Genomic DNA, 72,089 nt, shown 5'->3' on the forward strand with positions numbered 1-72,089 from the left:
GAGGAAAACAGGAATTGGAAATTAAAACGTGCTCGCAATGGATCAAACACGCGAAGCCTCGATTAGAAGTGCGCCAACAGTAGTTTGAACATGTCAACCCAGAAAACCCTAAACATTGTAGCGCGCGGTGGCTGGCAGGGCGGAAACCACCGTCTTCTTCATGAAGACGGTGGTGAACAGTGAATTCAAATATATTTTTTTCCAGAATTTCGAAATGCATACACCAATGGAAAGCTTACAACATGAGGAATCCAAATCTATCATTATTTTGGCCTAAAACATCATGGATTATGTGAATCGATCAAGAACATCTTTGCATACAAAACTTTAAAGTCATATATCTCCATGGATATTGCACCAAATTTCAAGATCTTTATATCAGGAGAATAAGCAAGCAACGAGCTACAAGTCTATGGCAATAAAAACAAGAATTAGGAGATGCGAAATTCTGACCTCTTGAAGCTCCAACAATGGCAGTAATGGATTCAGGTGGTTAGCAACATCCAAATCTCTTCTATCAACCTTGTTACCACTTCTGAAGCACAAATCAACCCTTGGAATGGCTTGGATCTAGCTAAATCTTCAAAACTCCATGTTCATGTTCTTGCTTGGAGTATGCACAAATTCTGCTCGAATTCAATGATCCAATGCTTGATCTACACTAAATCAATATCAGAGAACAAGAATATGGAATAAAACCACTAGCTTATGTGAAGAAAATTTGAATTTGGATTGGGAGAAAATTTTGGAGGAAAAAAAGTTTGAGATTTAGAAATGATGAATAATGAGAATTCTGTTAGGATTTACTATTTATATGCTGGCCTAATCCATTTCCTAATTACAATTAAGCATGGTTAATGAGATTTTAGTGAGAAAAGAGGTGTTATGCAAAAGTTGGTTTTTTCACCCCATGCATGCAATCCCACATGAACAGTAGCAAATGGCCATGCAATTTCACTTAAAACCATTTTATGAACATGTTGGAATGATCAAAAGGCTCATGTGATGCACCAAATTCAAATTCATGATTTTCCCTTCAAAATGAGCATGATTGAACAAATGGTCATGTGATGAAATTTCATGCAATATGATGAATGATTTGGAAAATATAGGTCATGAGGAGAAATATGCAAAAAGAAGCACTCAATTTGGGGTTTTAGATCAAAAGTTATGGCCTTTTGAAGTTCCATGCACACTTGGCAATGATTTGAGTATATCTCCTCAACCATTCATCAGATGCTCATGATCTTGGACTTTTTGGAAATGGGAGAGAAAGATCTTCAACTTTCATGTTGGACAAAATTTAATTTGAAGCTTATTTAATGTTGGAAAGTCAAGTTGAAAGTAGTCCAAAAACTTGCCATTTTTGGAAACTTGAAATTACAGGTCACTTTCCATTTTTGGAAACTTTTGATCTGGCTTCAAAATCTTCAAGGTATGAGTTTGACATGTTGAATAAACCTCTTTGGGAAATGAATGAAGTGTCTAAAACCATTTCTCCACCTCCTAGCCCTCAGTTGACTCGCAGTTGACTTTTATGGGCCTCAGATGACTTGGCAATGCATTTTAGGGCTCTGGGCCTCCAACACTTGGTACAATAGTTTCAAAATGAACCTTGGTTCATGTAAGCTCTTCTAGCATACTCATGTGGCTTCTTTTCAAGGAAATGCTTGGTCTCTTGCACAGATGAATCCTCTTGATGCCAGCCAGTTGAATGTGATGCAATGCACTATGCAATGTTAATGTAATGTTAGTGTAATGTCAATGTAATGTGAATGACCTAAAAATGAAATGAATGCATGAATGGGGGGTGTAAATTTGAGGTGCTACAGCTGCCCCTATTCAATCAATTGAGAACCTGAATGGATGAGAGCAACGACTGTCAGACTTTTAAGGTAATCAGGGATTGAATACCAAAAGAACCTGGAATTTGCACTATGCGGGGGATGAAGTAAAGAAACAATGACCCGACGTCAACGGACGAATGGGAAAGATCTGAACAAGATGTCCCTGCCGGGAACATGCATGTATTGGGGAAAACGCCAATACAACAACAAATGTCTATAAAAGACTCTCTTGGGGAAACAAGAAAGGGTGAGGTGTTACCGGTTAGTAGGTAACAAGCTCGGGAAGAAGGAATATCTAAGACCGGTGCACGGGTGAGAGATATCAATCAACCAAAAACATCTGAGGAAAACCTGAAGAGGCATATTTCGACTCAGGAAGATCTGACTCCACAGGGGACCAAGGTCGCAATAGGGAGCAGACAGGAAGGAACACCAAGGATACTGGGTTATAGGCATGTAACAGGTGACCGACCAAGGCGTGAATTGGTGTGTGTTCCAAAACACTCATCATCCTGAAGAGAGCGAAAGCAAACTTGTTAAAGGATGGACATTCGATTCCACAAGGAATACGAATCTTACTTAGTTGGGGAAACAAACAAAGGGTTCAACCAAAGAGTGCATGAGATATATTATCTATAGCCGTCAAAACGTAGATAATATACTCGCAAGGAAGATTATCCATAACCGGGTTGTAGGTTGTCAAAGGATAAATCGACCGAAATCGTGAATTGGTTTGTGTATTCCAAAACACTCATCATCCCGAAGAGAGCGAAGGCAAACGTGTTAAAGGATGGACATTCGATTCCACAAGGAATACGAATCTTACTCAACTGGGAAGGACAGAACTTCAACCAAAGAGCGCATGAGATATATTATCTATAGCCGTCAAAACGTAGATAATATACTCGCATAGAAGATTATCCATAACCGGGTTGTAGGTTGTCAAAGGATAAATCGACCGAAATCGTGAATTGGTTTGTGTATTCCAAAACACTCATCATCCCGAAGAGAGCGAAGGCAAACGTGTTAAAGGATGGACATTCGATTCCACAAGGAATACGAATCTTACTCAACTGGGAAAACACGAAGGGCTTCGACCGAAGAGTGCATGAGATGTATTATCTATAGCTGTCAGAACGTAGATAATACTCTCACATGGAAGATTATCCATAACCGGGTTATAGGTTGTCAAAGGATAAATCAACCGAAACGAAAGGCATCGGGATACCAGACTAAGTATGTAAAGATGACCAATCAAAAGGGGAAACCACAAACATTACCGGCAAACGGTGAATGAAAGAGGACCCACTGAGGATAAAATGGCTTACTCAGAGCAATTATCCAAAAGGAAGGGGAAGACCCGCTGGGGATAAGATTGCTTAATCAAAGAAAATATCCAAAAGGGAAAAGGACTATCAATACCGAAAACTGGATAATGATAACCGCAAAGAGGGGATTACATCTACCGGTTCGTAGGTAGAAAACCATGGAAAAGTAACCATTATCGACTAGGATGAGCACAAGGGTTGACTCCACAAAGGGGAGAAAAGAGGGTTCACATCTACCGGTTAGTAGGTAGAAGACCACAACAATCTGCTGAGGAACAAAATGGGAGAAAATAGGATTTACAACTACCAGGTAGTAGGTAGAAGACCGCAAAAATCCGCCAACAACCAGAATGAACCCCAAAGGTTACCTCTGCTAGGGGATGAAAGTAGGATTTATAACCACCGGTTAGTAGGTATAAAACCGTAAAGATAGGACTTACAACTACCGGTTAGTAGGTAGAAGCCAACTAATTCCGCTGAGGATAAGATGAATGAGTGCCGGTTGGTGAGCAACTATTCATTTATACCACCGGGAAGCACAAGAGACAGCCAATAGGAAGCCAATTTAGGATCGATCCAAAAAGGTGAACTGAATCAAGACTCATCCTAATGAGGAAAGAACTCAATAGGGAAAACCCATCCCGTTATGTGTGTAGGGAGGGAACGGAAACAACCGTCATCCACGAGGATATAACTCAGTGGGGAATGCAGAAGGAAATGGTAGACACTTTCTGCCTAAGGGGCTGACTCTATATGGAGAGATCAGACACACCAACATCTGCTTGGGGAGATCTACTAGGGAGATCTGTATCACCAATTAGCAGGAGACAACAATCAACAGATATATGGCAAAAGATGCAACATGAATATCTGAATGTTATGATTATGCGTATATGCATTATGCATGATGAATGCTGACAAACATACATGTCTAACACACATAGGTCCAGGGATCAACCACCCGGTACTACCCTTCTAGAGGGAAAGCCAAAAGATCACCCGAGAGCAAAAGAGATCTGCCGGAGACTGGGATATCAGGCTAGAACACCATCCTGCAGTGGAGGAAGGCCACAAGAGGCTGCCGGAGGGATCGTCAGTCACAACCGGAGAAAAGAGTTCATAGCCCAGGCAGACACTGCCACAACAACAACTCATGCTAGGGGTCAAAGATACCAAGAAGTAACCAGATCTATGGTGGGGATAGATAGGCATTGATAAAGTTCATCATGCCAACAACTCCGCTGGGGATCTATCCGAGGAAATGATGGAGCACTGGGATGTCAATCCACCAAATACTGAATCTTCACAGAAAGGCACCCATGCTGGGGAGAGGAGAAGACTGCTCTGCTGGAGAGAAGAAAGTTGAAGTCTTCGACAAACACTCTGCTTGGGAACTGGCCCACAAAAGTGTTCAAACAACAACCTACTGGGGATGACCCACCATAGGGCTCAAACAACACTCTACTGGGGATGACCCACAATAGGGCTAATATGGCTTGGAGGAAGAATGCTGCACTGCCGGGGAAATGAAGATGGACAACTTCAAACAACACTGCACTGAGCACCCTCGCTGAGGAGAAACCATGAAAGGTTCTACAGGAAAAAGATACAGTTATGCCAGAGATATGAACACAAGTCTTACCCTGTTGGGAATCATACCACCCTTGGGAGAGCACTGCAGATCTCCTAAGTATCCTTCCATCATCGTGAATGTTCACTTTGTTTAAGAACAATTTTGTGAAAGATTTGTTTATTTTGAAAACAATGATATTTTATCGATTAAGACATGCAAAACATTTGTTGAGTTGAAACGAATAAGAGTGCAAATAATTGGATAAAAGCTCAAATTGATTTGATGGAATGGTAGTTTGCGAATGGCAAGACTCCATAGATCTGTACAAGTTTGAAATTGGTGATATATATTGGAAAGGGCTACATTGAACATAATGACCATTTCTCTACCAATTCCGAATTTCGATGTATTCAAAGCTTCAGTCGACGACGAATCAAGAATTTTCTGGCGGATGACAGATGTAGAACACAGTCTTGTCAGGATGCAGTTACTTGCCAAATCCCTAATTTTTGCCTAGATTGCCCCAGTGTGAGGTACTCAATCTAGCGGGATGCAAATTCTTTTTTCAATGTCTCTAACTTTTGCCTGGATCGCCCTTTCGGGTTTTCAATCCACCGAGACGCCCCTTTTTGCCTAAGCCGCCCTTTCGGGTGTTCAACTTAGCGAGCTATTCTGCTTTTTAGGCGAAGTATTTCTTGACTGCATCTGAATTCACAGGACGAGTGAAATCCTCCCCGTCCATTGTTGTAAGTGTCAAAGCACCGCCTGAAAAGGCTCTCTTGACAACATATGGGCCTTAATAGTTTGGAGTCCACTTGCCCCTGGAATCGGGCGCGAAAGACAAGACTTTCTTAAGCATGAGGTCACCTTCTCGGAACACACGAGGCTTGACCTTCTTATCGAATGCTTTCTTCATTCTCTGCTGATATAACTGACCATCACACATGGCAGTTAATCTCTTCTTTTCGATCAGATTCACTTGGCCGTAACGACTCTGAATCCATTCAGCATCAGTCAACTTGGGATTTAAGGGTGCTATTATTCTTTTGTTTCTTTCTTTCTTTTTTCTTTCTTTTGATTTTGATTTTGATTTTGATTTTGATTTTGATTTTGATTTTGATTTTGATTTTGATTTTTCACCCTCCTCTTTCTTTTCTTTTTTTTTATTACATTTGTAGTGCCCCAGTTGGACTGTTTTGCTGATTCTCGAGATGCAGCTGAGTGACCTTCTTTTCTTGCTCAAGAAGTCGGGAAATCTCGTCAGGAATCCTTTCAACATCATCTTCCTCTGCTTCGAATACAGGGAATTCAAAATTGGGAGATGGCGTTGGATCATTATGTTCAATGGGTTTAAGAATCAACCTGCATAATGATTTAGATATGAAAAGCTTTTTGGAAATCAAACAAGGCAATCATTATGCAGATGAAAAAAATTTGCTTTTATTCTTGTTTTTAGGGTTTTTTGTGATCACCAATTTCATGCAAAAAGAGAAAAGGGAAAACAAATGGAAAAACAAATGTTTTAACACGAATTTATTTGAATGAAAATATCATTGCACAAATGTTGCCAACAATGTCATCACTTCTCCTTTTGGCATGGGAGAAGGGTTTTTAAACAAAGTGATTATTACTCTGACTTATGAATGACTGTAGGAACATCCACAGCGACCCAATTGTGACAGATCCCTCCAGGGATGACAATATGTCAGTATCTTCTGCATCTTCTTCCAGAATAGCAGCAACTTCTTCACTCTGATCGGCGTGGATAAAACCTCCACTCTTGAACAACCCTTTTCATTGAAGACCCCAGAAGAAAAGCCAATGCCAGCCCGGGACTTGCTGTCTTCAAGCTTGATTAACATTGGGACCTACGTCCTCAAAGTTCAGAATACCTGATCTCATAAGGTCTTGAACCTTATTCTTCAACTGAAAGCAGTTGTCCACATCATGGCCAGGAGCACCCGAATGATACACACAATGCTGATCAGGCTTATACCACCACCGAGGGTTGACGGGTATAGCCGGTGGGTCTCTAGGAGTAATAAAGTTCTGCTCTATCAAAGAGGGATACAGTTCTGCGTATGACATAGGAATCGGATCAAAAGTGATCTTTTTCCTCTCATTACTCGTACTAGCTTGATTATCATTGCGAGGCTGGTTAGCCTACTGTTGAGGACGATGTTGTTGATGTTGATATTGCTGAGTTGGTCTTCTTTGCTGTTGTTGAGGTTGCGTTGTTGGAATAGTCACAGCAGCGACTTGACGATATTGTCTTTTGTTCACATTCCTCTGACGGTGTACAACATTTGTTCCACCCTCTCCCCTTCCGGGTGCCCTAGAAAATGGCTTCTTAGAACTGGAAGAGCTTGAAGAGCAAGGATCTCGGATCTTTCCCGCTTTGATAAGACTCTCCGTTCTTTCTCCACAAATTACAACATCTGAAAAGCTACCTGTAATACCCCAAAATTTACCCTTCATTTTTCCTGAAAAAAAAAAAACGAAAAAAAAAAAAACGAAAAAAAATGAAAAAATAAATAAATAAATAAAATTAATTAATTAAATAAATAAAATATAACAAATTTTTTTGGACTTGGGTCTCTCTCATTTGAGCCCACAAAGCCATGGAATTCAGTCTATAAATACCAAGGCTTCACTTGAGAAAAAGGGAGGGAAGCAAAATACTCTGAGGTTTCCTTGGAACAAAACCCTGAGGAAAAAGATAGTGAGAGAAGAACTAACAGAGTTCAGAGCAGCCTCCAAACCCTGAAGGGAACTCAACTGCACAGAATCACCTCTGCCTCACATAAACCCTAAAGATTGTTTTGTAAACCTCACGGGTGCAACTCAATTTCAATCAAGCTCTCCAATCAGGTTTGCCCTATATCCATCATCTTTATGCCTTCAATTTGAATTTTTTGAATATATGAGGTATTATGGGTGAATTGGATATCCTTTTGATATATATGTTTGACAAGAGGTTTAGGCCTCCTACCCTTGGTTGCTTTTTGTGAATTTTGATGGAATTATTCATGTGGTTACATTTTGATTTAGGGGCAACTCTTGATTACCCTATTTTTTTGTCTCTAACCTGTTTGTTGAGTTTTTGTGAGGGCTCACATGACTTTTGCAGGGATAACTTGCGTGGTTTTCCACTTTATTTGTGGGATACCTCCTGGAGGTTTCATTCCGATTACCTGTACTGACTCACTTTCTTTTATGGTGTTTAGCTTGGAAGGATCCCTGGGTTTCCCATTCCTCTAACTGTTGTTACTTCGGATCTTTATCCGTGTGGTACTTTTACATTTTCCCCGCATTTTATTGCTTTCCTAGCTGGAAGACCTCGATAGGAGGCAATGTTTTTGTGTTTACTTTATGCAGGTTCCTTTGTCCAGGGTTAAGAGCTATGAGGTCTTATCCTCATTACCCTTTTGCATGCGCGTTCCTACAATGCAAACAAACCCTTCATTGATTTTTCTTCTCCATAACACACATTTACTCCTTCTACTACAGGTGAGTAAGTCTCCAAAGGTCGAGCATCCGGTAGATTGCGTAGTAACGTCGTTCATCCAAAACCCACTCCATAACCCCGTAGTTAGCCGAACTACGACTTGCTCTGATTCTCATTCCAGATGAGATACGTAGGCATAAGACGCGATGTCTTAGCGAGCACACATCCCCCCAACCCATATGTCAACCGAGCTACGAAGACTCTGATTCTCATATTCAGATGAGATACGTATGCAGTGGATGCGACATCCGCGCGAGTCATTTCTCTTAACCTTTTTAGTAAATAAACACATTAGGTAAACTCACACCCTTTAGACGAAAACCACAAAAGTTGATCCCGTAGAGTACTATGGATGCGTAGGGGGGCTAATACCTTCCCTTCGCATAACCGACTCCCGAACCCAAGATTTGGTTGCGAGACCCCGTCTTGTCCTTTCCTTTTCCAGGTTTACTTCGAGCGTTTCCTTTCCCTCCTTTGGGATGAATAACGCACGGTGGCGACTCTTCTGCCCTTTTCTTTCGCCGGTTGTTTTTTTTCGCGCACTGTATTTTTCAGGTTGCACCAGCTGGCGACTCTGCTGGGGACCAAGAAGTTGACCTCTTGCTGGTCCATCTTCCCTAAGCGAGTCCCTCCTAGCTCGTGTGATTTCTTGTTTATTGGGTGTTCATGCTTTTGTACATTTATTTACTTACTTGCTTGCATTCATCTGCTGTATCTGTTGGAGTTGTTGTTTGTCTGTTGGGATGGGATGTTCTACGAGAGATAAGCCCATTACCCAGGCTTGAGTGTACACACAGGTTTTAGAGTGGATGATCATGAGGCTTGCGTGGCATGTTGCTACGTTAAGTCGTTCGTGAAGAACCACACCCAGACGAGGTTTCTCTTGGATATATTATGTCCTACGGATGTTCCGTAACGACATGATGTTCCTTTAGAAATCGTCGACTCTGGTGACCATTTCCCGAGAACTCAGTCGAGGCCTCTCCTCCGAGACGTGATTATGTTAGCTCTGGTGGGCGCATTCTCGCTGATCAATCCGAGGAACCCGAGACTGGGAACTTGCTTTAGGATGTCCTGTTGAGGGGAGTCAGTGGAGGTCTTTTATCCCGTAATAATGCCAACCTTCAGTGGTAAACGTATTATTCGCGACTGAAGGGCTGAAGTTGACGAACTTCTGTTCTTAGAACCTACCAGTGAGGGGCGGGCTAAATTCAGGAAACCTTAACCTCCAACCTGTGAGAAAATTCTTTACTTTGAATTAATTTTGAATGATAGCAAATTGTGTGATCATCATCCAAATGTTAGCTGTGCATTACATTACATGAGACATTTGTGTTTTTATTGTGGTTTTATCCCATTCTATTGTTGCATAACTGTACATAAAGACCTACATTGACACATCTCTTAAAATAACACATAAAATCCATTTTGTGTCAGTATGCATCAACACATAAGCCTATGCATCGATACATACAACATGTGGTATATCACAAAACTCTTTTTGTTCAGTATGCATCGATGCATACGAGTCATGCATCAACACATGAAAGGCAAAAGGCTCTTTGGATCGATCCATACGATCCCTGCATCGATACATGATCAATTGAAACAGCCTGTGTATCAATGCATACACATTAGGCATCGATACATGTTAGTAGAAAGGTCATATGCATCAATACATACGAATTATGCATCGATACATGATTAATTCATTTCACCAAAAACTCACTTATCTTACAGTATGCATCGATGCATACTCTCATGTATCAATGCATCAAGCTGTTTTGTGCTCTAACAGTTTCTGTTTTGCTGCATATATAAGACATGTTATGACAGCAGTGAAAAACACGAATTCTTAGAGGAAAAAACAATTGAACACAAGATCAAAAGCAGTGTAGCAGCAATTGTTGGAGAGCACATAGAAACCTGAAAGAGACTTCATCTTCTTCATCTTCTCAATCACTTTTCTTCAAGAACATCAACACATAACCATTCTTGTTCTCTGAATTAAAGGATTATCGAGATAACGTTCAGTGGTACGATCAAGGATCTAGCTGTGGTTTTCAGTGGAACGATCAAGGATCTAGCTGAGTGGAAGATTGAATGGGGTTTCGAAGAAAAACCTACTGGTTCATCCTTCAAGAACTGGAGTGTTCTTGAGGGTTTGTGAGTCACGTTTGCAGAACAGATTCAGTCGCAGCGTTGCGTTTGGAGATCGGGGGATTTCGCAAGCAGGTCGTGGAACCGGTGAATTGTTTGCATTTTCGTGCAGGAAATTCTTGATCGTGCTCAGATCAAGTGAAGGTTCATACAAGAAGAAGTTCTTGGAAGTTAGAATTCTGTATTTGTATCATAACCTTGTATCAACGAATTCGGCAATAAATTGATAATCAAAGTTCTCAATTTCATTTGAAATTGAAAGGGAGACGTACCCACACGCGAGGACGACGTGGGGAACTTCCTTACCAAATCTCTGCGTATCGTATTCTTACCTTACTCCTCTTTACGTTTAAAACAGTTTTTGCAATTTTAGTTAGTGTGTTGTGATTGTTCCTTTTGCAAGACAGCAGGGGCAAGAAAACCTTTTTTAATTAAACTCTAGTGCTGTTCATCATTGATCACAAACACACCAACTGTTTGACAAAATTGCTAGCTAGGTTTTATTCATTGGAAATAGACTTTAATGATAAGTGCATTCAATTAGCTAAAATTATGGTGTTGATTGCTTCTGTCATTCTTATTCAAATCCAGCATTAAACTCGTGTGTCCGGTTTTCTAGTAGCGGTTCAGAATAGACGGAAGTCGATTCGGGACTGATATTTTCCGCCAACTTTAAAAACTCTGATAAAACTTTAAATCCGTTAAATTTCAAAGAGGTGATCTAGTCACCCCCCCTCTCGATCACTAGCCACACCGTCTAACACAACCAACCCGGTTTTCTGGAGCAGAGCTTTGATCTTGTATTATATTCCTCAGTGGTTTTCTCTTCAGACAGTGTAACCCGACAGATGTTCAAGCAGATACAACAATCCTGATTGACATGCCACTGCACTGCATTCACATCATCACATCATTTGCATTCATATCATTTAACACATGTTTATCCATTTCAAGGGGGTTTACATCTTCTTCTTGATTCCAGTCGGAGTTTTTCTGGTTCTCTTAAGATGGATATTGGCAGAAAGAGACTTGTCGCCTACAAGTTTCCGGTGGTCTGTCTGGAGCCCATCCAACGGTTGATGCAGGTAATGGATCCTGGTTCTCTAGAAGGATTCCGAGAGGATTACGGTCTGATTCTAAGTTTCGTCACGGTTCTTTCCAAAGATCAACATGACGCCCTATTCACACTGCTACAGTTCTATGACCCTCCACTGAGATGTTTCACTTTCCCAGATTATATTTTGGTCTCTACTTTGGAGGAGATTGCCAGTTTTCTCAGAGTTCCTATCAGGTCACAGTTATTGTTCTACAGTTCTGAGTTTCTGCCCGATCTCAGCATGGTTGCTTCAGCCACATATTTGGAGGAATCAGTCTGGAAGGCTAATATGTGTCAGAAGGGAGAAGTTAGTGGTTTTCATCTGAGTTTCTTACTGGGAGAAGCAAAGAAGAAGCTGGAAGACGGTAACCAGAGGGGTTTCAATGTTGTGTTGGCTCTTTGTGTGTATGGGATTGTCTTGTTCCCTAATGTCGCCAAATTTGTGGGCATGGACGCAATACGCCTCTTCGTGTTGAGAAATCCAGTACCGACCTTGCTAGGAGATTTCTTTCATTCAGTGCACCACATAAATAAGAATAGAAAAGGGGGATTGTTGAATTGTTGTGTGCCTTTGTTTTATAGGTGGTTCAGTTCTCACCTACCAAAATCAGGAGTGTTCGTTAATGTCAAGGACTCGTTGAGTTGGTCGAAGAGATTGATGGGGTTGAGAGTTGAAGATATTCCTTGGTGGTCCGACCGGAGCTTGCTTCGGGCAGATATTATTCATAGTTGTGGGAACTTCCCAAATGTTCCGTTGGTAGGAAGAAGAGGAGGAATCAACTATAATCCTTCTCTAGCAGTTAGACAGTTTGGATATGCTTTAAGAACTCCGCCTTTGGAAAAGGATGTGGAAGAATCTCTGTTTTTCCATTCTTCGCCTGATTTGATGGTATCCCGTAAGGCAGCTGAGGCCTGGCTCAAGGTGATCAAGAGAGGAAGAACCGTCCTTGGAAAAGGAGGTTGTAGAACTTACCCTCGGTATGAAGAGTGGCTTCAAGGAAGAGTCGAAGAGTTTGGTCTGTCGTTCCCTATTGAAGAACCTTTGTATCCACCTACTCCTGAGCAGTCAACAATGGTGAGCCGAGAGGAGTACGACAAGTTGAAGAGTGCCATGGAGGGACTTCAAACCAAGAACTCAGAGTTAAGTGAGAAGTTGCAAGACTGTATGCATCAATTCCAGGAGGCAGAATATCAGAAGGGGGAAGCCGTCAGAGTACAAAAGGAAGCAGAGAGGAAATTTGTTGTGGAGGCGGACTTCTTCAGGAAGACAGACGAAGCCTTGAGATCATCCAGTTCTGAGTTGAGGTGAGTCAAGCAACAGTTAGTAAATGCTCATGGTAAATTAGCTGGGTGGCAGGAGCAATGGGATGCATTTTCAACTTCTCGAAAGGCAAAGGAGGAGGAGACAGTAGCCGAACTGACTGGTCAGATAGAGAAATTGACGACTTTGCTGAAGGGGAAAAACAATGAGCTTCTGTGCGCTCGTTCTACTAATGGCTACATCACAGATCAACTCCATGAGGCTCGAGGACAGATTGAAGAACTCAAGGTGTTGGCAGGTTTGAAGAAATCCAGACTTGAAGAGGTATTCGGAGAAGATGATGGGAATTACTACAGAGAGCACATCAACGAACTGGATGGGATCATTCACAAGAGGAATCTGCTTATCCGGCATTTGACAGAATCTCCAGATCATCCCGACACGGTGGCATTACTGGATGAAGTGAGGAGCAGTCCTTATGGGTTGTATACAGGAGGCTGATTCCTGGTTTATGTTCCTCCCTTTACTTTTTGTTTTGTTGATGTGTAGTGATAATCCACAGGCTTGTTGTGGGGATCCTCTTTTGATGTACTTTTGGCTAAGGCCCCTTTCCTGGAACTCATTTGTATGTTGGTTTCCCTTTGTTGCATCTTGATCTCAAAAGTTTATCCATGACTCAGTCTTCTTGCACTATTCGCCTGATGTGAGACTGGAATCAAGGGGGTAGAATACCTTTTGGATTTGATAAACATGGCATTGCATTTACATATTCATTGTCATATCTTGCATAACAGGTACCGCTACAGTGTTCTCATATTGTTTGGTGTCCCACTAGTAGGATAACTGACTCAGGCATTCACCGATACGGTACCCGAAGGAATCAACAGAGAGCGATGGAGAGCCTACAAGCAGAGCTCGCCGAGATGAAGATTCGCATGAATCAATTCATGGATTTGGTTCAAGGGGTGGCTCAAGGACAGCAGGAGCTTAGATTGTTGGTACAGAGGGATCCCCCTATTACTCAACCGGAGACGTTGGCTCATCCTCCAGCTGGAGAGGCTAATGGTCCCAATGGACTGGGGCCTATCCCGATCCCGCATGTCAACCTAGATCAACAACCCATTCAGGATGGTCAAGATGATCAGTTCCCCTTGCTTCAGGAAGACTTTGGCATGGACCCCATGTTTAGAAGATTGGAAGAGAGGTTGAAAGCAGTGGAAGGACAGAATCCTCTGGGAGTAGATGTTGCTGACTTGGGGCTGGTCCTAGGTGTGAGAGTGCCACCGAAATTCAAGGTCCCGATATTTGACAAATACCATGGCAGCTCTTGCCCCAAAACTCACGTGCAAGCCTATTTCCGTAAAATGGTTGCATACTCTGATGACGAGAAGCTACTTATGTACTTCTTCCAGGATAGCCTAGCTGGGGCATCCTTGGAATGGTATATGAGGCTGGACAGAGCCCACATCCGTTGCTGGAGGGATTTGGCAGAGGCTTTCGTGAAGCAGTATCAGTATAATGCAGACATGGCTCCGGACAGAACTCAACTTCAGAATCTGTCTCTTAAAAGCAATGAGTGCTTCAGGGAATACGCTCAACGCTGGAGGGATACAGCTTCCCGTGTTCAGCCTCCTATGTTGGAAAAGGAAATGGCCAACATGTTCAGGAATACGCTGCCTGGACCTTATCTGGAGCGTCTGGTGGGGTGCAATGCTTCCAACTTTGCTGATGTGGTCTCTACTGGAGAAAGGATGGAGAATTACCTAAAGACCTATAAGAGCCAGAGTGGAGGTGGATCCTCATCAGGGGTGAAGAAGTCGTTCATTCAAGGACAGAAGAGGAGAGAAGGGGATGCAAATGCCATATCTTCTTATCAGAACAGGGATAACCGGAGGAATAATTTTCAGAATTATCATCAGCAACCGTATGTTGCGGCTGTGACCATTCCAACTGCAGCGCCACTACAACAACAACAATCACAACGTCAACCAGCTCAGTATCAACAGCAGCAGCAACCGGGTAACAGACCCGCCTATCAACCGAGGCCAAGGATGATGGACCGGCGTTTCGACACCCTTCCAATGTCGTACGCTCAGTTGCTTTCTAGTCTTCAACAACTACAACTTGTGCAACTACGCACTCTGGCTGCTCCTATTGGTAGACTTCTGGTGGGTTACGACGCCAACGCTAGGTGTAGCTTCCACTCTGGGGCACCTGGCCACAATATTGAGAACTGCAAAGCTTTTAAGCACGTAGTTCAAGACCTCATAGATTCAAAGGCCATCGACCTTGCACCGGCTCCGAATGTCGTTAACAATCCCATGCCCCAGCATGGTGGTGCGAATGTTAACATGATAGAGGGAAAAGCCAAGTCCATTAAGGATGTGTTGAAGTTGAAGACTCCATTGTTGGATATCAAAGGATGCTTGCTGAAGGCCGATGTTTTCCCCGGTTGTGGGAAGGGTTGTTTGGATTGTGCCACTCAGAGTGGAGGTTGTTTGAAGCTACAGCAGGGTATCCAGGCCTTGCTCGACAAAGGTATCCTCCAGGTTGAAGATTTGTCTGTCCAAGAGTTTGTGGAAGGGGTTGAGGAAGAAGGGTTTGAAGATGCTACTGATGAATTCGCAGATGTTGTTCCTACTGATTCTGTAATCCATGATGATGTATTTATTTTTTCCAATGTGGATGATCCTGATGTAATTGAACTTGATCCCGATGTTTCGGATGCTTGCATTTCAATGAATGAGATTTCCGAGTACGACTGTGATATTGCTACTATCACTATTTTCTACCCAACTAATCAGATCCGTGTGCCAGAAGCGCAACCCGTGCCACCAGTGCGACGATTTACTATGACCATCACAACCCCTGGTCCTTTACCTTTCACCAGTGAAAGAGCCATTCCGTGGCATTATGGGGGGAGTGTGTATATGCACGATCATAAGGTGGAACGGCCACTGAAAGTAGAAGAGGGTCAGAAGCCTGAATTTGACGGTCCCGCAGTGGATAATGTCGGTGGAATCGGCCGATTCACCAGGAGTGGTAGATTGTTCTCACCACCGGTTACCCAAGCCGATAATGCTGATGCTGTGGCGAAAACCAAAGGCAAGCAAGTCGTGAATGAGGGTACCTCTGAACCCCAGGATGGTTTTGAGCCCACTTTTGCAAAGGATGTGGACGAGCTTCTGAGAATCATAAAGAAAAGCGACTACAAGGTAGTCGATCAGTTGATTCAGACTCCATCCAAGATATCCATTCTCTCACTCCTGTTGTGTTTGGAGGCACACAGGGAGGCACTTCTGAAGGTTCTTAATGCTGCATATGTACCTCAAGAAATCTCGGTAAACCAACTAGAAGGGATCGTTGCCAATGTGCATGCAAGCAACGGGTTGGGTTTCACCAATTCTGACTTGACACCAGCCGGACGCAATCATAACAAGGCTCTGCACATCTCGAAGGAATGCAGAAACACCGTGCTATCGCATGTTCTGGTGGATACAGGCTCCTCTCTCAATGTGCTACCCAAGAGAGCCCTGTCGAAGTTAGAAGTAGAGGGTTTGGTCTTGAAACCTTCAGATCTTATTGTGAGAGCCTTCGATGGTTCTAAGAGATCGGTGTTTGGAGAGGTAGAATTGCCAATTCTGATTGGATCACAAACCTTCAACACTGTCTTCTATGTGATGGATATCAGTCCTTCCTACAGTTGCCTACTGGGTCGTCCTTGGATCCATAATACTGGGGCAGTCTCTTCAACTCTACATCAGAAGATTAAGTTTCCGGTCAACGGACGAATTATCACCGTCTGTGGTGAGGAGGACATCCTGGTCAGTATCCTGTCTACATTCAAGTATGTAGAAGTAGAAGGTGAAATTCATGAGACTCTGTGTCAGGCTTTTGAGTTAGTTCAAATCAAGGATGCAACTCCGGTGGAAGAGGTTAAAGCGGGTGCCTCTATCTCATCCTTTAAGCAGGCACGGGCCGTGGTGGATTCAGGTGTTGCTCCCGGTTGGGGGCGTCTGTTGGAATTACCAGTGAAAGAAGATAAGTTCGGGATTGGATATCAGCCAGTTTTGACTTCTACAACACTTCAGGGGCCGATCACTTTCTCCAGTGCTGGCATCATTCAGTATGGTCAAGTCTCTGCAGTCAACGAAGAAGATGGGGATAGTGATTGTGACATTGACAACTGGGTGCGTCCGAGGATCCCGGGTGAAGTCATCAACAATTGGTCTTCTGAAGAGATTATCCAAGTCACTCTTCTTGAAGAGTAATTTTCTTTGTTTATTCATGCATATCCAAGTCTTACGTTCCGCCCAGGGCGTAATGACTCATTGTAGGGCCCGTCTATGTGACACTTGCATTTTTATCATAAATAAAGGACGTATTTTTGCATTCAAATATTTCGTTCCCTGTCTTTCTATTTTTGCAGTTTTTCAAAATAAAAAAATGGCAATGTTTTGTTTAGTTTTCACTTCTTGTTCACACTCATAAGCACATACCATCACTCATACAGATGCACATCACCGGATCCTATTGATAACGTTTCTGCTACGGCTCGTTTCGACTTTGAAAATCCAATCTTTCAAGCTGAAGAAGAGGGTGATGAAGACTGTGAACTCCCTGAAGAGCTTACCAGGTTATTAAAACAAGAGGAAAGGGTTATTCAACCGCATCAAGAGTCTGTTGAAGTGATTAATCTCGGCACCGAGGACGCCAAGAGAGAAATCAAGATAGGGGCTGCTTTAGAAGACAATGTGAAGAAAGGGCTGATTGAATTGCTGCAAGAATACGTTGACATCTTCGCCTGGTATTATCAGAACATGCCTGGGCTGGACACAGACATCGTGGTACACCGCTTGCCTCTCAAAGAAGGTTGTCCTCCGGTCAAGCAGAAGCTCAGAAGAACAAGACCAGAGATGGCTGTCAAGATAAAGGAAGAAGTGCAAAAGCAGTTAGATGCAGGGTTTCTAGCAGTCACCAATTATCTGCCATGGGTTGCAAACATCGTCCCAGTACCTAAGAAGGATGGAAAGGTACGGATGTGTGTCGACTACCGGGATCTGAACAGAGCTAGCCCTAAAGATGATTTCCCATTACCTCACATCGATGTTTTGGTGGATAATACAGCTCAGTTCTCGGTATTCTCCTTCATGGATGGCTTTTCTGGCTATAACCAAATCAAGATGGCACCAGAAGACATGGAAAAGACAACTTTCATAACCCCATGGGGAACCTTCTGCTACAAGGTGATGCCGTTTGGTCTGAAAAATGCTGGAGCAACATATCAACGAGCTATGGTGACTCTGTTCCATGATATGATTCATCATGAAATCGAGGTTTATGTGGACGATATGATTGCCAAATCTCAGACAGAAGAAGAACATTTGGTGAATCTGCAGAAATTATTTGAACGGTTAAGGAAATTCAAACTGAGACTTAATCCGAACAAGTGCACTTTCGGGGTGAGATCGGGAAAATTGCTGGGTTTTATTGTTAGCGGAAAAGGGATTGAGGTGGATCCTGACAAAGTGAAAGCAATACAGGAAATGCCTGAGCCAAGAACAGAGAAGCAAGTCCGTAGTTTCTTAGGGAGGTTGAACTACATTGCAAGGTTCATCTCTCACCTAACAACCACGTGTGAGCCAATTTTCAAATTGCTGAAGAAAGATCAGGCTATCAGGTGGAATGAAGATTGTCAAAGGGCTTTCGAGAAGATAAAAGAGTATCTACAGAAACCTCCGATCCTTATACCTCCAGTTCCTGGGAGACCTCTGATAATGTACCTATCAGTGACTGAGAACTCGATGGGGTGTGTATTGGGACAGCATGACGAGTCTGGTCGAAAAGAGCATGCCATATACTACCTTAGCAAAAAGTTTACCGACTGTGAAGTCAAATATTCGCAGCTTGAGAAAACTTGTTGCGCTTTGGCCTGGGCTGCTCGCCGACTGAGGCAGTATATGTTGAACCATACTACCTTGTTGATTTCTAAGATGGATCCAGTCAAATACATATTCGAGAAGCCAGCTCTCACCGGAAGGGTGGCTCGTTGGCAAATGGTACTGACAGAGTATGATATCCAGTATACATCCCAGAAAGCCATCAAAGGGAGTATTCTGTCGGACTATCTCGCTCAGCAGTCGATTGATGATTATGAGCCGATGAAGTTTGATTTTCCAGATGAAGACATCATGTTCCTCAAGATGAAAGACTGTGAAGAGCCAGTTGTTGAGGAGGGACCTGATCCAAACGAAAAGTGGACTTTGTTGTTTGATAGGGCTGTCAACGCCAGAGGAAGTGGAATTGGTGCTGTCATTACAACTCCGAAAGGTGCCCACATGCCTTTCACCGCTCGTTTGACTTTTGAGTGCACAAATAATGAAGTTGAGTACGAGGCCTGTATTTTGGGTATTGAGCAAGCCATCGATCTGAGAATCAAGACTCTAGATATCTTCGGAGATTCAGCTCTGGTGATCAATCAAGTGAATGGTGATTGGAATACTCTCCAACCCACTTCGGTCCCCTACAGAGACTACACGAGAAGACTGTTGACTTTCTTCACAACAGTAAAATTGTATCATATACCTCGTGATGAGAACCAGATGGCAGACGCACTTGCTACTCTATCCTCCATGATCAAGGTAATTCGTTGGAACCATGCTCCCAGGATCGATGTGATACGCCTTGACAGGGCCGCATATGTGTTTGCTGCTGAACTGGTAGTCGATGACAAGCCTTGGTATCACGATATCAAGTGCTTTCTGAAGAATCGAGAGTACCCTGCAGGGGTATCCAACAACGACAGAAAGACTTTGAGAAGATTGACAGGCAGTTTCTTCTTGAACAAAGACGATGTGCTGTACAAGAGGAACTTCGACATGGTTTTGCTCAGATGCGTGGACAGACACGAGGCGAACATGTTAATGCAGGAAGTTCATGAAGGTTCCTTCGGTACTCATGCCGGCGGACATGCAATGGCTAAGAAATTGTTAAGAGCGGGTTATTATTGGATGACCATGGAGTCAGATTGCTTCAAATATGCTCGGAAGTGTCATAAATGCCAGATTTATGTTGATAAGGTGCATGTACCGCCGAATCCTCTGAATGTGATGACTTCGCCGTGGCCGTTTTCTATGTGGGCATTGACATGATTGGAAAGATTGAGCCGACTGCTTCCAATGGGCATCGCTTCATCCTTGTTGCCATCGACTATTTCACCAAGTGGGTCGAGGCAGCGTCGTTCGTGAATGTCACCAGACATGTGGTTGCCCGTTTCATCAAGAAAGAAATCATTTGTCGCTATGGGATTCCCGAAAGAATCATTACTGATAATGGTTCTAATCTCAACAACAAAATGATGAAGGAGTTGTGTCAGAACTTCAACTTTCAGCATCACAATTCTTCCCCTTACCGCCCTAAGATGAACGGCGCTGTTGAGGCGGCAAATAAGAACATAAAGAAGATTGTGCAGAAGATGGTCGTCACGTACAGAGATTGGCATGAGATGCTACCTTTCGCCTTGCATGGGTACCGCACTTCAGTACGTACATCGACCGGGGCAACCCCTTACTCCCTGGTGTATGGTAGGGAAGCAGTCCTACCTGTTGAAGTGGAGATTCCTTCTCTAAGAGTCCTGTTGGATGTCAAGTTAGACGAAGCCGAATGGATTTGGACAAGGTTCAATGAGTTGAGTCTTATCGAAGAGAAGCGAATGGCAGCCATTTGTCATGGGCAGTTGTATCAGAGTCGGATGAAGAGAGCCTTTGATCAGAAAGTGCGTCCTCGTTGTTTCCAAGTCGGAGATTTAGTGTTGAAAAGAATCCTTCCTCCCCAGACAGATCACAGGGGCAAGTGGACTCCTAACTATGATGGACCGTATATTGTCACCAAGGTTTTTGATGGTTGGGCCTTAATGCTTGCAACTATGGATGGTGAAAACTTCACTTCCCCTGTGAACTCAGACGCAGTTAAAAAATACTTCGCATAAAATAGACCCGCTGGACGGTAAAAAGAATAGTCCAGGCAAAAATGGGCATCCCGACGAACCAAGAAAATGAAAAGGTTCGGGCAAAAATTAGGGATTAAAAATGAAAAGATCGTACACCCGGTAAGTTGAAAACCTGAAAAGGCAACTTAGGAAAAAATGGGTATCCCGGTGGATTGAAAACCCGAAAAGGGCGATCCAGGCAAAAGTTAGGGATTAAGCGAATGACTGCGTTCTGAGTTAGTGCTGAATCTCATCTCATGTCGATGACTGGAAATTTTCGAAAGGTAGGAAACAGTCCAATCACCTTTTCAGAAGGCTGATCATCTGGAGGATCTTGAAGACGGGCAAGTCATAGCAGAATTGGAACCCAATAGAAATCCATTTCACATTGCCATTAGATTAATTTCTGTTTTTATCTTCTGTGCGATTACCTCTTTCCAGGGATTGCTTCCTGATGTAAATGCCTATTCAGAGGCCATTCAATCAATAAAATCATGTTATTCAGTATATCTCTGTTTTCATTTTCATTTTACTGTTTTGTTTGCAAAAATGACGTCCGAATTTTTGATAAACATTGCATCATGACACATAAGGGCTTTACAGGTACATGCTCAATAAACATTTAAAATTGCTGTAAATTTTAAGTGCTTTGGATCGTCTATTCAGAACAGATGCCCTCGGGGCATTTCCTTAAAATCCCCTGCAGATGACCGTGAATATCTTCCCCAGTGAAGTCACCAACAGACGAATTCGGTGTCTTATCCCTGCAGAGCTGATCAGAGTGTTGGATTCTTCAATCCCCAGCAGGTTCTCACCACTGTACTTCCCCAAGCGGTTGTTTCAGAATATACACTCCCCAGTAGAGTTGACAGTGCCAGATTGTATACCCCCAGCGGAGTTGACAGTGCCAGAATGTATCTTCCCAGCAGAAGTGGCTGCTCCTTAGAGTTCGAGGCCAAATCGATAATCCCAATGCCAGATCCATGGTTTCTTTCCGTTGAAGCAGAACCTCGGTACCGTATCAGTGTTTGCTTCCCCTGCTGAGTCATCTCTCGCTGATCGTGGTTTCCAGAACCACTATCGCTTTCCCCAACAACAGGTGTTCAGTGTCGTTCTCTCCCCAGTCAGAATCTCGGTATTTCGTCATTGCTAGAACACCGTGTGGCGGGTCATTTCCCCACATATTTCTTTGCGCTGTGCATCTCCAACAACCTTGCCAGGGTCCAGAAGATGGTGATCATTTCCCCAGTAGATCCCCTTGCCTCAGCTTGGCATTCTACCCAGCATTTCGCATCTCTGCATGTAGAATCATATTGCATTGCATCCTCCCAAATCGCGTAGCATTTCCATTTTTATGGAGCATTACGCCATTGAAAGATTCAAACATACGCATGTAAGCATAAAACATTCTCGGTATCCCAAGTGATAAGCTAGAAGTTGTTTCCAGTAATCAGACTGAAGATTGTTCATGACCCACCTCGGTTATCCCCAGCAAGTGTCATTGGCCCATGCGTCGCCTCTATTTTCTTTCCATATTTCTGCCGATGCTGACAGGCATGAAGTTTTTCCGGTATTCAGACCGAAGTGGCGTTCAGGCCAATTTCCGATATTCAGATCGAAGTGGCATTCAGGCCAATTTCCGATATTCAGATCGAAGTGGCATTCAGGCCAGTTTTCCGGTATCCAGACCGAAGTGGCATTCAGGCCAGTTTTCCGGTATCCAGACCGAAGTGGCATTCAGGCCAGTGTTCCGATATCCAGACCGAAGTGGCATTCAGGCCAGTGTTCCGATGTTCAGATCGAAGAAGTTTCCGACGTTCAGGTCGATGCAACTTGTGGCATTCAGGCCAGTTTTCCGATGTTCAGATCGAAGAAGTTTCCGACGTTCAGGTCGATGCAACTTGTGGCATTCAGGCCAATTTTCCGATGTTCAGATCAAAGAAGTTTCCGACGTTCAGGTCGATGCAACTTGTGGCATTCAGGCCAGTTTTCCGATGTTCAGATCGAAGAAGTTTTCGACGTTCAGGTCGATGCAACTTGTGGCATTCAGGCCAATTTTCCGATGTTCAGATTGAAGAAGTTTCCGACGTTCAGGTCGATGCAACTTGTGGCATTCAGGCCAGTTTTCCGATGTTCAGATCGAAGAAGTTTCTGACGTCCAGGTCGATGCAACTTGTGGCATTCAGGCCATGGTTATTTCTGTGTTACCATTTATTTTGGTATCCAAGTTAACATTCTTTTTCGGTATTCAGACTGACTCTCACCGTACCAGACGGATTCTTCTTTCAAGACCACCTCTTTGCCGATTCTGACAGACATTGTTACTTCACTTCACTTCAGTGCAAATTTTTGGGCTTTTATTGTATTCAATTCCTTGATACCTCGAAAGTACGAAAGCAGCTGCCATCTTCTTTCCGGGTCTCTAGTTGATTGAATAGGGGCAGCTGTAATACCCCAAAATTTACCCTTCATTTTTCCTGAAAAAAAAAAAACGAAAAAAAAAAGTTAAAAATAAATAAATAAATAAAATTAATTAAATAAATAAATAAAATATAACAATTTTTTTTGGACTTGGGTCTCTTTCATTTGAGCCCACAAAGCCATGAAATTCAGTCTATAAATACCAAGGCTTCACTTGAGAAAAAGGGAGGGAAGCAAAATACTCTGAGGTTTCCTTGGAACAAAACCCTGAGGAAAAAGATAGTGAGAGAAGAACTAACAGAGTTCAGAGCAGCCTCCAAACCCTGAAGGGAACTCAACTGCACAGAATCACCTCTGCCTCACATAAACCCTAAAGATTGTTTTGTAAACCTCACGGGTGCAACTCAATTTCAATCAAGCTCTCCAATCAGGTTTGCCCTATATCCATCATCTTTATGCCTTCAATTTGAATTTTCTGAATATATGAGGTATTATGGGTGAATTGGATATCCTTTTGATGCATATGTTTGACAAGAGGTTTAGGCCTCCTACCCTTGGTTGCTTTTTGTGAATTTTGATGGAATTATTCACGTGGTTACATTTTGATTTAGGGGCAACTCTTGATTACCCTATTTTTTTGTCTCTAACCTGTTTGTTGAGTTTTTGTGAGGGCTCACATGACTTTTGCAGGGATAACTTGTGTGGTTTTCCACTTTATTTGTGGGATACCCCCTGGAGGTTTCATTCCGATTACCTGTACTGACTCACTTTCTTTTATGGTGTTTAGCTTGGAAGGATCCCTGGGTTTCCCATTCCTCTAACTGCTGTTACTTCGGATCTTTATCCGTGTGGTACTTTTACATTTATCCCGCATTTTACTGCTTTCCTAGCTGGAAGACCTCGATAGGAGGCAATGTTTTTGTGTTTACTTTATGCAGGTTCCTTTGTCCAGGGTTAAGAGCTATGAGGTCTTATCCTCATTACCCTTTTGCATGCGCGTTCCTACAATGCAAACAAACCCTTCATTGATTTTTCTTCTCCATAACACACGTTTACTCCTTCTACTACAGGTGAGTAAGTCTCCAAAGGTCGAGCATCCGGTAGATTGCGTAGTAACGTCGTTCATCCAAAACCCACTCCATAACCCCGTAGTTAGCCGAACTACGGCTTGCTCTGATTCTCATTCCAGATGAGATACGTAGGCATAAGACACGATGTCTTAGCGAGCACACATCCCCCAACCGATAGGTCAGCCGAGCTACGAAGACTCTGATTCTCATATTCGGATGAGATACGTATGCAGTGGATGCGACATCTGCGCGAGTCATTTCTCTTAACCTTTTTAGTAAATAAACACATTAGGTAAACCCACACCCTTTAGACGAAAACCACAAAAGTTGATCCCGTAGAGTACTATGGATGCGTAGGGGTGCTAATACCTTCCCTTCGCATAACCGACTCCCGAACCCAAGATTTGGTTGCGAGACCCCGTCTTGTCCTTTCCTTTTTCAGGTTTACTTCGAGCGTTTCCTTTCCCTCCTTTGGGATGAATAACGCACGGTGGCGACTCTTCTGCCATTTTCTTTCGTCGAATGTTTTTTTTCACGCACTGTATTTTTCAGGTTGCGACACTACCAAACGGGAACTTCCCATACGGTCCATGAACACACCCTGCAGGGTTCCAATGAACATATCGGTCAGCTCTCTCTCCAACATCGGAGGTTGCACTCTTGCGGCTAGTTCATGCCACCTCTGGACGTACTCTTTGAAGCTTTCACCAAATTTCTGATACAAACTCTGCAGCTGAGTTCTGCTCGGAGCCATATCCATGTTGTGCTTGTACTGCCTCAAGAAGGCTTCACCCAAATCCCTCCAGCTTCTAACATATTCTCTCTTCATATCCATATACCAGTCCAAGGACGCTCCAGACAAGCTGTCTTGGAAAAAGTATATCCACATCTTCTCATCATCAGTATATGCGGAGATTTTTCTGTAGTAAGCCTGCACATGGGTGCGAGGACAAGAAGTGCCATTATATTTGTCAAAGGATGGCGCCTTGAATTTGTAAGGGATCCTCAGCCCATCAACCAAACCCATATCAGTAAGATCAAATCCCAAAGAGTTCTGACACTCCATGGCACGGATTTTCTCAGCAAGGGCATCAACTTTTCTATCCCTCTCTTCAGTCCTACCCACCTCATCATCATCACCGAGGAGCGTGAACATATCCTCATGTCTATCAACCAATGGCGCAGGATGGCGAACTGGAGCACGGGTTGCTTTAACATTAGCAGTCTCTACAGCAATAGGTTGTTTGTTGATCCTGATACCCCTCAATTCATCACCCACAACATAGTTAGGGACGGGGATGGTGGCAGCAACATTGTCATTAACAGGGACCCCCTCTGGTGAAGCACGATTGACAGGTGGAACCATAATTTCCTGTCTCTGGGCTAAGGCTCGCAGCTCCTCTTGCCCTTGCACAACCCCTTGCATCATGCTCATGAATTGGGCCATGTTAGCCCTCATTTCTGCCAACTCAGCTTGAACTTGATCCATACTTCTCTGTTGATTTAGTCTTGTCGCGTAGCGGTGCGGACGATGATCAGCAATCCTACCTAAGTCAGGAACCAGAGTGAGAAGTCTTGTTCAAGAACACCTGTTATGCCAGAATGATATGTGTGTATGATGCGCATGATGTGTATGCTGTTTATCATGAATGATCCTGAAAAAGGATATGCGTATGTGGGTTAACTTTTTTCCTTTTTTGCATTTTTCATCATTCATTTTTTCATTTTTTTTGCATTACTTTCTTTTGAAAATAAACATGCTATGATGCACAGGATGCAACTATGACTGGTTGGCTGTGTATCACACGGCCCAGGTTCAGAGCTTCGGCATGACTTCGGAACCGGAAACCACATATCAAAGTCATCTGGAACCCAAGGTCATCTGGAACCCATACTTCAGAACCAAGTCACCAACAGGACCCAAGAGTCACCAACAGATCAAGTCACCAACGGTACCTGTAAAATGATTCATTCCCTCCCCACTCACGGGTGTCATCTAGGCCAGGGTAAGGTTGATAGAAACGCAGGATAAACAACCCTTTCAAGAATATCATCATATACACACCAGATGTATGCAACGATAATACCCCATCAGAATCTGAACTGCTCGTGATATCATGTTCCGCTAAGTGGCACCATACCACCTGTTTCCCATGAATCACTCTATTCCTAGGTGTCCTAAAGTTCACTCATAGCCTGGGTATTGGGCTTTTTACCTCTTGTAACTCCCACCCAACAGAGAAATAGATACACAACCAGCACAATGATAATATGATGCATGCAAACACATAATGCACATATATACAATCACAGCATGATAATCATAAATGCAATAAATACAACAGTAAAAACAACCAAAACTATCCTAAAGAGCGCTAGGATTGACTCGCTTAGGGAAGATGGACCAGCAAGAGGTCAACTTCTCTACAAGTCCCCAGCAGAGTCGCCAGTCGTCGCATTACGCGAAAAACCGGCGGGAAAAGACACAGAGCCGCCACCGTGCGTTATTTATCCCAAAGGCGGGAAAGGAAACGCTCAAAGTAAACCTGGAAAGGGATGGTCTCGCGACCAGAGATTGATAGGATCGGGAGTCGGTTATGCGAAGGGAAGGTATTAGCACCCCTACGCATCCTTCGTACTAGACGGGATCCACGCTCGAAAAGAATAGAAGAAAGGTTGCTAAATAACTGCTCAAAACTGCATAAGACTGGGATGAAACACAGGAAAGACGGAAGAAGCGGACTCGATAGGATATCGCATCCTGGGCCTACGTAGTTTGTCAGACACAAACATCAGAGTCAACGTAGTTCGGGGGAACGGGAAACGTGCTCTCTAGGACATCACATCCTATGCATACGTATCTTCTCTAACCAGAGTAAGAATCAGAGCACTCGTAGCTCGGCTAACGCACGCCAAACAAACGCCAAACGGAGACGCTGAGACGTCAAGGCAAACACACAACAGGAAACGGAATGCCAATCGCTAGTCTTACATCCAACTCCACAAAAGAACACAGGAAACCGAATGCCAATCGTTGGGCTTACATCAGACTCCGAACAAAGAAACGCAAACAGGAAACCGAATGCCAATCGCTGGGCTTACATCAGACTCCGAACAAAGAAATGCAAACAGGAAACCGAATGCCAATCGCTGGACTTACATCAGACTCCGAACAAACAAACACAACAGGAAACCGACTGCCAATCGCTGGACTTACGTCAGACTCCGCAAACGCACACAGGAAACCGAATGCCAATCGCTGGACTTACATCAGACTTCAAACGCACAAACACTCACAGGAAACCGACTGCCAATCGCTGGACTTACGTCAGACTCCGAACAAACAACCACACACAGGAAACCGACTGCCAATCGCTGGACTTACGTCAGACTCCAAGCACACACAAGAAGAAGGAGGGTCTCGATTGCAACTAGGGCAAGAGAAAGGGAAGGTCTCAATCGCAACGAGGGCGAGAGAAAAGGATCAGGTTAGTTGTTAGTCAAACTCGACAAGACATCGCATCTTGTGCTTACGTATCTCATCTGGACATGAGAATCAGAGTTGCCGTAGTTCGGCTAAACCATTTCTATTTGTTTTGTGTTTTTTAGATGGATGATGTTGCTACGCAATCTACCGGATGCTCGACCTTTGGAGACTTACTCACTTGTAGTAGAAGGAGTCATCGTGTCCTCAAGAGGGGATAATGTTTGTTTGTGTTTTAGGATGCTCACGCAAGAAAGGAAGTCCTAGACGAAGGAACCATGCTACCTTAATTGACATGCAAACGAGAGACTATGCGAAGTCTAGCAATCCTATGGGGATACAATCACACCACACAAACACATACAACATGAAGTAAACACACCAACAAGGGGCTCAAACATCAAGGGTGAGGCTTTAGTCAAGGGGTCATATCAACCTCGACAAACAAGCCGGCTGGAAGGGTATCTGAGGCTCTTAACCACTGACATTGACCGTCAGGGTGAGCAGATGAAAGGGTAATGAGGATAAGACCTCATAGCTCTTAACCCGGGTCTGGGTGAGCTTCAAATCAATGAAGGCGTGGTAGTCCAGAATGCGGGACTCTATTCCACAATGACTGACTCTATATACAAGATTTTGGGTGTTTATTCAAAATGCATCAGCACGTAGTGCGAGCAAGATCAATGACTCAACTGAATAGCAGGGGATGGATTGCACATCCCTTCTATCTGCCAATGCCTCTTCACTTAGGAGGTCTTTGAAGTACATGGCACAAACATAAACAAGCACAAACATTGCCTCTTAAGAAGGGCTTCAGACAGGTGCCTGCCAAAGATAGCAGGTCTTCCAGACTACATGGAGAATAGGAAGTTACCTAGGTGGTATGCCAACCACAAGCAAAGCAAAGTTCAAGTAATGAACTTAAAGCAGCTAAGGTACCTGTGTAAACAACCAAACAATCAGTATAGTATTTAGACAAAACAATCAACAGACAAACAACAGTGTTTCCAACAAGTATGCCCAATGCAAGTCAAGTGCAACTCAAGAGAGTTCATTTCCAATAGTCCTACAACACAACAAGGTTAGTCAACCCAAAATAATTGACATCTCATGAATTGATATTGCATCAATCATTAGGATTAGAAGCTTGAACCTGAAATACAAGGCTTAAAAAGTGAGTACAAACCACTAGCACCAAGGCTAGGGTCAAAGGTGAATCAAAAAGTCAAAACAAAACTTGATATTCTACAAGAAGCATCTACAATCAAGCAAGAACATGTTCTAAAAAGTACCAAGTCAAAATCATTAAGCAAAGTCATGTAGTGAGCAAGAGAAGACAAAGCAAGCAAAAGGTGCATACCATTGGTCATCAAGAATCAAAATTCCATATTAAAACAGAAATGACTCAAACAATTCTGGAAATTTTCATGAGTACACAACCTATCAAACACAATCATCATGCCAAAAATTATAAATAGAGGAGCTCAATTGGCAAGGCAATGAAAATGGAGAATATCAACATCAAATTGTGTGACACACATTGTCACACCTAAAGTACATGTGTCCAAAACAGGGAAGAAAATAGCAAAAAATGCCAAATAAAATCTCACAAGTCAATCAACATGTTATGAAGCATCATGCAGAATTTCATGGCAATTGGATCATTTATGAGCATTTCACAATAAGATGAATGAAACATGTCACATATGCATACATGTTCAAAGATTCTAGCACAATTAAAATTCCAGCCATGCACAATTTCAGAAATCCACATCAAAAAATAGAAGACATCTCAAGGATCAAGTAGAAAAAAATCTAGAATTAATTGGATCATTATACTATTTTTGGTGATTTTTTGAATATCATGAAATAATGAAGTAAACATTGCAAAACACAAAAATAATATGAAAAAAAAAGAATGAAATGGAGACTGCTTCACTAGGATTCGAACCGTGCACGCGGTTCTAGGCACTACATAGTGAAACACAGTCGTTTCACTAAATACAACGCAGGCGTTTTGGTATTTGAGGAAAACAGGAATTGGAAATTAAAACGTGCTCGCAATGGATCAAACACGCGAAGCCTCGATTAGAAGTGCGCCAACAGTAGTTTGAACATGCCAACCCAGAAAACCCAAAACACTGTAGCGCGTGGTGGCTGGCAGGGAGGAAACCACCGTCTTCTTCATGAAGACGGTGGTGAACAGTGAATTCAAATATATTTTTTTCCAGAATTTCGAAATGCATACACCAATGGAAAGCTTACAACATGAGGAATCCAAATCTATCATTATTTTGGCCTAAAACATCATGGATTATGTGAATCGATCAAGAACATCTTTGCATACAAAACTTTAAACTCATATATCTCCATGGATATTGCACCAAATTTCAAGATCTTTATATCAGGAGAATCAGCAAGCAATGAGCTACAAGTCTATGGCAATAAAAACAAGAATTAGGAGATGCAAAATTCTGACCTCTTGAAGCTCCAACAATGGCAGTAATGGATTCAGGTGGTTAGCAGCATCCAAATCTCTTCTATCAACCTTGTTACCACTTCTGAAGCACATATCAACCCTTGGAATGGCTTGGATCTAGCTAAATCTTCAAAACTCCATGTTCATGTTCTTGCTTGGAGTATGCACAAATTCTGCTCGAATTCAATGATCCAATGCTTGATCTACACTAAATCAATATCAGAGAACAAGAATATGGAATAAAATCACTAGCTTATGTGAAGAAAATTTGAATTTGGATTGGGAGAAAATTTTGGAGGGAAAAAAGTTTGAGATCTAGAAATGATGAATAATGAGAATTCTGTTAGGATTTACTATTTATATGCTGGCCTAATCCATTTCCTAATTACAATTAAGCATGGTTAATGAGATTTTAGTGAGAAAAGAGGTGTTATGCAAACGTTGGTTTTTTCACCCCATGCATGCAATCCCACGTGAACAGTAGCAAATGGCCATGCAATTTCACTTAAAACCATTTTATGAACATGTTGGAATGATCAAAAGGCTCATGTGATGCACCAAATTCAAATTCATGATTTTCCCTCCAAAATGAGCATGATTGAACAAATGGTCATGTGATGAAATTTCATGCAATATGATGAATGATTTGGAAAATACAGGTCATGAGGAGAAATATGCAAAAAGAAGCACTCAATTTGGGGTTTTAGATCAAAAGTTATGGCCTTTTGAAGTTCAATGCACACTTGGCAATGATTTGATCATATCTCCTCAACCATTCATCAGATGCTCATGATCTTGGACTTTTTGGAAATGGGAGAGAAAGATCTTCAACTTTAATGTTGGACAAAATTTCATTTGAAGCTTATTTGATGTTGGTAAGTCAAGTTGAAAGTAGTCCAAAAACTTGCCATTTTTGGAAACTTAAAATTACAGGTCACTTTCCATTTTTGGAAACTTTTGATCTGGCTTCAAAATCTTCAAGGTATGAGTTTGACATGTTGAATAAACCTCTTTGGGACATGAATGAAGTGTCTCAAACCATTTCTCCACCTCCTAGCCCTCAGTTGACTTGCAGTTGACTTTTATGGGCCTCAGATGACTTGGCAATGCATTTAGGGCTCTGGGCCTCCAACACTTGGTACAATAGTTTCAAAATGAACCTTGGTTCATGTAAGCTCTTCTAGCATACTCATGTGGCTTCTTTTCAAGGAAATGCTTGGTCTCTTGCACATATGAATCCTCTTGATGCCAACCAGTTGAATGTGATGTAATGCACTATGCAATGTTAATGTAATGTTAGTGTAATGTCAATGACCTAAAAATGAAGTGAATGCATGAATGAGGGGTGCAAATTTGAGGTGCTACAGCTGCCCCTATTCAATCAATTGAGAACCTGAATGGATGAGAGCAACGACTGTCACACTTTCAAGGTAATCAGGGATTGAATACCAAAAGAACCTGGAATTTGCACTATGCGGGGGATGAAGTAAAGAAACAATGACCCGACGTCAACGGACAAATGGGAAAGATCTGAACAAGATGTCCCTGCCGGGAACATGCATGTATTGGGGAAAACGCCAATACAGCCACAACTGTCTATAAAAGACTCTCTTGGGGAAACAAGAAAGGGTGAGGTGTTACCGGTTAGTAGGTAACAAGCTCGGGAAGAAGGAATATCTAAGACCGGTGCACGGGTGAGAGATATCAATCAACCAAAAACATCTGAGGAAAACCTGAAGAGGCATATTTCGACTCAGGAAGATCTGACTCTACAGGGGACCAAGGTCGCAATAAGGAGCAGACGGGAAGGAACCCCAAGGATACCGGATTGTAGGCATGTAACAGGTGACCGACCAAGGCGTGAATTGGTGTGTGTTCCAAAACACTCATCATCCTGAAGAGAGCGAAAGCAAACTTGTTAAAGGATGGACATTCGATTCCACAAGGAATACGAATCTTACTCAGTTGGGGAAACAAACAAAGGGTTCAACCAAAGAGTGCATGAGATATATTATCTATAGCCGTCAAAACGTAGATAATATACTCGCAAGGAAGATTATCCATAACCGGGTTGTAGGTTGTCAAAGGATAAATCGACCGAAATCGTGAATTGGTTTGTGTATTCCAAAACATTCATCATCCCGAAGAGAGCAAAGGCAAACTTGTTAAAGGATGGACATTCGATTCCACAAGGAATACGAATCTTACTCAACTGGGAAGGACAAAACTTCAACCAAAGAGCGCATGAGATATATTATCTATAGCCGTCAAAACGTAGATAATATACTCGCATGGAAGATTATCCATAACCAGGTTGTAGGTTGTCAAAGGATAAATCGACCGAAATCGTGAATTGGTGTGTATTCCAAAACACTCATCATCCTGAAGAGAGCGAAAGCAAACTTGTTAAAGGATGGACATTCGATTCCACAAGGAATACGAATCTTACTCAACTGGGGAAACACGAAGGGCTTCGACCGAAGAGTGCATGAGATGTATTATCTATAGCCGTCAGAACGTAGATAATACTCTCGCATGGAAGATTATCCATAACCGGGTTGTAGGTTGTCAAAGGATAAATCAACCGAACAGAAAGGCATCGGGATACCAGACTAAGTATGTAAAGATGACCAATCAAAAGGGGAAACCACAAACATTACCGGCAAACGGTGAATGAAAGAGGACCCACTGAGGATAAAATGGCTTACTCGGATCAATTATCCAAAAGGAAGGGGAAGACCCGCTGGGGATAAGATTGCTTAATCAGAGCAAATATCCAAAAGGGAAAAGGACTATCAATACCGAAAACTGGATAATGATAACCGCAAAGAGGGGATTACATCTACCGGTTCGTAGGTAGAAAACCACAGAAAAGTAACCGTCATCGACTAGGATGAGCACAAGGGTTGACTCCATAAAGGGGAGAAAAGAGGGTTCACATCTACCGGTTAGTAGGTAGAAGACCACAACAATCTGCCGAGGAACAGAATGGGAGAAAATAGGATTTACAAATACCGGGTAGTAGGTAGAAGACCGCAAAAATCCGCCAACAACCAGAATGAACCCCAAAGGTTACCTCTGCTAGGGGATGAAAGTAGGATTTATAACCACCAGTTAGTAGGTAGAAAACCGTAAAGATAGGACTTACAACTACCGGTTAGTAGGTAGAAGCCAACAAATTCCGTTGAGGATAAGATGAATGAGTGCCGGTTGGTGAGCAACTATTCATTTATACCGCAGGGAAGCACAAGAGACAGCCAATAGGAAGCCAATTTAGGATCGATCCAAAAAGGTGAACTGAATCAAGACTCATCCTAATGAGGAAAGGACTCAATAGGGAAAACCCATCCCGTTATGTGTGTAGGGAGGGAACGGAAACAACCGTCATCCACGAGGATATAACTCAGTGGGGAGTGCAGAAGGAAATGGTAGACACTTTCTGCCTAAGGAGCTGACTCTATATGGAGAGATCAGACACACCAACATCTGCTTGGGGAGATCTACTAGGGAGATCTGTATCACCAATTAGCAGGAGACAACAATCAACAGATATATGGCAAAAGATGCAACATGAATATCTGAATGTTATCATTATGCGTATATGCATTATGCATGATGAATGCTGACAAATAGACATGTCTAACACACATAGGTCCAGGGATCAACCACCCGGTACTACCCTTCCAGAGGGAAAGCCAAAAGATCACCCGAGAGCAAAAGAGATCTGCCGGAGACTGGGATATCAGGCTACAACACCATCCTGCAGGGGAGGAAGGCCACAAGAGGCTGCCGGAGGGATCGTCAGTCACAACAGGAGAAAAGAGTTCATAGCACAGGCAGACACTGCCACAACAGCAATTCATGCTAGGGGTCAAAGATACCAAGAAGCAACCAGATCTATGGTGGGGATAGATAGGCATTGATAAAGTTCGTCATGCCAACAACTCCGCTGGGGATCTATCCGAGGAAATGATGGAGCACTGGGATGTCAATCCACCAAATACCGAATCTTCACAGAAAGGCACCCATGCTGGGGAGAGGAGAAGACTGCTCTGCTAGAGAGAAGAAAGTTGAAGTCTTCGACAAACACTCTGCTTGGGAACTGGCCCACAAAAGTGTTCAAACAGCAACCTACTGGGGATGACCCACCATAGGGCTCAAACAACACTCTATTGGGGACGACCCACAATAGGGCTAATATGGCTTGGAGGAAGAATGATGCACTGCCGGGGAAATGAAGATGGACAACTTCAAACGACACTGCACTGAGCACCCTCGATGAGGAGAAACCATGAAAGGTTCTACAGGAAAAAGATACAGTTATGCCAGAGATATGAACACAAGTCTTACCCTGTTGGGAATCATACCACCCTTGGGAGAGCACTGCAGATCTCCTAAGTATCCTTCCATCATCGTGAATGTTCACTTTGTTTAAGAACAATTTTGTGAAAGATTTGTTTATTTTGAAAACAATGATATTTTATCGATTAAGACATGCAAAACATTTGTTGAGTTGAAACAAATAAGAGTGCAAATAATTGGATAAAAGCTCAAATTGATTTGATGGAATGGTAGTCTGCGAATGGCAAGACTCCATATATCTGTACAAGTTTGAAATTGGTGATATATATTGGAAAGGGCTACATTGAACATAATGACCATTTCTCTACCAAATCCGAATTTCGATGTATTCGAAGCTTCAGTCGACGACGAATCAAGAATTTTCTGGCGGATGACAGATGTAGAACACAGTCTTGTCAGGATGCAGTTACTTGCCAAATCCCTAATTTTTGCCTAGATTGCCCCAGTGTGAGGTACTCAATCTAGCGGGATGCAAATTCTTTTTTCAATGTCTCTAACTTTTGCCTGGATCGCCCTTTCGGGTTTTCAATCCACCGAGACGCCCCTTTTTGCCTAAGTCGCCCTTTCGGGTGTTCAACTTAGCGAGCTATTCTGCTTTTTAGGCGAAGTATTTCTTGACTGCATCTGAATTCACAGGACGAGTGAAATCCTCCCCGTCCATTATTGTAAGTGTCAAAGCACCGCCTGAAAAGGCTCTCTTGACAACATATGGACCTTAATAGTTTGGAGTCCACTTGCCCCTGGAATCGGGCGCGAAAGACAAGACTTTCTTAAGCAAGAGGTCACCTTCTCGGAACACACGAGGCTTGACCTTCTTATCGAATACTTTCTTCATTCTCTGCTGATATAACTGACCATGACACATGGCAGTTAATCTCTTCTTTTCGATCAGATTCACTTGGTCGTAACGACTCTGAATCCATTCAGCATCAGTCAACTTGGGATTTGAGGGTGCTATTATTCTTTTGTTTCTTTATTTCTTTTTTCTTTCTTTTGATTTTGCTTTTGATTTTGATTTTGATTTTGATTTTGATTTTGATTTTTCACCCTCCTCTTTCTTTTCTTTTTTTGATTACATTTGTAGTGCCCCAGTTGGACTGTTTTGCTGATTCTCGAGATGCAGCTGAGTGGTCTTCTTTTCTTGCTCAAGAAGTCGGGAAATCTCGTCAGGAATCCTTTCAACACCATCTTCCTCTGCTTCGAATACAGGGAATTCAAAATTGGGAGATGGCGTTGGATCATTATGTTCAATGGGTTTAAGAATCAACCTGCAAAATGATTTTGATATGAAAAGCTTTTTGGAAATCAAACAAGGCAATCATTATGCAGATGAAAAAAATTGCTTTTATTCTTGTTTTTAGGGTTTTTTGTGATCACCAATTTCATGCAAAAAGCAAAAAGGGAAAACAAATGGAAAAACAAATGTTTTAACACGAATTTATTTGAATGAAAATATCATTGCACAAATGTTTCCAACAATGTCATCACTTCTCCTTTTGGCATGGGAGAAGGGTTTTTAAACAAAGTGATTATTACTCTGACTTATGAATGACTGTAGGAACCTCCACAGCGACCCAATTATAACAGATCCCTCCAGGGAGTATAATATGTCAGTATCTTTTGCATCTTCTTCCAGAATAGCAGCAACTTCTTCACTTTGATCGGCGTGGATAAAACCTCCACTCTTGAACAACCCTTTTCATTGAAGACCCCATAAGAAAAGCCAATGCCAGCCCGGGACTTGCTATCTTCAAGCTTGATTAACATTGGGACCTACGTCCTCAAATTTCAGAATACCTGATCTCATAAGGTCTTGAACCTTATTCTTCAACTGAAAGCAGTTGTCCACATCATGGCCAGGAGCACCCGAATGATACACACAATGCTGATCAGGCTTATACCACCACCGAGGGTTGACGGGTATAGCTGGTGGGTCTCCAGGAGTAATCAAGTTCCGCTCTATCAAAGAGGGATACAGTTCTGCGTATGACATAGGAATCGGATCAAAAATGATCTTCTTCCTCTCATTACTCGTACTAGCTTGATTATCATTGCGAGGCTGGTTAGCCTGCTGTTGAGGACAATGTTGTCGATGTTGATATTGTTGAGTTGGTCTTCTTTGCTGTTGTTGAGGTTGAGTTGCTGGAATAGTCACAGTAGCGACTTGACGATATTGTCTTCTGTTCACATTCCTCTGACGGTGTACAACATTTGTTCCACCCTCTCCCCTTCCGGGTGCCCCAGAAAATGGCTTCTTAGAACTGAAAGAGCTTGAAGAGCCAGGATCTCGGATCTTTCTTGCTTTGATAAGACTCTCCGTTCTTTCTCCACAGATTACAACATCTGAAAAACTACCAAACGGGCAACTTCCCATACGGTCCATGAACACACCCTGCAGGGTTCCAATGAACATATCGGTCAGCTCTCTCTCCAACATCGGAGGTTGCACTCTTGCGGCTAGTTCATGCCACCTCTGGGCGTACTCTTTGAAGCTTTCACCAAATTTCTGACACAAACTCTGCAGCTGAGTTCTGCTCGGAGCCATATCCATGTTGTGCTTGTACTACCTCAAGAAGGCTTCACCCATATCCCTCCAGCTTCTAACATATTCTCTCTTCAGATCCATATACCAGTCCAAGGACGCTCCATACAAGCTGTCTTGGAAAAAGTATATCCACATCTTCTCATCATCAGTATATGCGGAGATTTTTCTATAGTAAGCCTGCACATGGGTGCGAGGACAAGAAGTGCCATTATATTTGTCAAAGGATGGCACCTCGAATTTGTAAGGGATCCTCAACCCATCAACCAAACCCATATCGGTAACATCAAATCCTAAAGAGTTCTGACACTCCATGGCACGAATTTTCTCAGCAAGGGCATCAACTTTTCTATCCCTCTCTTCAGTCTTACCCACCTCATCATCATCATTGAGGAGCGTGAACATATCCTCTTGTCTATCAACCAATGGCGTAGGATGGCGAACCGGAGCACGGGTTGCTCTAACATTAGCAGTCTCTGCAGCAATAGGTTGTCCGTTGATCCTGATACCCCTCAATTCATCACCCACAACATAGTTAGGGACGGGGATGGTGGCAGCAACATTGTCATTAACAGGGACTCCCTCTGGTGAAGCACGGTTGACAGGTGGAACCATAATTTCCTATCTCTGGGCTAAGGCTCGCAGCTCCTCTTGCCCTTGCACAACCCCTTGCATCATGCTCATGAATTGGGCCATGTTAGCCCTCATTTCTACCAACTCAGCTTGAACTTGATCCATACTTCTCTGTTGATTTAGTCTTGTCGCGTAGCAGTGCGGACGACGATCAACAATCCTGCCTAAGTCAGGAACCAGAGTGAGAAGTCTTGTTCAAGAACACATGTTATGCCAGAATGATATGTGTGTATGATGCGCATGATATGTATGCTGTTTATCATGAATGATCCTGAAAAAGGATATGCGTATGCGGGTTAACTTTTTTCCTTTTTTGCATTTTTCATCATTCATTTTTTCATTTTTTTTTGCATTACTTTCTTTTGAAAATAAACATGCTATGATGCTATTGACATCGCGTCTTATGCCTATGTATCTCATCTGGAATGAGAATCAGAGCAAAACGTAGTTCAGCTAACTACGGGAACAAGGGTCTCGATTGCAACTAGGGCAAGAGAAAGGGAAGGTCTCGATCGCAACGTGGGCGAGAGAAAAGAATCGCAACGAGGGCGAAAGCAAACAAAGATTAGTTGTTAGTTGTCAGTCAAAAAACTCGGCAAGACATCGCATCTCGTGCCTACGTATCTCATCTGGAATGAGAATCAGAGTTGTCGTAGTTCGACTGACTAGGGGTTGAGGATTGCCATCTGAACATGGTCTTACAAAGGAGGACACCAATTGTGTCAAAGGAGAGTGGGCAATGTGTTCACGTCCTAGCAGCAGGTGTCGTAGCTCGCTGAATCGAGTCTTAGGCAGTTACCTATTTGCAATAGGACGGAGTGACATGCCACAGGATCGGAGACGCACGGAAAGGTCTAAAAGTGGGGAAGCTCTGCCCTAGAGTTGTCATGCAATATGAACCTATGTGTTAGGATTTACAAATGGGAGTATCTACCTAATGTTAGCATGCAAAGAATGAGGGAATTCTACCTATGTTATCATACAAAGAATAAGGGAATACTACCTATGTTATCATACAAAGAATAAGAGAATTATACCTATGTTATCATACAAAAGGGTTCTACCTAATGGGTGCTACCTAAACGGAACAAGAATCGACGAATGGAGCAAGGAGAGGAACCAGGGGTAAGGGTAGATGGCGATGCACGAGGCAATCGACTTACAGGTGGTAGATGGCGATTTCAGAAGCAATCGACTTACATGAGAAATGGAGATTCATGAAGCAATCGACTTACAAAAGGATGGATGAATACGTGTTGGTTCTGTTAAGTTTTGAAAATGGTTACTCGATGTTGGATCGAGCTTTTGATCTTGTTTTGAAATGGTTATCGGATGTTCGTTTTAGTTCTTGTATTAACAGATGAATAAAGAATGAAAGAATAAACATTATACACTTCATGGGAGAGGGGTACATTTGTTATGAATGGGGATGGTTCATGGCAATCAAACAATAATAATAAATGCCTCATACATCATACAAGTAGGCAACAGTCATCAAACAATCAGATAAGCAATCAAGTATATGATCAAATCAAAGAATTAAAGAATGAAATAATGAAGCATTAGACAATGCATGAGAAGTATTGACACGTTAAGCAATCAAACAATAGAAGCATGGATGAAAGAAACAAGTATAAAAAATATCAGATGAATCAGACAGATGAAACTATGCACACAAAGGATCACTGAATAATTTAATCGAGAAATGATGCAAGGATCAAATAAAATCAAGATGAAAGACCTCTAATACATGGCATATGAGATGAACAAGGGAGGATCAAAAGATCTCTTCAATTGCCATAAGCAATCCCTAAGTCAAACATCAATCATAGAAAAGTCAACCGAAAAGTCAAGTCAACTTAAAAATTATCAAATAAATAGTAAATTAATCAAGAAATTTATGAAAAATTAAACTAACTAAGGTGGGGTCAGGACATCATCATCCCCCAAAAAGATTTTAAAAATAATGTCAATTAGTGTATAAATTAATTGAAATAAAACAGAAGTCAAATGAAAAGTCAACCAAGCAAACTAGGTCAAAAATAAATCCAAAATAAATTGAAAATGGGAAATAAAATTCCAAGAAAAGGTCAGGATGACCATGAGACATTGGTCAACCCTCATCCCAAAAATCAGAAGTTAAAAATAATTCTAAGTCATGAAAATAAAGTTAATGAAAAAATATGTGTTAAAATGGACTATTTGAAATAAATAATTGAAATAAAATATTAACATTAAATAAATATGAAAATAAAAATAAAATAAAATTAAATAAAACATTAAGAAATGTGAAAAGTATTTTTTGGTATTTTTATGAATAAATAAAATATTCTATTAATTACAGAAAATAAAAATGTGAATTAAAAATAAAAATGAAAATGAAGTGAAATAACAGTGGGCCTTGAATGTGGGAGGTGGGAACAACAAGTGAAAGAGAGGCCCGGTCCAACATGATTCCAGGCGTGAAAAATAAATAAAATGGACATTTAATTAAATCATGTCACACGTTAATCAATTGGTCATGTGGCAACTTAAGTCACTAAATGCCAAAAGAAGGCGGACGGACGAGATTAGAAGCCATGCGCGCGATCTGAGGGCCTTGGGAGCGACACGTGGTCGTCTCTTTCATGATGCATGAAAAAACGCTAACAACATGCAGCAGTACACGAAAACGCGAACAAATTTTCTCCAACTTCCAATCAATAATGCAAGCTCGATAATGCATCAAATGACATGGTATAAAAAGCAAAGTTCAAGTTCAAAATGAGTAGAACACAATGGTGTCTTGTTTCATTAAAAATAGTAGCCTTAGCATAGAGAAATGTGGACAACAAGGTGGCCTCATGCACACGGATTCCACAAAAATTTAACAACACAAACTCAAGTTTAATAGCAATGCCTCATGTTGAGGGCTTTATAAGCATGCATAGCATATTGTTAAACATCATAAAGTAAACATGGCATGGCATGGTAACATGATAAGCATGGTGAACAAGCATGGAATGAACATGGAAAATATGATGAGTAAGCATATCATGAGCATGGACGAGAGTGATAAAATGTTTACCTAGTGGATGCAAGGTCCACTGCCTCTTGGTATTGGAGGAATGGAAAGAGAAGGAAGATGTTCTTGGTGCTTTGAAATTTCAAGAACTTGTGAAAATGGAAAGGGAATGAAACTTGGTCTTCTTCCTCTTGCCTTGCCTAGCTCGAAATAGAGCAGCCTCCCTCTTTCAGATTAGGGTTTCTAAGCTTTAAATATGTAGGGTTTTAAGTGTTTAAATGGGTTGAAATGTTTGGTTTGTTCATGTGCAACATGTGCCAAAAGTGAGGTGTGAAAGGAAACTCTAATTGTGGCAAAAATTAAGTGAGTGAAACAAAAGCAAATGGACAAATGAGGTAAAGAAAGGGCTGGACGTTTTTTGTGGTCTGACTTGGTTGTCTTGTGCAGCATAAAAACAATCCAAATAGGTGACTTTGTGACCTTGTATCTTGATGTATACATGACCAAATGGCAAGGCAATGCAAACAGTAGGAAGAGAGCATGGAGCTTACCATCTTTCATGTTGAACACAAGTTGAAATGGTGAATGGAAGAAGTTGAAAATGGCCTTAAAGTTTAGGTTGCATAACTGCAAAATGGTTGGGCCAGTTTGGCCTAAATGCTGCCTAAAAATTCAGTTCATGATGCCAACTTTAGATGAGTGCATCTCCCAAACCAATGATCCAAATGGGATGATTCCAAAAAGGTGTGAAAGAGGACATGGAAAGATACAATTTTCATGAAGAAAGTATTTTCAAAAGATGCCTTGAAATGCAATAAATATGGCCCATAAGTCTTGACAAATTTTGCAAATTTTGGACTTAGAAAATTTTCTAAGTGTTCTAAAATAATGTCTCACTTTGACCAAGCATAACTTTCTCAATTCTAATCTAAATGAAACAAACTTTATATCTCTAGAAAGCTTGGAACAAGAGGAACAACTTTCATGTTGGATAAAGTTTCAAACGGAGCTTGCATCATGATGGAAAATGGGCTTAAAGTGGGTGCAACAACCATGAAAACTTGCCTTAAATGGAAAGTCAACTATTTCCAAATTTAGTAACTTTTCCAACTCCTGATTAAATGATGAATCCATGATCCAACCTTGATCAAATTTCACATGTAGGCTCCCTTAGGCATGAATTTTGAGATTCCACTTTCAAAATGTCAGAAGTTGACTTTTTTGGCCCCATAGTTGACTTTTCCCAAACTGTCTGATTCCTGATTCCATTAATCAATTGAAGCACCTCTGGCTCAAATAAAGAGCTGATTTTTTGTATTTAGACCCTTGTGGACATATGGAGGGCCATGGAAAAGAGTTTCACCCAAGGAATAAAAAATAAACCGATTTTATACCAAACCCTAGTTTTAGGGCAAAATGATCAAGAACTGATTGCACTGATTGCCAATGGATCTTCCTGGGATAATTGTGAATCTTCCTAGGCCAAGATGCCTCTCTAATCATGACATGAATGATCCCCTCTACTTCCAACCAAACATTTCCTGCTGCAGATAGCCATGAAACCCTAATTTCTGATTAAATCCAAATGCACACTCTAGGAGCTCTGAATCCTCCATTGATGAAATGTAGACCACCATAAGATACCTGGACCACCTTGAGACATGTATATTTGGAAAATGAAGTTCAATTCTCAGTCTTGCTTTGTGTGGGCTCCTTCTGTTAAGGAGTGATCAATCAAACCCTGATTTCCAAGTCACTAATGCAGTATGCAATGAGTATGACCTAGTATGATGCTAATGAAATGTAAGACACAATCCCATGCTTCCAAGAAAAATGAAGGGTAAATTTTGGGGTATTACAGCATGGTAATCAAAACCAACGCCTCATATTAAAACAAAATGGCACGATCATGTGGTTGGGAGACGTGCCAACGCCCGACCGGAGCTGTAGCTCCGGTCTTCTTCTCCGGTGGACCTCACCGGACTGGTCCACACTCAACTATCTCTAAAATAAAAAAGGAGGACATGATCTGAATGAAAAAATGGCGTAGAGCACGAATCTGACCTCAATTTTAACTAACTCCACATATATAGAAAGATTTGAGAAGTTGAATTTTGAGGTGTGTCAACTGAGTAGCTTTAATTCGACCTCTAAGCAACTCAATCTTCTTGCCTACATTGGTAGGACTTCAGACAACCAAAGATCCAAGAGAATTGAGTAGAATTGAGAGAGAATCGAAGAGATTAAGTTTTCTGAAAATTACCTTCAATGCTATGCAGTTCTTGATGTTGCTTGCTCCAAACACGATCTGATCACACTCTAGAAGCTAGCAGGAAGTGATTAGAGGGGTTGCAAGGCTTTGGATCCTGGAGTTCTTGAATCTCCAATAGTTTAGATTTAAACTCAAATTTCAAATTGAAATTTCTCAGGTTTTCCTTTAGAATGTTAGGGTTTCAATGGGGGCAAAGTTGGTGCGCAAGGTTTGATTCAAATGAGCACAGAGGTTATGTATTTATAGCATGAATGAATGATATTTGCACACTTCAAATTTTGTCCAATTTTAGCAATGTTGATGGCACGAGTACATGGACATGTGCAAGCCCATGATGCAATGCAAAAAGGTCCAAAATGATTCCAAATGAAGTCTGAATGGAAGCTTGATTTGCAAGGCAAAGTGAACTGAAGTTTTGAAGTTTGATTCTTTCCAATTTTGAAGCCCTGTTAAAGCCATGCGCAGACTTAGCAATCTTTGTCCAAAATGCATGAGCTTGGGTTCTTTGGAAAGCTTGGATCAAGGGGAACAAGTTTGATGTTCAACACTTTTTAATTTAGAGCTTGGAACATAGAGAATTTTGAGGTGGAAGTTTGGAAATTTCAACATGTTGAAATTTTTTCTAGGTGTCAAGCCATATATCTCAATATTCCACCTTGCCTAACTTTTTATGTGAGCGCATTCCATGATGAAACCTAGTCAGCGCGCCACACGCGTGGTTATCAAAACCAAGGCCTCATATTAAAACAAAATGGTCACCAATTTCATGTCATTTGGATTTTTAATGATAGAGTTATACATTTTTGAAGTTTGGAAAAATCACTTGTTCAATGGTATAGGTCAAAAATGACCTATAATGTAACCTCATATCACATGCTCAAAAAAGTTGAATTAGCTCACACTCAAAACATAAAAGATGAAGTAGACACATTGAATTTGATTGTGAAACTTGGAAATATTTCATCTCATAGAAATTGAGTAAGTTATGGCCTTGGGAAGTTGACTTTCAAATTAGGGTTTAGACAAAATGACCTATAATGTTTCAACATAGAAAATGATTTTCCAAGAAAAAATAGCTCTAGGTCTCAACATAAAAGTTGTTTGGAATGTCATTTAGAGTAAGTTTGATCTTGGAATCATTTTCATATGGTGAAAATTGTAGGAGATAGGGTCTAGGGAGACCCAGTTTTGATCAGATGAATTCATCTGGCCAACCACCATCAACCAACTTGCTAACCTTCAATTCTTTGGACTTTATTGGCTCATGGTAGATCATATATGCATAATATGGTGAATTTTGAAGTGTCCCTTGAGAAATTTTATCAATTGGTAAGATAGCTTGTTGGAGAAGTTACTCAAGATACCCAATCAAACTAGGGTTTCCAAGGAAAATCACCCTCAAACTCTTGACAAAAATTTGATTATATAACATGGAGGAATCAATGGAACTCATATATGATGCCCATAACCATTCTTGGATCAATTCATGGTTGTGCTCTTTGTCATGAGGGTCTCAAACCCTAGATATGAACTTGATATATTAATGGTGATCATGCCTCACCTACAAAAGAATTAGGAAAATGCAAAGACATATTTTTGGTATTTTGGTTAGTAAAAATGATAATATACAAGTATGATACAATCACAAAGTGCTTGGTGATCTCTCCCAAAACAAACCCAATGAAAGAGGGGTAATGAGGATACTAAGGTATGATCCCAATGCTAATGCTTATGATGAAATTGCATGAGGGATCTTAGGGTCAAAATTGGGGTCTTACAGTGTGGCTTGGACTTGCACCAAAGCTCAGGGGCCTCCAAAAACCAAATTTCTTGATTTTGGAGGTATGGGTTCAATAGAGGAATATCCAGGCAATCCTCAAGGCTTTCTAACCCTAATGCTTGAAGATTTGGGCATGAAGTTTTGGTTTTGTTTATGAAGCATATTGATTGATTCAAAGATCTTGGCAAGCCTCAGGTAACCCCATTAAATGGGGATTTGGTTTAAAGATATCTTACAACTTGATTCTTCATCTAGATAGTCTTCAAACCCTAGTTCCACCCAATTCATCACCCATTGTGTGTTTGACACTTCCAGCTTGGTCACATCCCCTCGTAACTCCTTGTATTTGGTTCATTCATGTTGGTTTTGGTTTGGTTCTATCCATATGTGATTAAGGTCATTGGTCCTAGACCAAGTCTTTGGTCCTATGAACTTCCAAGTGCCTAACCAAGTCCATTTCATGACATTTTCAATGCTTAGTGTTTAGTTTATGGATATTTGGTTCATGTTTATCATTGTCTATGCAAGTCAAGGTAATTCATATCATGGGTTTATCCAAGCATTCATGTTCACCCAAAGTCACATTCTTGGTTCATTTCAATGATGACCGTTCAAGATCAAGTCAAAGCCAATTTCAATCCATTACAATCCATTTATAGGTCGATATATTCAAGATTCAATTCCATACAAAATGTCAAGATTCAATACCAATCCATTAAATTTAAAGACTTCAAATTCCATTACAAAGAAATAAGGTGTCCATTACATGAAAAATACAAATTTTGATAACTTTGACCAAGTTTTGACTTTGGTCAACAATTGACTCTTTGGTCAACTTTGACCAAAGTCAACTCATTCATTTATGGCCACCTAAGACCTAATATAACCCACTTGACCTTGATTCATCATCCAAAAGTCATGATTTGATATGCTTTTGCTTTGTTTCTTCATTTTCAAGTAATTTGGCCTATTTGCAACCTCATGCTCACCATGCCATTATTTGTACCTTTTGCCTTGCCAACCATTTCTCACCTTGCCAAATAGGTCTTGCATCTACCACAACTAAACATAATAGTCACATGATCAAATACTATACTTACATTGGCCATTTGCACATGATATTCTACCACCACTCCATAACATGAACTTAAGCATGACAATTATTCTGCACAAGAACAACACATCTACAGCAGGCAGCAAGCCAATAATAGGCAACACCAAATATGCATCCTGCATTTCCCTTCAGTTTCTAGCAGCACACATTAAGACACCATCAGTCCAAGCAGAACTATATCTACTGCAAATTCTGCATCAAACACCTACAACATGTAGTGTGCAGCACACCACACCATGGCCTGGAACTCTATATCTTGCTCATACTAGACCTAAATATATCCCTGCAGTTCAGTTCACAACTATTGCATACCATATCCAACACCAGTCCAGGTACGCACATGCTCAAACCATCCACATCTTGTAGCCAACATGAAACTAAGTTAAAGTTTTTTGCAATGCCTAAATGCAAGTCAGCAAACACCCTGTAGCCACCAATCCAAACGTGTAAACTAACCATACATCACACTCCACAAACACGGCCTAACATACTTGACAAAGTAATGCATTTAGCCACTTGAAACTCACCATAACAGGGGTAATTCCTACAGCAACTGGCCCTGCAACATGGTCTAACCCTGCTACATTAGATGCCTACATCAAATCCAAAATTCTACAGCAGACCTACAAAATAGAAATAATCAGCAGCAAGGAAATGGTTGACATAAGTTCAGTTCATCATCATTCACAATGTGGCAGCAACAAGTACATTCATCATGGATAACATCTTGTTGAAGCCAAAGCATCATGCCTAACCACATCGACAACAAACCATGCAAACCATCATAAAATCCTACAACAGGCAAGGCTAACTGATGCATCAGGAAATCAAATGACAAGCATACCAAAGGCAGCGCATACAAACAATGACAACATACAATGTATTATGACCAACCTGTTACAATTCCAGCAATGACAACAAGACCAACATGTCCTGCAACTCAAAACGCCATAAGGTTAAGTCCATAAAAACCATAAAATAAACCCTATCAAGACAAAACCTAAAACTCGCATCTGAACTATTACCTACATGCTTTTTACCCTGCAACTCAACCATGATACAACACCTGCAACCAACTGCAACATAAACCAACCTCTTGCACCAGCATCATGTACAACAAGCTGACAGAACAAGGAAGTTGGTTAAAGATTGCAGCATAACACACAACCATCGTTGATAGTGTAGCAGAGCCATGAGCAGAAACTGCAACATATCCAATAGGCTTGTGCAGAGAGTGGAAAACCTAGACATGTAATGGCTTACCTGAACACCCTGCAATGTATAGATGATAAACAACAATGCAAGCACTTATCATATCAATGAAGCTTTGAACCAGAGTAGAGGCATATCAGTACATGTCCATTGGAAGTGCAAAGTTCATAACCAAGCAATTGATCCACCTGCATCCCAACAACATAACACTAACCTGTTTCAGCCATAACATAACATTGCCTAGGCAAATGCATTAACCAAGTTGGTGTTAAGGAGTGAATTGGTTCAACAGGTCACCCTTCGAGTTTCAAGACCAATTTCATTTAAGTGTTAACCTACACTAACCAGTCAAAGGCAAACAAGTCCCTAATCACTTAACACTCACCAATTAACCAACTTAAGACGACACTAACTAACCTCTAACTCAGTGAGCTAACTAACTGAACTCACTGAGTCCATTCTAACTATTTCCCAAGCTAACTCCAAACCTAAATCATAACTAACTCCTAACCTACATCAATCCAAGCCTAAACCCTATAAATTAACACCACCTCCCTCATTTTTGGACCCTTGGCAATCATTGCACACTCAGTCCAATCATTTGTGAATCCTTTCCCTCACTACACACACTCTCCCAAAATAGTTGAAGCTCACCATTAGAGCTTCAAACCTATTTTTCTTAAGCCCCTTCATGGTCTCATTCAATCTAGAAGAAGAAGAAGAAGAAGAAGTATCAAGAGAATAAGAGGAAGTGATAGGCGAATCAGAGGCGAAGACATAAAAGAGCTTACCTGACTCTGGCGAAATCTCTGGTCACGGTGAGTTCTTGATCCTTATTGTTTTCCATTTCTCGTGTATAGACGGTAGAATATGAGGAGTGGAACCAAAGCCCCAATCCCAGGGGCTTTGAATCAACACTTCCAAAGTTTAATTTAAGATTGAGTGGTTAGGGTTCATGATACAATTTGTTCCGATTGGAATTCTAGGAGAACTTTTGGTCAAAATCAAGGTTGGATTTAGAAAGAGTGTGGTAAGAAGCTTATCTTGATAGCCCCATTTTGGTTTTGGGTGGCCACCGTCGCCAAGAGCGATGGTCGGTGCGGTGGCCCACGGAAGAGCTCCGTTTCGGGTGACTTGATGATGACCAGTGAAGGACACGCTTTGTTGAAGAATTCAAAAGCATTGACTTCATTTTTCAGTCAGATGGTTGTAGTTGGGCTTTGCCTCATCCTAGCCTAATGAAACTCCCTGTTTTCCATTTACACCCCCAGGGCCAGAACCACCTCGCACTGAGCTTGCCTTGAATGCCCATGCGTCATGGGTCAAGATTTCACCCCTACCTGTCCAAAATTTACCCCTTGCGAGTGGGCCTGAACACCATTCCAATTCAGGGCCCAATTTCATTTTTTTGGTGGGCCTGTTTGTTGTTTGGCCTTTAATTGTTTTAATTCAGGGCCCAATTAGGGACATTAATTCACATTAGGATACTAACCTTGATTAGTTTAATTAGGCCTATTAGGATTTTGAGTAGGAATTTTGAGATTTAGTTAGAGATAATTAGGGCTAATTGGATATCAAAACAAGATTAGATTAAATAGATGAGCTTAGGTAGGATTAATTTCAAAATATTTGTTTTGATTAGTTAAATAGATTTTAGGAATATTAAACTTTGTTTAGAAATTAGGATATTTTAGAATTAGAATTTTATTGAATTTAAAAAATAGAATAGAATTTTAATTCAATATCCTCTTTTGAAAAAAATACCATTTTACCCTTTAGGGATAACTTTGGGCACTTTATCCATGAAATCACATGCTCCCTTAGGAATAGAATTAACATAGAATTTTAATCAAGACTTTGGTTAATACTCACATGCCCCCCTAGAATTTTTACATAGTGATTAACCATAACATGTACCCTTAGGATAGTTTGATTAACTATAATGTTTAGAATAAGATTAACCCAGTTTCTTAAATCATTTCAAACCCTTCGATTCAAATTGATCAAAAACAATTTTGATCAATTAAATCTTTTGAACTTGCATAATTCCACAGTCTAAATTGAGTGACCAAAAGACCCTTGGCCACTTAATAAGACTTTTATTCTAAGCTGTGGAGCTCGAAGCCTCAAGTCAAGATTCTCAATCAAGGCATCCTCAGTCACATCAAGCAGTGGATTATACAAGACAAATCAAAGGTCAACACTTGGTAAATACGATTCAAATTATACGAAACGAGCCTTAAGTAATAGGGAATGACGAGATGGAGTCTTTCGTATCCTCGTTTAGAGAGACTTTGCGTATGGGGCGTAGGCCCCAAATATTAAAAGTGTTCGCCCTTATTCATATACTTTAGTGCAATACAAATCGAATAAACTACCAAGTCTTCTTCACACAAAGACAACATTAACACAAGGATCAACAATGAAGATTCTTCACCAACAACTTGTCAGTTAAGAGAAGTATCATGCGCTACGAGCCTTAAGTAATAAGGAATGATGAGACGAAGTTTCTCCTATCCTTGTCTAGAGCGACTTTGCGTATGGGGCGTAGGCCCCAATTATTCAAAGCGTTCGCCCTTATTCATAGACTTTAGTGTGATTTCTATCAATCGACTGTCAAGCTTCCTCTCAATTCATCTCTCCAATCTAATAATTTCAATTCAATTATTCAATCATTCTTTTGCCTCCAATCACCTTGTTTTCACCCCTAAGGGGTTGAACTACGAAAGCTCTGATTTCCTTATTGGACTATAAGGATACGTAGGCAGGAGAATCTAGTTTCTTCACGAGTTACCTTATCTATTCCTATCTTATTTATCAATATAGCCTATTTATGAACCAATCATTCTTCATTCATTCAAATTCTACTCTTCATCACTGTATGCCTCTCGTTCTATTCTCGTAGTTCCGAACTACGATTGCTCTGACTTTCTCATTGCACGATGAGAATACGTAGGCACGAGCATGTGAATCCTTGGCGAGCATACTTCTAATTATTCCTCCTTCGCCTTAGGGCACCATCCATGTCTTTCACAATTCATTACCTACCTTCGATCATACATCGTTCACCTAGTGACATACTACTTCTTTGAGATCAGAAATATATTTTCTTTGGAATTCCATATATAATCTTTTAGGACGATATAGTGAAAGTCCGAATTTCTACTTAGAGTTGTTTGGGATTGTGCCCTAACACTTAATTCCTTGTCTTTTGGTTAACCACCGTATCGTGGCGGTCCTACTAGGCCACGTATTGGTTAAAGCAGTTTCCCTCTATGATACAAATCTCATTTCTCTTATGGAATCCAATACACTTTCACTTTCGGTTTCAAACTATACTTCTTCATTCACTTGTTACCAAACCTTCAATTTTGTGACTTTGGTCACTTCATTCCATTCATCTCCATGATGCATTCATACTCTACCTTCATTCACTTCATGTGATATATCAGTTATATTTGAGCCAAATACAATATCTCATTGTGCTCTATTTTGTATCCCTTTGTGAACCAAGAGTTATTTGTGCTATAAAACCAAACACTTAATTCCTCTCTTTTTCGGTTGTTCTAATATAGTGATACTACACTGTAGGCCCTCACTTATTGGTTCATACCTGTTTACTATTGGGTTCATATTTCACCCTCGTTGGAGTTCAAATCACAATCCTTTGGTTCAGACCATACTTTGATCACCATTCTTTCCATCTCCCACTTCTAGTTCCTTGAACTACGGAGCTCTGAATTCCTCATTGCACTATGAGGATACGTAGGCATGAGGGCCTTAATCCACACCGAGCACTTTATCTATTTCCTTTTCCTTTTTCCCATTCCTTTGCGAGTAATCCTTAGATTTAACACCTATTCGAGCGTGAACAATCAAAACGGTTCCCATGGAGTACCCTAGATGTTTGGGGTGCTATTACCTTCCCCTTGTAAAACCGACTTTCTTACCCAGTGTAAGACTCCAATTTTGACCCTAAGATCCCTCGTGCATTTCATCACAAGCATTAGCATTGGGATCATATCTTGGCATCCTCCTTACCCCTTTTTCATTGGGTTTGTTTTGGGAGAGATCATCAAGCATTTGTGATTATATCATACTTGTACATTATCATTTCACTAACCAAAATACCAAAAATATGTCATTGTATTTTGCCTAACTCTTTTTATAGGTAGGGATATGATCTCACTGATTCATTGATCACATCTAGGGTTTGAGACCCTCATGAACAAAGAGCACAACCAAGAATTGATTCAAGAATGGTTATAAGCATCATATATGAGTCCCATTTATTCCTACATATTATATTGATCAAGTTTGCTTCAAGAGTTTGAAGGTGATTTGCCTTGGAAACACTAGTTTGACTGGGTATCTTGAGTAACTTCTCTAACAAGCTATCTTACCAATTGATCAAATTTATCAAGGGACACTTCAAATATCATCATCTTATGCATATATGATCTACCATGAGCCAATAAATTCAAGAGGATTGGAAGTTAGCAAGTTGGTTGATGGTGGTTGGCCAGATGAATTCATCTGATCAAAACTAGGTCTCCCTAGACCCTATCTCCTACAATTTTCACCATATGAAAATTATTCCAAGAGAAAACTTACTCTAAATGACATTCTAAACAACTTTCATGTTGAGACCTAGAGCTAGTTTTGCTTGGAAAATGATTTTCTATGTTGAAACATTATAGGTCATTTTGTCTAAACCCTAATTTCAAAGTCAACTTCCCAAGACCATAACTTTCTCAATTTTTATGATATGAAAGATTTACAAGTTTCACAATCAAATTCAATGTGTCTACTTAAACTTTTATGTTTGGAGTGGGAGCTAATTCAACTTCTTTGAACATGTGATATGAGGCTACATTATAAGTCACTTTTGACCTATACCATTGATCTAGTAATTTTGCCAAACTTCAAAAATGCACAACTCTATCATTTCAAATCCAAATGGCATGAAATTGGTGACCATTTGAAGGTATTTCAGAGAGATACAACTTCGATGAAGACACTTTTCTCATTTGAAGCTCCTATAAAAAGTTAATCAAGGTGGAATATTGAGACATATGGCTTGACACTTAGAAAATTTATGATATGTCAGATTTTTCCAAACTTCCACCTCAAATATCTCCAAGTTCCAAGCTCCAAATGAAAAAGTGTTCAACGTTAAACTTGTTCCTATTGATCTCACCTTTATAAAGAGCTAAAATTCATTCATTTTGGATGAGAAATGCATAGGTTGCACATGGCTTAAACAGGCTGGTATCAAGTAGCATGGATCAAACTTCAAACAACAATGCTCAATTGGCTTGCAATCCAATCCACCTCCATTGCATCTGAATTTGATTTTGGACTTTTGGACAATCATTATATGGGTCTATGCGCACCCATGCAGCTTGCTTACATCATTTTTCCAAAATTGGAAACTTGAATGAGTGTGCAAATATCATTTGAATTCTCTATAAATTGAAGCTCTTGTGATCAGAATTAAGACACACCTTGTGCCAGCTTTGAATCCCCACAGAAAACCCTTTGCATTGAAAGGATAAACCTGAAAAATTCAGTTGAATTTGAGCTTGAATCTCCACTATTTTGGAATTCAATTCTCTACGAGTCCATTGATTCTAAGCCATTCCTTTCCTCTTCTTCAAGTATTTGAAGTGAAGCAAAGCACGATTCAGATCAAGATATAGCAAGCTCAGACCTCCATTAAGGTAATTTGCAGAAATTTTCAACTCTTCGATTCTCCTTGCTTCTTGCTTAATTCTCTTGATTTTTGTGTTGGCTGAAGTCCTACCAATGTAGGCAAGGTGTTTGAGTTGTTTTGATGCTGAATCGAAGCAACTCAGATCATGAACCTCATTTTTCAATTCCACATATCTCTCAATATAGTGGGAATTGGAAGAAATGGAGGTCATATTCGTGCTCAGTGATGTTTTCTCTTTAAAATCATGTCCCTGTTTGAAATTTTGGTGATGGTTGATGATGACCTGTCCGACGAAGCTCGCCGGAGAAGACAACCGGAGCTCTGGCTCCGGTGATGAGTTGTCTCAGGTCTAGACCGTGTGATCCAACTCCTGTGTTCTAATCTTAGCCGTGCATTGTGATTACCATGTTTGCCACGCAGTGGACTCGTGTGTTGGTGGAACACGCGTTGTGGATCATCAGAACGGCCACCTCAATTAATGAGGGAGATCTGATGGTCCACGTATTTTAGCATTTTCTGAATTTCCATTTAATTCCATTATTTTCACTAATTCATAATAAATTTAATATTGATCCAAAAAATATGGGACTTTCACCAAAAAATTTCAAATATTTTTCTCTTTCATATTCTGAATTAAAACTATTTTTTTGGATCAATATTAATATTTTGCATGAATTAATTAATTTTTCATTTGTTTTTAATTGTTTAAAAATATTTTTAAGTGTCCAAAAATTACGAAATTTTTTATCGAAGGTCCTTTGACCTTGTTTGACCTATGATAAATCACATGGCCATTTATTTGGTGTTTTGATGTAATTTTAGGATTTGGACAATACATATTTGAATTTAATGCATTATTTTAATATTTTTTGATTGAATAAATGCCATTTAAATTGTGTTGACCATTTGAATTGACTTATTTGAGTTTCTCATTTGTTGTTGGGCCTTGGTCAAGGTTGATTTGACTTTGTCAAGTTATATTTATTGGATTTAGGGGATTGATGGAATGTACATTCCATCTCCCAAAATGAATGAATAATATTAATTTGGTAAAAGTCCTCCTTTGACCAATTTGTGATCTCATTCATCCCCTTCCCTCTTCATCTATTTCCCCTTCTTCATCCATTCATTTTAAATTGGCCAATGACATCTCAAGGTCCTAATGCTAGTTGATTGAAAGATTAACATGAGTATGGATGAGATTAGGTCACACCTTTTGCATATTTTTGTGTGTGGTATGTTTAATGAGCATAGTTCTTAATACTATGTCTCCAACATGCATTAACATCAAAAGTTTATTGTCCGACCTCAAATAGTTGTGACTTCTACATAAGTCCAATTACGATTGCTTAACATAGCGCTAAATTTGTGACATAAAAGGAATAAGCATTCTAGTTAGTGAGATTGTAAGTCTCCCTTCTTCCATGGTATTGTGTGGAAACATGGCCTTCTTTCCGTCCTTTGGAAGATGTTTTGGTTCAAGGATCCATGCTTGTGGCAAGTGGGTTGAGTGTTCTCCAGAGAATGTCTTGAACTCAAAAAGCAAAACAAAACTAACTATTAACTTACTAACCATTAACTTTTACTTTCAAGCTTTTACTTTAAATGCAATTTACTTTTATTATTCTATTACCATTTGTCATTGTACATATCATTCTAATTGTCTATGTTAATGTAATTTTCACTTTGTCCACTTGGACCATATTGTGTGATCTTATTTTGCTTTGTGTATATCTTGTTTATTTGATTGGTCTTTGACCATTAATGCACTTAATAAAAACAAAAACCCTAAAAGACATTTGAGTGGACTGTTGTTTGATCTCCCCAATTGGACTTAGAACTTAGGCAACATTCCTGTGCCAATGGACTTGGCCAATGCCAATTTGTGAAGAACCAAGAACTTGCAATTTTGAATTCATCAGATACATCATTCAAGATCTCTCCAGATTTATCTGCAACTTGATTATCATTAAGCTGTTATGTTGAACTTGTGACTTGTGAAATTCATTTGTTACATGGGCTATTTTTGAAGAAGATCATTGAAGTGGATAAGCTTGGATGAGGCCATCTTTATTTGGTGCCTTTGCTCTTCAAGATTGATATGTTTGTGCATTTGTATGTTGCTTGAATCTAAAAGTCCAAGGGAATTCTGGGTTTCTATTGACATACTTGTCTATTGGATTGCTCCCATTTGGTAAGATCTTTTCAACTTTAAACTTTTAATTTTGTACATAGAATAGTCTCTTCATCTTCTCCCCATTTCTTTAATTTCAAAATCTCTTCCTCCATTTTTCAAAATCTTCTTTGTGTGAACCGCTTTTGTTCTAAACTTAGACCACTTTTGCAAAAAAGATAGAAACTTTGGCCTTATGCCATTGCATTTTCAAACTCATTTTCTTAAATCAAACTTGTAAATAAACTTAATCATACTTGACTTAAACTTTCAAAAATGCCAAAAAGAACTAACCCATTCAAACCATTTTAGGCCTTTGTTCCTTTCAAGCTTAAATTTTGTTAAAACCAACATACTCATTTTGAAATTTCTAGTACGAACTACGAGGTTTTGATCCCTAATTTTTATGTTGGTACGTAGGCACAAGATCGAAGGTCTTGTCAAACACAAAAATATAATTAATCAATTCTTTTCTCATCCCCCCATTCTATTTGTTTGTAAACATCACTTTATACCAAGTACATATGCACACAAAAAGGGCTCCCTAGGAGTACCTATGACACTTTGGGTGCTAACACCTTCCCTCTGTGTAACCAACCCCCTTACCTGTGATCTCTGACTTTTATTAGTTTTTATTTGAAAACTTCTTACTATTTGGTTTTTGTTTGCATTTTTTCCCTTTTCCCTTGGAAACAATAAAATCGCGGTGGCGACTCTTGTTAATTAATCTCTAGCTTGTCAATAGCTTGATGATCATGAATTTCTTGCTACATAAATTAAGTGGCGACTCTGTTGGGGAGTAGTCTCTAGTGGGTTTAGCCTATTTTTTTGTGTGTATATAATTGTATATATGTGATGTACGTATATTTGTTTGTATCAGATAATCCGCTTGTTGTGCTTGGTGATCTCTGAGCGGTGAGATAAATTCTAACCCAAACTTAAATGCAATTAAGATAGGAGGATGGTATAGTCATGTCCGACTTGTGTGGAGTAGTCCTTAGCAAGTTGGCTTGAAATCCATCTGATCAGTGAAGACCCTTTTGGATTTGGAAATGTCACACAAGTATTTATGGTTCGATATTACTATCTCTTATTTGGGTCTGAGAAGCTGAGGACCGTAGAACATTTACCCCTTCTTGGCCTATTTAGGATGTAGTGCAGAGACTGTTCAAGTGTAGACTTGATAACAGTTGTTACGCGATACTACACTCAGACGAGTTTCTCTTGAGAATATTATGGGTTGATGAGTCAGTCATCTTAACCTATAATATCTGATAGATGGAATTAAGACTCTGGGAACTTTTTAGAACATGATCTACAGGTTTATCCTTAGTTTATTCCTTTTGGATGGTTCTTACCCAGACTCCATGCTCGTGACTTGCAACAAACCCTTGATTCTTTGTTGATCCAATCAAGTCTTGTCAATATCAATGGAACTTGGGTGTTGATAAGGTGAAAACCATAATCCACCAAAATGGATGATTGTTCTTGATAAAGACTTGATTCATCCCTTGACCTTTGTTTGCCTTGTGTGTGATCCCTTACTTGTGATTGTTGCATTCATGCATTCATGCGCATAATAAGATTCATCACACGAAAATTTCAAGGAACTAAGGTATCATTTGCAAATATTTTCAGACCATGGATTGTGGACGAAGGAACACTAAGAAGTACAATTTCAGATGTCCCGACTTGAAAGAGTTAAGGAAGCTAGCATCTTTTGTATTAGATCCCTTGGACTTTAAACAACGTCATGGGAAGCTTCTGTCCGTCTTGTCTGCTGATGTAGTTGATGGATTGTTGAGTGTATTGGTACAGTTCTATGATCCTCTCTACCATTGTTTCACTTTCCCAGATTTTCAGCTTGAGCCTACTTTGGAGGAGTATTCTCATCTCTTGGGGATACCTGTTTCTAGTAGAGTGCCTTTTAGTGGATTGGATGAGATTCCCCGATCTAGTATTATTGCTGAAGCTCTTCACTTGAAGAAGTCTGAGATAGAGGCTCATTGGGTGAAGAAAGGAGGATTATTTGGATTGCTATATGTTTTCCTCATCAAGGAAGCTACCACTTTTGCTCAAGCTAGTAGTGTGGATGCTTTTGAAGCTATCTTTGTGTTGCTCATCTATGGATTAGCTTTATTCCCTAACATTGACGGTTTTGTTAATGTTAACGCCATTAGACTTTTCTTGATTGGGAATCATATGCCCACTTTGTTGGGTGATATGTATTTCTCTTTGCATCTAAGGAATTCTAAGGGTGGTGGAACTATCGTCTGTTGTATTCCTCTTCTGTACAAATGGTTTATTCCTCACTTGCCTCAGACACCTGCTTTTATGGAGAACAAACAATGTCTAAGGTGGTCTCAGAGACTTATGTCTCTCACTAATGATGATATAGTTTGGTATGACCCATCTTTAAGCAGTTTGGAGATTATTGATAGTTGTGGTGAATTATCTAATGTGCCTCTCATTGGTACACAAGGAGGAATTAGCTATAACCCTGCTTTGGCTCGTCGTCAACTTGGGTTCCCCTTGAGAGACAAGCCTAATAACACTTTTTTAGAAGGACTTTTTTATCAAGAGGGTAAAGATCCCCAACATTTGAAGCAAAAGATTGTGCATGCTTGGCATAATGTGCATAAGAAAGGAAGATCCGAGCTTGGTCCGCGCAATTGTGTAGATTTAGAATCTTACACTCTTTGGGTGAAGAAGAGAGCTATTGAGTTGAGGATGCCTTATTCTTGCGAAAGACCTATGTCTGTGGTTGTGGTTGAGCCATTAACTCTCCCTAACCAAGATATAGAGGAGTTGGAAGACGCGTTCATCAAGATGAAGCAAGAGAAGGATATGTGGGAAGAGCGTTTCCATGCTTTGAGCAAGAAGCATGAAGAGTTGCAATTGGAGTCTAAGGACAAAGATGCACTGATTGAGCTACTTTAAGACCGAGTGACGAAGAGACAGAGAGAGCCAGAGGTTTCATCTTCTAGCATGCCACATCCTTCCGTTGCTTGGAAGAAGATCGTTGACTAGCTTGTCCTCGAGAAGACTTAGATGAAGGCTTCTTTTGAGACCGAGATTCGTCGCATTCGAAGGAAGTACGCGCCTTCAGCCAGATCTTCTGACACTGTTGTTAGGGATCCTTAGGATGACTAGTCTCCTTTTCTGTTGTATTTTTCATTTGGTTTCTGAAATTCTACTCAATGTAATCCTTCCAATTTATATAAATAAAAAGAGATTTTTTGGTCATATCAAATTATTGCAATTGCCATTTCAATTTATTATATATTTTAAAATGATATAGTAAGTTCCTTGGAAATAAAAATAATCAAACATTGCATTTCATGCATCATTTGCATAAGCAGGTTCTTGCCAGGTATCTGATTGGTGTTCTTCTGTGCTTTAGCCATGCTGACTCACCAGTACAACACTCGAGCCAATCATTCAAAGATCATGGAACACCTTGAGCAAGAGAACCAAGACTTGAAAGAGGAGATTGCTCGGCTGACTGCCATGATGGAGTCAGTTCTTACTGCCCAGAGCCAAGCTTCTCCAACTCCTGCAACTCCTCCCACGAGGACAATCATCTCTAAAGTGGTTACCTCTACTATGCCTGCTGCCACCACCCACTTCGCTCTGAATCTGCTTGCTGGATTCCCTTGGGGAATGCCACCTAATTTTGTGCCAGAGTGTTTCGCTCCCACTTTTGCTTCCATGCCGGCATCTAGCCCGATCATGTCTGTGCCACCTCCTGTTATGCACACTTTTCCGCGTGTTGAATACACCATCTATCATTCTGAGCCATCTAAGGGCCCGAACGTCTATGAGAAGATGGATGAGATGAAGGACCAATTCCTTGAGCTGCACAAGGAACTGAAAACTTTGAGAGGCAAAGATCTGTTTGGGAAGAGTGGTGATGAACTGTGCTTAGTGCCCAATGTCAAAATCCCCGTGAAATTCAAAGTGCCTGACTTTGAGAAGTATAAAGGGAACTCTTGTCCACTCAGTCATCTTGTGATGTATGCCCGCAAGATGTCAACCCAGACAGATAATGATCAACTACTGATTCACTATTTTCCGGATAGCTTGACAGATGCTGCACTCCGTTGGTATATGGGGCTAGATAGTGCAAGCATCCACACTTTCAATGATCTAGGAGAGGCTTTCGTGAAGCAATACAAGTACAACATGGATATGGCGCCAGATAAGGACCAGCTGAGGTCCATGTCTCAGAAAGATAAGGAGACATTCAAGGAGTACGCCCAGCGTTGGAGGGAGTTGGCTGCCCAGATCACTCCTCCTTTGGAGGAGAAGGAAATGACAAAGATCTTCTTGAAAACCCTGAGTTCATTTTATTATGAATGCATGATTGCTAGTGCCCCCAATGATTTTACCGAGATGGTAAACATAGGGATGAGACTTGAAGAAGGGGTCCGTGAAGGGAGTTTGTCGAAAGAGGAGGCGTCAACTAGCAAGAAGTATGGGAGTAACTTTAGCAAGAGGAAAGATAATGAAAGAAATGCTATTTCTAGTGGAAGGCAGAGGAGGCCTCAAGCAAGAAGAAATCCACCACCCCGTCAACATCATCATCATCATGTATCTTCCATTATTCCAGTATTTTCAAATCAACCAGCAACACCAATTCAACAACAACAACATCAGTATCAAAGTCAACGTCAACAACAACAACCGCAACAAAGAACGAACACCTATAACAACAACAATTCCAACAACAATCATCACCAGCAACAAAACTTTGAGAGGAAGAAGGTCTCTTTCGACCCAATTCCTATGTCATACGCAGAGTTGTACCCATCTTTAGTCCTCAAGAATTTGATTCAACCGAGGAATCCACTGCAGATACCAGAACCACTTCCATGGTGGTATAAACCTGAACTTCGTTGTGCTTTTCACCAGGGTGCACCTGGGAATGATTTTGAGAATTTTTATCCGCTGAAGTATGAGGTGCAAAAGCTTATGAAGAGTGGCATGGTGTCTTTTGAATACCGCGCCGCCAAATGTGAAAGCTAATCCTTTGCCAGCTCATGGGAATACCTCAGTGAATATGGTGGACGGTTGTCCTGGTGAATAAAAGGTTTTTGATGTGCGTTTTATTCGTGGGTCTTTGGTGCAGATACACAAAGACATTTGTTTGGTGACTGAATGCGAACATGATCACGAAGGTTGTGATGTTTGTTGTATGAACCCAAGAGGGTGTGTTGTAGTGAAAAGGGACATCCAGCGTCTGATGGATGAAGGCATGATTCAGATTTGTCAATCCCGTCATGAAGAGGACGATGTTAATGTCATTATTCCCGTTTTCAAGCAACCAGAGCGGTTGGTGATCCAGTATGATACCAGCAATAACCAGAATGTCAGCAATAGATCAGTTTCGCCGTTGGTAATACGGTTGGCGGGCCCAGTCCCGTATGCATCTAATAAGGCTGTACCGTATCAATACAATGCTACGATGATAGAGAAAGGCTAAGAGGTCCCGTTGCCTACGGCCAGTTCGGTAGTGAGTATTGCAAATGTTACGAAGGTGACCCATAGTGGTCGAGTTTTTGGACCAGTTGTCCCTGAGAATAAGGAAGAAATGATTGCTGGTAAGAAGGCGGAGGTGCCTAGTGTAGATCCTGTTGGTTGTTCAAGAGATAAGTCTGGTGAATCCAGCATTTGAAAACCAATAGTGATGATGATGAGGTACTCCGACTGATCAAGAGGAGTGAATTCAACGTGGTTGAGCAGTTGCTCCATACTCCCTCTAAGATTTCCATGTTGTCTCTACTTTTAAATTCTGAAGCGCACAGAGAAGCACTCTAGAGAGTTCTCGAACAGGCATACATGGAGCAAGATGTTACTATGGCTCAATTTGATCATATTGTAGCTAACATCACTTCATGCAACAATTTGAGTTTTTATGATGAAGAACTCCCTGAGGAGGGAAGAAATCACAATCTGGCTTTGCACATCTCAATGAATTGCAAAGAAGATGCTTTGTCAAATGTGCTAGTTGACACTGGGTGGTCATCAACGTGCTTCCAAAATAAACGTTGTCAAAGTTATCTTACCAAGGAGCGCCTATGAGATATAGTGGAGTAATAGTCAAAGCCTTTGATGGCTCTCGCAAGACTGCCATTGGTGAAGTGGACCTTCCAATCAACATAGGTCAGAGTGATTTCCATATTACTTTCCAGGTAATGGATATTCACCAGACCTATAGCTGTTTATTGGGGAGGTCGTGGATTCATGAAGCAGGAGCTGTTACTTCCACTCTGCATCAGAAGCTCAAATTTGTTAAGAATGGCAAGTTGGTGATTGTGGGAGGTGAGAAAGCGCTGTTGGTCAGCCATCTGTTATCTTTTTCGTATGTAGAATTTGAGGATAAGGTTGGAACGTCGTTCCAAGCCTTATCTATTGTTGCTGAGAAGAGAGTTGGGGCACATATGTCCTCTCTGAAAGATGCGCAGAGAATTGTTGAAGAAGGTCCTGTTGATCAGTGGGGGCGCGTGGTAGAGGTCGTTGACAACAAGGGAAGGACTGGTATGGGGTTCCAGAAGGGTTTGTCAACCGTTATATCAGAAGAGATGCAACTCAGATTTCGTAACGGAGGGTTCATTCATGGCAATGAACAACACTTGGTTGTTGTACTAGAGGACAATGAAGAGAAAGACTGCACCAACTTTGTAACGCATGGACAAACATGCAAAATTGGACTGCTGTTGATATTCCTGTTATTTTGCATCGATCTAAGTAATTGCTTTTATATTTTAAAATCCTTCTCCTATGCCGAAGGGAGAAGTGAACATTGTTAGGCATTTTGAAATTGATCATCAATAAAATTAATTCTATTCATCCACATCTTTGATGTTTATTTTTACTTTTTGCTTTATTCTGAAAATGGTAATCACAAAAAACATAAATAAACAATATAGTTGTCCATCTGCATAATATTTGGTCACAAATTCACTTCTCTAAAATCAAAATATCAAATCATTATGCAGGTTGGTTTCTAACCCCATTGAATACAATGATCATTCTCCTTCTCCCAATTTTGAATTCCCTGTGTTTGAAGCCGAGGAGGAAAGTGATGTAGAGGTGAGTGAGGAATTGTCTCATCTCCTTGAGCAAGATGAGAAGATTATTCAGCCATTTGAAGAGCAGATTGAGCTAGTCAACTTGGGTTCCAAAGGTGATGTGAAGGAAGTCAAGATTGGGTCTCGATTGTGTCCAGATGCTAAGAAGGGGTTTATCGATCTTCTTCGAGAGTATTCAGATGTGTTTGCTTGGTCCTATTAAGACATGTCTGGGTTGGATTCTGATAATGTGGAGCACAGATTGCCTTTGAAGCTAGAATGCATGCCAGTCAAGCAGAAGTTGAGAAGAACGCATCCTGATATGGCTGTGAAGATCAAAGAGGAAGTTCAGAAGCAGATTGATGTCGGTTTCCTTGTAACTGCTGAGTATCCGCAATGGGTGGCCAATATTGTGCCTGTGCCGAAGAAAGATGGAAAAGTCCGCATCTCTGTTGACTATAGAGATTTGAACAAAGTCAGTCCGAAAGATGATTTCCCTCTGCCACACATTGATATGTTGGTAGACAATACTTCTAAATTCAAAGTCTTTTCGTTTATGGATGGATTTTCCGGATATAGTCAAATTAAGATGGAACCCGAGGATATGGAGAAGACCACATTCATTACACCCTGGGGAACATTCTGTTATAGAGTGACGCCTTTCGGTCTAAAGAATGCTAGTGCAACTTACTAGAGAGCAATGACTACTCTTTTTCATGATATGATGCATAAAGAGATAGAACTTTATGTCGATGACATGATTGCTAAATCAATTGACGAAGAGGAACATGTTGAGCATTTGTTGAAGTTATTCCAGCGTTTGAGGAAGTATAAACTCCGCTTGAATCCCAATAAGTGTACTTTTGGTGTTCATTCTAGTAAGTTGTTGGGCTTTACTGTCAGCGAGAAGGGTATTGAAGTTGATCCTACTAAGGTCAAAGCAATATAAGAGATGCCTGCGTCCAAAACTGAGAAGTCTCTCAGAGGTTTTCTCGGCCGCTTGAATTATATTTCCAAATTCATTTCCCACATGACTGCCACATGCGCGCCTATATTCAAGCTTCTTTGGAAAGATCAGTCTTGTGATTGGACCGAAGCATGCCAGAAAGCATTTGATAGTATCAAGGAATATTAGCTTGAACCTCCGATTTTGTCACCACTTGTGGAAGAAAGACCATTGATCATGTATTTGAATGTGCTAGAAGATAGTATGGGTTGTGTTCTTGGTCAGTAAGATGAGACTGGGAAAAAGAGTTTGCAATTTATTACCTGATAACATGAAATTATATCACATTTTTGGACTCGATTTAATTAAATTATATTATTATTTGTTTCGATTTATTTCATTTTATTCGATATTACTTGGTATTTTTCCCTTTATTTGTTTCAGGTAATTTATTTGAAGCATAAGTGAAAAAGGAAGAAAAGGGGTGCAAAAAGAAATGAAAAGAAGCAAATTCCACCAAGCCAAAGCCCAGCCCACAATCACAAGTCAGGGGCGCTGAAGAGTGACGAGCGCCACACAAGCCGTGACGACCGTCACGCCTTGCTACTCTGTGTTACGAGCGTAACACATGGTGTGACGGACGTCACACCCCACTCCTATATTTTTGGCTTTGACGCATCCACGAAGTACGCTTTGAAGCAGTCAGCCAAACGTGCCAAATTTTGCTCCAACAAACTTTTCTCCACGGATCCCTCATTCAAAACCAAGTCTCCCTTGATTTTCTCAACCACCAAAACCAAGTCTCCCTTGATTTTCTCAACCACTAAGACCAAATGAACACTATATAAAGGACCCAAATGGGAAAAATTGGGGACGACCTACTTTTACATTTTTTACGCTCTGCAATTTAGTTTTCAGCTTTCTAGCTTTTAGCATTTTTTTCTTTTTCAACAACCTTGTTTCTGTTGCCATTATTTTTACAGCATTATATTTTTTTCAGCATTCCATATTTTTCTTCAGCAATTTATTTCCTTTGTTAGTTTAATTTTTTAGGCATTCAATTAATTTTCTCACAATAGTTTCTACAGCGGAAACTATTGTGTAACTTTAACTAGATCTAACCTTACGTTAGATCATAGTATTTTATTCCTTCGCCTTTATTTTACTGTCTGATCGAAGATTGTGAAGAACAAATCCAACCGGTCTGTGGTGGAGTGTTCAAGCATCGAAGTTAGAGAACAATCAAGATTTCTATTAATTTTACAGGTTCTTTAATTTATTGTTTTAATTTATATATGCTCTGCACTGCTGTTTGTCTATATTGTTTGCCTGATATGGCTTTAATTAAGCGTAATAATTGTTTAAGCCTGTTTAATATGTCCGGCTAATTTATTTAGGTATCGGTATGTAAAGTAAGCGGAATGAAGGAATCAAAACTAAGTTGGTTAAATTACGTTTAAAAATAAAGTCACTCTTTTTATGGTCTCAATTTACAGGTTTAATAACAAAGTTTTTGTACGAGAGTAAAAGGCATAAAGAAGTTAAATTCGATAGAACGAGAGTTTGAGTTTTTAACTGGACATAGTAAATTGAGCATTAATTCTAAATCAGGGCGAAAGCAATTTTTAGAGTTAATTAAATTCTAATCTTTTTCAAAAAGTATTTTTAAAAGTTAAATGTGAGGACGAGAGTTAAGCATTTGAATTTAATTATATGATCTAAGTCAACAGAGCGAGAGTTTGAGACAAGGGTGTTTAAACGATTAGTGTTTTCTTAAAAAGAGTTTCTACGGATTCTATTGTTTTCAAAAAGTGGTTTTTGACTTAACTATAAGTGACAGCTACGTTAATATAAAATCATAGTTTATTCAATAGAGCGAGAGTTTGAGATAAAACTTTTAACCAATAGCGTCAACTGAAAAGATTTATTTTTAAAACCAAGAGACCAATAAAGAATTGATTCCCTAATTACGACGAATTACGTACCGATATCCGCTTTATTGATATTTAATCTAGATTTTAGTTTAGTTTTAACTTTTCCCCCAAACAATCAAAATATCATCTGCCTTAGCTTTACGAAGTAACCTTAGATAACGGTATATCGATTCATAAGTCCCTGTGGGATCGATATCTTTTAAAACTACGCGATAGAACTGTGCACTTGCAGTTTGTACCCCAATTCGACTCATAAAGTCGAGCGATCAAGTTTTTGGCGCCGTTGCCGGGGACTTTTATTTAGTCGATATCGTAACTCTTCTGTTACGCTGTAGAGACTAAGGCAATTTTTTTTTCTATTACTATGTATCACCCAAACTTTCTCTACGATTATCACTCCCAGTATTTTGAGGAATCACAAGATTCCTATAAATCCAACCTGGAAATATTAATGGAGGATTTCATTGAGACGCAAACTCACTCAAGGATAGAATCTATGATGGAACGCTTTGTGGCTACACAAACTCTTCAGAATGAAGAATTTAGAAAACAAAGTCTCTATACCAATGAAACCCTTATGCAACTGAACATTGTGGTCGAGTCCCTCGTCACTCACAACGAGGCATTGGAGACTCAAATCTCCCTACTTGCGCAGACACCTCTAGGACCTCTCCATGAGAAACATGCGGATATGGTAACAACCACCAGTGAAAGATTTACCGAAAATCCTAAGGATAGTGATAATGAGGAGGGTTCAGGTGAGAAAAAAGTAGAGATTGAGAAAGTTCCACAAACACCACCCGAAAGGGAGGTTGTCAAAAAGGTAGAGAAGGAAGAGCTATGTGTTGTCCCTCCTCCCTATAAATCACCAATTCCTTTCCCGCGAAGGTCTGTGGAAGTTAAGGTAGACCCCAAATCCGAAAGAAATGAGGAGCTATCAGAAAATATCCACACCAATGCACCTTTATCTGCCACCCTGAACAAGAAGAGAGAATTTGAAGCCCATGAAATTAGGGAACTAATTAGTATAAAAAGGGGCAAACCAGACTTTGAGGTGGTGTTTTCAAAAATTGAACCTAAACCTGAAAAGCTAGCTCCCAAAATAGATCCAGAACCACCACCATAAGTTCAGGAGGATAAACTACCTCGCAGAAGAAAAAGAAGAAAAAGTGACGGTTATGAAAGATGGATTGATAAGTGGCCATGGAAATCAAGGATAATTAAAAGTTTGACCGAGGATTCATCCTCGAAAGAACCACCATGAGTACTTACACTCCTGAGTCTCCGCGCTATCGACGTAAAACATAGCGAATATTTCCAGGTCTATTAATGTCAATTTTTATCTCTATCCATTTTTTTTCTTCCCTTTCATAAAGTCAATCCGTATTTTTATTTAATAACTATTACTGACTTAATGCCATTATCTACTTGAATTCATCGAGCTACTGACTTTCATCATGCAACCAGTAGATACCATTTTCAGAGGCAGTGTTCAGAGAAGGCAGCATTGACTTTTTCTTTCATTTTTCTATTCATTTTCTTTTGTTTTCTTTAAAACATTGGGGACAATGTTTCATTTAAGTGCGGGGGGAAAACCTTGTTCTTTCAACCTTCCCTTTTCAAGTATGTTATTTTCCCTTTCATTGTTATTTCCCTTTCTTATTATGAAATATATATATATATATATATATATATATATATATATATATATATATATATATATATATATATATATATATATTTTAAGTCAAGTCCCGAGTGTGAAAATTTCGTATTATCTATTCCCCTCAATTTTCTTGAGCCATAACAAAAATTTAACACACCAAATAAGTATAAAGGTTGCTTATTTTATAAAACTTGAGTGAAATCAAAAACAAAATCATTACCATAACAACGCTCTGAGAACCTCAATATGTTAGATCAGGATAAGTACCTATTATACCAATTCCTTGAACTTTTATTTTTATAGTAACCCCAAGTAGTTTATACGAGAAGTCAACACCATCTTAATAGCAAACTACGTGGAGAGCCGATGAATATAAGTGAATGATTCCCAAAGTAACATAAAAAAACATATATATCAGGAAATGAACTAATTAAGTTAGGTGATCCTTACCAGATCATTTAATCTAAAGGTTGCAGATCATACAAAAGCATAATATGAAAGATCCATTATGAGTTGGTACAGCAGGTATCTGGTGCTGAACTTGGTAGGGCGGACTACGGTCCGATCCCCCGCAAATTGCAATGGACTGAATAACGAAGTTATCCGACTTATGTACCAGAACTTCTAGATAAAAGGGGATCAGAATCACTAACCGGTTACTCCACTATGTGCGCGAAAAGATAAAGGGCTTAATGTGATTTCGCTAGAATGAAAACGGGTGAAATAAGAGTAAAGGAACTAGGATAGCTATAATGGCATTACTCGAACTGGTTTGCATAAGGTGGGGTTATCTGAGGTTGTAACGGTAGTTGTTGATGTCAAGATTAAACCCAGGTTACTTCTAAACAAGGTTTACTTGCAACCTAGTACGAATTGATGTGTGTTTTGAAATTTCATCTGGCCAAATTTTTAAAACGATTTCTATACTGTATCTTGCTTGAGGACAAGCAAATGATCGCTCGACTTTATGAGTCGAATTGGGGTACAAACTGCAAGTGCACAGTTCTATCGCGTAGTTTTAAAAGATATCGATCCCACAGGGACTTATGAATCGATATACCGTTATCTAAGGTTACTTCGTAAAGCTAAGGCAGATGATATTTTGATTGTTTGGGGGAAAAGTTAAAACTAAACTAAAATCTAGATTAAATATCAATAAAGCGGATATCGGTACGTAATTCGTCGTAATTAGGGAATCAATTCTTTATTGGTCTCTTGGTTTTAAAAATAAATCTTTTCAGTTGACGCTATTGGTTAAAAGTTTTATCTCAAACTCTCGCTCTGTTGAATAAACTATGATTTTATATTAACGTAGCTGTCACTTATAGTTAAGTCAAAAACCATTTTTTGAAAACAATAGAATCCGTAGAAACTCTTTTTAAGAAAACACTAATCGTTTAAACACCCTTGTCTCAAACTCTCGCTCTGTTGACTTAGATCATATAATTAAATTCAAATGCTTAACTCTCGTCCTCACATTTAACTTTTAAAAATACTTTTTGAAAAAGATTAGAATTTAATTAACTCTAAAAATTGCTTTCGCCCTGATTTAGAATTAATGCTCAATTTACTATGTCCAGTTAAAAACTCAAACTCTCGTTCTATCGAATTTAACTTCTTTATGCATTTTACTCTCGTACAAAAACTTTGTTATTAAACCTGTAAATTGAGACCATAAAAAGAGTGACTTTATTTTTAAACGTAATTTAACCAACTTAGTTTTGATTCCTTCATTCCGCTTACTTTACATACCGATACCTAAATAAATTAGCCGGACATATTAAACAGGCTTAAACAATTATTACGCTTAATTAAAGCCATATCAGGCAAACAATATAGACAAACAGCAGTGCAAAGCATATATAAATTAAAACAATAAATTAAAAAACCTGTAAAATTAATAGAAATCTTGATTGTTCTCTAACTTCGATGCTTGAACACTCCACCACAGACCGGTTGGATTTGTTCTTCACAATCTTCGATCAAACAGTAAAATAAAGGCGAAGGAATAAAATACTATGATCTAACGTAAGGTTAGATCTAGTTAAAGTTACACAATAGTTTCCGGTGTAGAAACTATTGTGAGAAAATTAATTGAATGCCTAAAAAATTAAACTAACAAAGGAAATAAATTGCTGAAGAAAAATATGGAATGCTGAAAAAAATATAATGCTGTAAAAATAATGGCAACAGAAACAAGGTTGCTGAAAAAGAAAAAAATGCTAAAAGCTAGAAAGCTGAAAACTAAATTGCAGAGCGTAAAAAATGTAAAAGTAGGCCGTCCCCAATTTTTCCCATTTGGGTCCTTTATATAGTGTTCATTTGGTCTTAGTGGTTGAGAAAATCAAGGGAGACTTGGTTTTGGTGGTTGAGAAAATCAAGGGAGACTTGGTTTTGAATGAGGGATCCGTGGAGAAAAGTTTGTTGGAGCAAAATTTGGCACGTTTGGCTGACTGCTTCAAAGCGTACTTCGTGGATGCGTCAAAGCCAAAAATATAGGAGTGGGGTGTGACGTCCGTCACACCATGTGTTACGCTCGTAACACAGAGTAGCAAGGCGTGACGGTCGTCACGGCTTGTGTGGCGCTCGTCACACTTCAGCGCCCCTGACTTGTGATTATGGGCTGGGCTTTGGCTTGGTGGAATTTGCTTCTTTTCATTTCTTTTTGCACCCCTTTTCTTCCTTTTTCACTTATGCTTCAAATAAATTACCTGAAACAAATAAAGGGAAAAATACCAAGTAATATCGAATAAAATGAAATAAATCGAAACAAGTAATAATATAATTTAATTAAATCGAGTCCAAAAATGTGATATAATTTCATGTTATCATTACCTCAGTAAGAAATTTACCGATTGTGAGACTCGGTATTCAATACTTGAGAAGACTTGTTGCGCATTGGCTTGGGCTGCTAAGCGTCTGCGTAAGTATATGTTGAATCATACCACTTGGTTGATATCCAAAATGGATCCAATCAAGTATATATTTGAGAAGCCTGCTTTAACTGGGAGGATTTCCCGTTGGCAGATGTTGTTATCAGAGTATGATATAGAATACCGATCTCAGAAAGCGATCAAAGGTAGTATCTTGGCTGACCATTTGGCTCACCAACCAATTGAAGATTATCAGTCAGTGTAGTATGACTTTCATGATGAAGAGTTTTTATACTTGAAAATGAAAGATTGTGATGAACCATTGCTAGAAGAAGGGCCAGAGCATGGTTCCCGTTGGGGCATGGTATTTGATGGAGCTGTTAATCAATATGGAAATGGAATTGGGGCAGTGATCATTACTCATCAAGGCACGCATTTACCATTTACAGCTAGATTGACTTTCAAGTGTACAAACAACATGGAAGAATATGAAGCTTGCATTATGGGGCTTAAAGAGGCCATGAATCTCAGAATCAAGTATTTGGATGTCTTAGGTGATTCGACTTTGGTTGTGAATCAAATCAAAGGAGAATGGGAGACGAATCAGTCTGGTCTGATACCATATAGAGATTAAGCGAGGAGGATTTCAACTTTCTTTACAAAGGTTGAATTTCATCATATTCCTCGAGATGAAAACCGGTTGGCAGACGCTCTTGCAACGTTGGCATCAATGATTGTAGTGAAGTATTGGAATGAAGTTCCTAATTTATCTGTGATGCGTCTTGATAGGCCAGCTCATGTGTTTGCTGTTGAAGAGATCAGAGACGAGAAGCCATGGTATTATGATATCAAATGTTTCCTCCAAAGTCAGATTTACCCGCCTGGGGCATCTTTGAAAGACAAGAAGACTTTGAGAAGATTAGCTGGTAATTTCTACTTGAATGGTGATATACTGTACAAGAGAAACTTCGACATGGTTTTGCTCAGATGCGTGGATAGACACGAAGCAGACTTGTTGATGACCGAAGTGCATGAAGGTTCCTTTAGTACTCATTCCAATGGACATGCAATGACGAAGAAGATATTGTAAGCAGGTTACTTTTGGCTGACAATGGAATGTGACTGTTGCAAATTTGTGAAGAAGTGCCATAAGTGTCAAATTTATGTTGATAAGATTCATGTTCCTCCGACACTATTGAATGTTATCTCTTCCCCATGGCCCTTCTCCATATTGGGAATTGATATGATTGGGATGATTGAACCCAAAGCTTCGAATGGACATCGTTTCATTTTGGTGGCAATTGATTACTTCACAAAATGGGTTGAAGTGGCATCATATGCAAATGTAACCAAGCAAGTTGTTGTAAGGTTTATCAAGAATCAGATCATATGCCGTTATGGCGTGCCGAGTAAGATCATTACTGATAATGGATCGAACTTGAATAAAAATATGGTGGAAGCTCTTTGCAAAGACTTCAAGATTGTGTAGAAGCAAGCTTCAATCCAAAAAGTATTTTGATGAAGACAACATGGATCAATGCAAAAAGAGAAGAGCTTCAAAGATAATTCAAGCATCAAAGTTATCAAGACATATGCATGAGAAATATTTTGATCAAGCTTCGTTTTCAAGTCAACCGTTTGCAAGATTGTTGATTCACTTCTAAGGTATATCTAATTCACTCTTAGATTAGTATACAAGTGTTCAACAATCATGATCTGCATTTGCATTTTTAAACATAACCATTTGTTAACATGTTGAAATGACATACACATTTTTTCTTAAAGTATTTTTCTGCATTTCAACAGTGTTAACCGGTTAACCATATGGGTTAACCGGTTAACGACCCAGTTTTTTGAAAATCTCTGTTAATGTTATATGCGTTAACCGGTTAACCCATTTGGTTAACCGGTTAACACTGTTCGTTTCAGTGAAAATTATTTCCAGAAAATTGTACCTTTTCATCATTTTTATGAGAATTTTGTACCTCTTTGAAAAGGTGTTTTTGGCAATATAAATTCTTGAATTTTCAAAATGAATTTTCACCTCCAAGAAATTTCATACAAACTTACGATAATCACTCTTTCATATTTCCTTCATTATTTTCATAAAAGTGTTTATAACCAAATTTCCATCTCATTCCAATTTTTGAACACTTGTATATTATTCATTGAGTGAATTATTTATCTAAGGAGAAGATCAATCAAGAGAAGATTGATAATACTACACTTTGTTAAAATCATCAAAAAGACTTATTTCTATTTTGACTTGTGATCCAGGATTGTTAGACACAAGGGTTTGTGTTGAAGAGGATTGTTCTTCATACACTTGTTTACCTATAGGTTAGATAGTAAGCATCACCATTGGTGTGAGTAGGCTGTACAATAATTATAACTATAGTAAAATCTCTTTCGAGTCGAAAGGGGAGTGGATGTACCTTCGGATTGTGAAGGGAACCACTATAATTTCCGGTGTCTTTTTACTTTCCGCAATTTATCTTTCCGCACTTAAACGTAAAATAACCAAAAACCGGAAACAAGTTTCGAAAATTTTTTAACCACCTAATTCACCCCCCCT

This window comes from Lathyrus oleraceus, chromosome 7 (assembly GCF_024323335.1).
Source record: "Lathyrus oleraceus cultivar Zhongwan6 chromosome 7, CAAS_Psat_ZW6_1.0, whole genome shotgun sequence".
In the NCBI taxonomy this organism is placed as follows: Eukaryota; Viridiplantae; Streptophyta; class Magnoliopsida; order Fabales; family Fabaceae; genus Lathyrus; species Lathyrus oleraceus.